This window comes from Salmo trutta, chromosome 12 (genome assembly GCF_901001165.1).
Source record: "Salmo trutta chromosome 12, fSalTru1.1, whole genome shotgun sequence".
In the NCBI taxonomy this organism is placed as follows: Eukaryota; Metazoa; Chordata; class Actinopteri; order Salmoniformes; family Salmonidae; genus Salmo; species Salmo trutta.
In genome coordinates, this window is record NC_042968.1 from 59,140,332 (window position 1) to 59,201,279 (window position 60,948).

General features: G+C 43.5%; 1 protein-coding gene across 1 annotated transcript; it reads right to left on the reverse strand.

Annotated features, from left to right (window-relative positions):
• Positions 1–15,240: 15,240 nt before the first annotated feature.
• ttll11 (tubulin tyrosine ligase-like family, member 11) lies at positions 15,241–59,318 on the reverse strand. The gene is made up of 10 exons (XM_029768922.1): positions 58,055–59,318; positions 49,317–49,416; positions 47,412–47,545; positions 42,194–42,484; positions 41,694–41,978; positions 40,752–40,847; positions 40,572–40,684; positions 18,367–18,594; positions 18,025–18,131; positions 15,241–15,879 (listed from the first exon to the last, which is right to left on the reverse strand). The coding sequence occupies exons 1-10, from the start codon at positions 58,622–58,624 to the stop codon at positions 15,509–15,511; spliced, it is 2,295 nt and encodes a 764-aa protein (XP_029624782.1). The 5' UTR covers positions 58,625–59,318; the 3' UTR covers positions 15,241–15,508.
• Positions 59,319–60,948: the final 1,630 nt, after the last annotated feature.

Consider the following 60,948-nt stretch of genomic DNA (forward strand, 5'->3'; position numbering starts at 1 on the left):
TGAATAAAACAAACTTAGGGAGGAGGCTTCTAATGTTAACATGCATGAAACCAAGGTTATTACGGTTACAGAAGTCATCAAAAGAGAGCGCCTGGGGAGTAGGAGTGGAGCCAGGCACTGCAGGGCCTGGATTCACCTCTACATCCCCAGAGGAGCAGAGAAGAATAAGTATGAGGGTACGGCTAAAAGCTATAAGAATTGGTCGTCTGTGACGTCCAGAATAGAGAGAAAAAGGAGCAGATTTCTGGGGCCGATAAAATAGCTTCAAGGTATAATGTACAGACAAAGGTATGGTGGGATGTGAGTACAGAGGAGGTAAACCTAGGCATTTAGTGATTATGAGAGAGATATTGTCTCTAGAAACATCATTGAAACCAGAAGATGTCATAGCATGTGAGGGTGGAGGAACTGAGAGGTATAATGGATAAGGTATAATGAGCAGGGCTAGAGGCTCTACAGTGAAATAAGCCAATAAACACTAACCAGTGTGTGTGTGTGTGTGTGTGTGTGTGTGTGTGTGTGTGTGTAAGGGGGCTATGGAAAGCCACTGGGCAGTTAGGTAGGCTATGACTCCTTTGGGTTTCCATAAGTATGAAAAAACGCTACTTATCTGTGGTAGGCTACGTGAATAATGTTGTAGGCTACGTGAATAACGTGGTAGGCTATGTGAATACTGTGATACGCCTCCGCCTGTAATTTTGATTCATAAGGACGGGGTCAAGTTTACATTTGAAGCTGCTTCACTCAACTCTGCCTCACACCCCACCACTACAGAAATTAGTTAGCTTCTTAGCTAGCTGTAAAAGGCATTAGCGTTTTAAGCCTATTTAGCTTCAACCAGCTAATCTGCCACAATGGATCTCAGAAATCAAACCACGAGGCCGCCGCCAAGCACAGCAGCGATGATGCTTGAAGAGCTTATCCCCCACCAAAAGTGGCGCCAGGATAATGGCTCACAACAGCCCCCTCCAACTGTTCCTGACGATCTTGGAACAGAGGAGCCAGCCCAGGTTAGCCTAGAATCCTAATGCAAACAGGGCCTTCACCCAAGGCGGATATTGTAACTGGAATGCTATTGATACATCCAAATGATTCGCTAGACATGCATCAAGCAAGGAGAATTTTAAAGGTACTGCACTGTGGAATGAAAAACAAGTTCGAAGTTCTATGGGAAATGAGATGTCAACACTTGTTAATGATAGGCAGCTGGCAATAACTGATTTTCGTCATTTCCGGTCACAACTTGCAGACTTGTTTACGTGTTGCTGTGCGATTTTGTTGCCTACCTTACTTTGCTACCTGACAACTTTACGTTTTTTACTTTTTAATTACCGTTTATATTTTTTGTTTTTCCCTCACTCAACTCTTTTTCATTCAACTTTTTCACTCCGGACGTTTTATCTGGACATGGTTCGTCAGGACCTCCAACAGCCGAAGCTAAGTAATATTAACATGATGCCTTCTAATTTCAGTCGCTGTACTCATAATATACAGGAGAACGATCGCCTTACGGCGAGGATAGCTGAGCTGCAAGCCCAGCTTCAGACGCAATCATTAGGCAAGGGTAATTTCAGTGTAGGAAAGGATGAAACAGTGTCTGTGCCACCAGTAAGTGCAGATAGTAACGTTAGAATAAATCCCCTCGCACGGTCCCCGCAGCCGGACAACTTTCTCATGGCTTCTGGAAGGAAATGCTGTAGGAATGCTCAACCGGTGTCGCTCATTCAGCCGACAGAAACTTTCAACCGGTTCTCCCCATTAAGCAGCGAGTCGGAGTCAGAGGCCGAGCCTTCTCTGGTCTCTACTCCTCCCGTTCCGGGGTTTGAGACGCCGAAGCTTCCCACCGTTAGCTCTGAAAATTGAAAACCCTAGTCATTGGCGACTCTGTTACCCGCAGTATTAGACTTAAAACGAATCATCCAGCGATCATACACTGTTTACCAGGGGGCAGGGCTACCGACGTTAAGACTAACCTGAAGATGGTGCTGGCTAAAGCTAAAACTGGCGAGTATAGAGAGTATAGAGATATTGTTATCCACGTCGGCACCAACGATGTTAGGATGAAACAGTCAGAGGTCACCAAGCGCAACATAGCTTCAGCATGTAAATCAGCTAGAAAGATGTGTCGGCATCGAGTAATTGTCTCTGGCCCCCTCCCAATTAGGGGGAGTGATGAGCTCTACAGCAGAGTCTCACAACTCAATCGCTGGTTGAAAACTGTTTTCTGCCCCTCCCAAAAGATAGAATTTGTAGATAATTGGCCCTCTTTCTGGGACTCACCCACAAACAGGACCAAGCCTGGCCTGTTGAGGAGTGACGGACTCCATCCTAGCTGGAGGGGTGCTCTCATCTTATCTACGAACATAGACAGGGCTCTAACTCCTCTAGCTCCACAATGAAATAGGGTGCAGGCCAGGCAGCAGACTGTTAGCCAGCCTGCCAGCTTAGTGGAGTCTGCCACTAGCACAGTCAGTGTAGTCAGCTCAGTTATCCCCATTGAGAGCGTGTCTGTGCCTCGACCTAGGTTGGGCAAAACTAAACATGGCAGTGTTTGCCTTAGCAATCTCACTAGAAAAAAGACCTCCTCCATTCCTGCCATTATTGAAGGAGATCGTGATACCTCACATCTCAAAATAGGGCTACTTAATGTTAGATCCCTCACTTCAAAGGCAGTTATAGTCAATGAACTAATCACTGATCTTAATCTTGATGTGATTGGCCTGACTGAAACATGGCTTAAGCCTGATGAATTTACTGTGTTAAATGAGGCCTCACCTCCTGGTTACACTAGTGACCATATCCCCCGTGCATCCCGCAAAGGTGGAGGTGTTGCTGACATTTACGATAGCAAATTTCAATTTACAAAAAAAAAAGAAGTTTTCGTCTTTTGAGCTTCTAGTAATGAAATCTATGCAGCCTACTCAATCACTTTTTATAGCTACTGTTTACAGGCCTCCTGGGCCATATACAGCGTTCCTCACTGAGTTCCCTGAATTCCTATCGGACATTGTAGTCACAGCAGTAAATATTCAAATTTTTGGTGACTTTAATATTCACGTGGAAAAGTCCACAGACCCACTCCAAAAAGCTTTCGGAGCCATCATCGACTCAATGGGTTTTGTCAAACATGTCTCTGGACCTACTCACTGCCACAGTCATACTCTGGACCTAGTTTTGTCCCGTGGAATAAATGTTGTGGATCTTAATGTTTTTCCTCATAATCCTGGACTATCGGACCACCATTTTATTACGTTTGCAATCGTAATCTGCTCAGATCCCAACCAAGGAGCATCAAAAGTTGTGCTATAAATTCTCAGACAACCCAAAGATTCCTTGATGCCCTTCCAGACTCCCTCTGCCTACCCAAGGACATCAGAGGACAAAAATCAGTTAACCACCTAACTGAGGAACTCAATTTAACTTTGCGCAATACCCTAGATGCAGTTGCACCCCTAAAAACATTTCTCATAACAAACTAGCTCCCTGGTATACAGAAAATACACGAGCTCTGAAGCAAGCTTCCAGAAAATTGGAACGGAAATGGCGCCACACCAAACTGGAAGTCTTCCGACTAGCTTGGAAAAACAGTACCGTGCAGTATCGAAGAGCCCTCACTGCTGCTCGATCATCCTATTTTGCCAACTTAATTGAGGAAAATAAGAACAATCCAAACTGTATTTTTGATAATGTCGCAAAGTAAACTAAAAAGCAGCATTCCCCAAGAGAGGATGGCTTTCACTTCAGCAGTAATAAATTCAGGAACTTCTTTGAGGAAAAGATCATGATCATTAGAAAGCAAATGACGGACTCCTCTTTAAATCTGCGTATTCCTCCAAAGCTCCGTTGTCCTGAGTCTGCACAACTCTGCCAGGAACTAGGATCAAGGGAGACACTCAAGTGTTTTAGAACTATATCTCTTGACACAATGATGAAAATAATCATGGCCTCTAAACCTTCAAGCTGCATACTGAACCCTATTCCAACTAAACTACTGAAAGAGCTGCTTCCTGTGCTTGGCCCTCCTATGTTGAACATAATAAACTGTTCTCTATCCACCGGATGTGTACCAAACTCACTAAAAGGGGCAGTAAGAAAGCCTCTCTTGAAAAAGCCAAACCTTGACCCAGCAAATATAAAAAACTAATCGGCCTATATCGAATCTTCCATTCCTCTCAAAATTTTTTGAAAAAGCTGTTGCGCAGCAACTGACTGCCTTCCTGAAGACAAACAATGTATACGAAATGCTTCAGTCTGGTTTTAGACCCCATCATAGCACTGAGACTGCACTTGTGAAGGTGGTAAATGACCTTTTAATGATGTCAGACCGAGGCTCTGCATCGGTCCTCGTGCTCCTAGATCTTAGTGCTGCTTTTGATACCATCGATCACCACATTCTTTTGGAGAGATTGGAAACCCAAATTTGTCTACACGGACAAGTTCTGGCCTAGTTTAGATCTTATCTGTCGAAAAGATATCAGTTTGTCTCTGTGAATGGTTTGTCCTCTGACAAATCAACTGTAAATTTCGGTGTTCCTCAAGGTTCCGATTTAGGACCACTATTGTTTTCACTATATATTTTACCTCTTGGGGATGTCATTCGAAAACATTATGTTAAATTTCACTGCAATGCGGATGACACACAGCTGTACATTTCAATGAAACATGGTGAAGCCCCAAAATTGCCCTCGCTAGAAGCTTGTGTTTCAGACGTAAGGAAGTGGATGGCTGCAAACTTTCTATTTTTAAACTCGGACAAAACAGAGACGCTTGTTCTAGGTCCCAAGAAACAAAGAGATCTTCTGTTAAATCTGACAATTAATCTTGATGGTTGTACAGTCGTCTCAAATAAAACTGTGAAGGACCTCGGTGTTACTCTGGACCCTGATCTCTCTTTTGAAGAACATATCAAGACTTTTTCAAGGGCAGCTTTTTTCCCATCTACGTAACATTGCAAAAATCTGAAACTTTCAGTCCACAAATGATGCAGAAAAATTAATCCATGCTTTTGTTACTTCTAGGTTGGACTACTGCAATGCTCTACATTCCGGCTACCCGGATAAAGCACTAAATAAACTTCAGTTAGTGCTAAATACGGCTGCTAGAATCCTGACTAGAACAAAAAAAATTGATCATATTACTCCCTACACTGGCTTCCTGTTAAGGCAAGGGCTGATTTCAAGGTTTTACTGCTAACCTACAAAGCATTACATGGGCTTGCTCCTACCTATCTTTCCGATTTGGTCCTGCCGTACATACCTACACGTACGCTACGGTCACAAGACGCAGGCCTCCTAATTGTCCCTAGAATTTCTAAGCAAACAGCTGGAGGCAGGGCTTTCTCCTATAGAGCTCCATTTTTATGGAATAGTCTGCCTACCCATGTGAGAGATTCAGACTCGGTCTCAACCTTTAAGTCTTTACTGAAGACTCATCTCTTCAGTGGGTCCTATGATTGAGTGTAGTCTGGCCCAGGAGTGTGAAGGTGAATGGAAAGGCTCTGGAGCAACGAACCGCCCTTGCTGTCTCTGCCTGGCCGGTTCCCCTCTCTCCACTGGGATTCTCTGCCTCTGGCTTATTGATGTTCTTCCATGCCGTCCCTAGGAGGGGTGCGTCACTTGAGTGGGTTGAGTCACTGACGTGGTCTTCCTGTCTGGGTTGGCGCCCCCTCTTGGGTTGTGCCGTGGCGGAGATCTTTGTGGGCTATACTCGGCCTTGTCTCAGGATGGTAAGTTGGTGGTTGAAGATATCCCTCTAGTGGTGTGGGGGCTGTGCTTTGGCAAAGTGGGTGGGGTTATATACTTCCTGTTTGGCCCTGTCCGGGGGTATCGTCGGATGGGGCCACAGTGTCTCCTGACCCCTCCTGTCTCAGCCTCCAGTATTTATGCTGCAGTAGTTTATGTGTCGGGGGGCTAGGGTCAGTCTGTTATATCTGGAGTATTTCTCCTGTCTTATCCGGTGTCCTGTGTGAATTTAAGTATGCTCTCTCTAATTCTCTCTTTCTCTCTTTCTCTTTCTCGGAGGACCTGAGCCCTAGGACCATGCCTCAGGACTACCTGACATGATGACTCCTTGCTGTCCCCAGTCCACCTGGCCATGCTGCTGCTCCAGTTTCAACTGTTCTGCCTGCGGCTATGGAACCCTGACCTGTTCACCGGACGTGCTACCTGTCCCAGACCTGCTGTTTTCAACTCTCTAGAGACAGCAGGAGCGGTAGACATACTCTCAATGATCGGCTATGAAAAGCCAACTGACATTTACTCTTGAGGTACTGACTTGTTACACCCTCGACAACTGTGATTATTATTATTTGACCATGCTGGTCATTTATGAATATTTGAACATCTTGGCCATGTTCTGTTATAATCTCCACCCGGCACAGCCAGAAGAGGACTGGCCACCCCTCATAGCCTGGTTCCTCTCTAGGTTTCTTCCTAAGTTTTGGCCTTTCTAGGGAGTTTTTCCTAGCCACCGTGCTTCTACACCTGCATTGCTTGCTGTTTGGGGTTTTAGGCTGGGTTTCTGTACAGCACTTTGAGATATCAGCTGATGTAAGAAGGGCTATATAAATACATTTGATTTGATTTCATTTCCACTTTGACAAACCAATCAAAAGTATTGAAAAATCCCTTTTGACATCAGCAGAGGTCACAAAGTGCTATACAGAAACCCAGCCTAAAACCCCAAACAGCAAGCAGTGCAGATGTAGAAGCACGGTGGCTAGAAAAAACTCATTGGAAAGTCAGGAACCTAGGAAGAAATCTAGAGAGGAATCAGGCTCTGAGGGGCGGCCAGTCCTCTTCTGGCTGTGCCGGGTGGAGATTATAACAGTACATGGCTATTTAAGGCCAGATTGTTCTTCAAGATGTTCAAACATTCATAGATGACTAGCAGGGTCAAATAATAATCACAGTGGTTGTAGAGGGTGCAACAGGGGGTGCAACAGCTTTTCATAGCCGAGAATTCAGAGGTCGAGACAGCAGGTGCAGTAGAGAGAGAGAGCGAGCCGAAAACAACAGGTCCAGGACAAGGTAGCGCATCCGGTGAACAGGTCAGGGTTCCCTAGCCGCAGGCAGAACAGGAGCAGCAGCACGACCAGGTGGACTGGGGACAGCCAGGAGTCATCAGGCCAGGTAGTCCTGAGGCATGGTACTAGGGCTCAGGTCCTCCAGGGAAGGGAGGGAGAGAGAGAGACAGAGAGTGAATTAGAGGGAGCATACTTAAATTCACACAGGACACCAGATAAGACAGGAGAATTACACCAGATATAACAGACTGACCCTAGCCCCCTGGCACATAGACGTGTTCAGTCAGCACAGATGAAGCATGCTACACTCAAGGAAAGCTCAACTAATCCAATTGGGATTTGAGGGGGATTTTAGAAGAAGATTTCGGCGGGAATGAAATGCTCGATTTCTCAACTCTTCTGAAAAGCTAACAATCTAGCTGGTTGGTTTTGATCAAAATCTTGGTGGTATAGCCAGTGGCGTCATTTTCAGCAAAAACATAGGGAATAGGGAATAGCAAAAAATAGCAAAATGGGAAGAGAACTTTTATGTTTGTTGTGGTATAGCATGATAGAAGCAGAATTCAATATAATTCCAATGCCCCAGGGTATAGTTGCATATCGGTATGTTTGATCATAGAAACAGATGGGTTACATTCTATTTCTATGTTTTCTTGGTAGCCTATGGCTTTTCCTGGTTGTAAATGGAACTGTACATATTGGAACCGTGTTTATGGTAGGCCGGCATTGCTTAATTGATTACGTGGGTGGGTCGAATTTGAGCCACGGAAGTGTATTGCCATGTCGCAACATGTTGCTGAACTAATGAGTGGCGGGATTTTCTCTGTTTGGAGCGGGCCTATAGGCCTATTTATTTGACAAGGCAGCTGTGCATGGCTGCATCTCACTGTAGCAGGCTATGTTTTGGTGATTTGCATTCACCTTTTGTTTACTGCGTTTGTTTACTATTAATGTAACTATGCTAAATACAGACCGTGTCCTAACTTTATCAATCTGATATTTTGTTTATAGGCCTATGGTAGGCCTACCACTGTTTTGTTCTGTTCGCATTCATTCATTCATTCATTCATTCATTCATTCATTCATTCGCAGTTGTGTCAGTAGTCTAAGCCAAACTGCTATTTAGTATTTTTGTTTTGAATGAATAAGCTACTTTCAGCATTTAGTTTGTATTATTTTGGTAAGATAGCTGTGTGTACGGTTGCATTCACATCGCGTAATTCACCTATTACAAACAATCTATCTAGCTTGTAGTCTAAATTCATTGCCAAATAAGCCTTGCTTTAGTGTCTAGGGCGCTGTCAATTGTGCTGATACAGCGCAGCTGAGATGGGATGCAGATTTCGTGGTAAACCCTCACCGATTTCAACTGCCCCCTTAGTCACTTTATCCTGGTGCGGGGTCTGGACACGCTGCCCAAGGCCTCTGGATATGATACCTGGCTGTCACAGGCTTCAACCGGTTTCTGCTGATGGTCTATGGGAAGATCTTAAGAGAAACTGATGCACTCTTTCGTGTTCTGCAGCATAAAATAATGGACATGGGGTTTTGCTGTGCACGTATCAGCGACACGACGAAAGTTGTGGATGCCAGGAGGCAAGTGTTTCTATGATTGGTTTGAGGAGAAATGCACCACACTCGGCCTAACAGACAAAGTAATCTGGAGCAGACAGAGATGAGATGTATGTTTTACATCATTTTGGACAATATCAGTGTTCAAATGAAAGCCAGGTTTGATCATTTTGTCATCCTTGGCCCTACAATCCTGTCACTGAGAGGTTCACCCTGAAGGACAGACTAATGGACTTCATTTACAAGTAAAGTTCTAAATGCATTTTCTTTTGCAATTTGCGGGTTAGTCAACTGTTGAATAAACATGAGAATAGACAGCATTCCCTTTGATGCATTTGATTTATCAAGCTAGAATTTTTTGATGAGACTGACATTTTGAACTGCATTTTTCAGTCATTTCGATTATTGATATGGAAAATCCATTAGAACCGTATTTATTATATATTTGTGTGTAATAATATTTCACATAATAATATTATGTGTGAGTGCGCGCGCAGTGCATTGAAAGGCTATGGAGTTTGCAATGAAAACTATTCAGATAAAATGTGTCCATACATTGGTCTTTTATTGCCACCTATTGGTTGTAACTGTGGATGCTACATCGGTCTACAGCGGAGCTCAGTTGTGCAGTGTCATTTTGTCAGATGATACGAAATATGCTGCCATTGGAGGCTCTTTTTCATTTATTTTTATCTTGGCTACATTGGTATTTACATTTGGTGAAAATTGTTTGTCAATTTCAGTTAATAGCCTATGTCACTGGTTGTTAGAGCTATCTGTTGTATGGTGAAGTTGGGCATTATCAATGTGTATCTGTGACTAAGGGCTCGACTCAATCCGTATCGCGGAAGTTCAGCGTAACAGCGTGATTGAAATTTAAAGGCAATGTTTCCACGTTAGCGGAGACCGCATTCACGTTAAATGCTGCATACAGTATGTCAGCTCAATCGGAACTTACCTTTAAATTTCTATCGTGCAATCTGTAACACTTCAGCGATACAGATTGAATAGGTCCTTATATCTGGATTTGAACATAGCCAGTGCCTACCCAGCCACGGACCTCACCACACGTGCTGTGGACCACATATTAGACTGTGCAGAAAATGTACATTATGTAAGATCTAACAAATCTAAGATTAGACACAGGCAGCCCAGAATGATGCAAAGCAGAGCATTACCATCATCCTATAACATAACGCCTTGTCTTTCCACATACACTTCAGAGGCTGAATTGATTGAATTCATGAATGCATTTCCATTGACTCAGGCCTAGGAGCAGGGAGCTAGCGAGAAGTCGGTGGGTAGGGAACGGACCTAATTCATAATGCCTCCTCATGCTTATTTCACAGAGATGCCTTTAATTGCTCCCGTGAGGCTCACTTAAGGCCCGAATCAGACTTAGGAAATGTACGCCTTTCCTATACATGCCTTTCCTACGCACTTCTCCGTAGTTGGTATTCCGACTTAAGCACCTACATAAGTTAACGGGCGTTGCAGGCGTGATTCCCTTGAGCGTGCTGAATAGATTTAATTAAATCGTTAAAAACTTGCTTGTCAACAGATTTTCTTGTGGAGTTTTCATTCAATAGGTTTTTCAGTACATTTATCTAAAGCAATTCCTTAACTCTAATTAAAGGCACACCAAATGTTTTCTCAACAGACTCACAAGAATATATGGACAGAACAGTTCAGAATATTAGGGGTCAATAAAAGAAATCCATTTAAATACATGCATATTAGTCTCCTTTTCAGCAGATTTAAAATACTCTGATCTTGTATATTATTTAGGGTGAGGAAAACATTTATTAATAGTAAAAAAAACGGTTTGGTGAGCTTTTATGGCCAAAATATATTGTTGAATAAAAAAAAAAATACAGTGGTTTGATTCATCCTGAAAATTGCCATATTAAATAATGTTCAATTCGGCTCCTGAGTGACGCAGTGGTCTAAGGCACTGCAGTGCTTGACACGTCACTACAGATCCGGGTTCGATCCCAGGCTGTGTCGCAGCCAGCCGCGACCGGGAGACCCATGAGGCGACACACAATTGGCCCAGGGTCGTCCGGGTTAGGGGAGGGTTTGGCCGGCCGGGACGTCCTTGTCCCATCGTGCTCTAGAGACTCCTTTGACGGGCCGGGCACATGCACACTGATACGTTCACCAGTTGCACGGGGTTTTCTCCGGCAAGTTAGTGCGGCTGGCTTCCGGGTTAAGCGAGCAGTGTGTCAAGAAGCAGTGCGGATTGGCAGGGTCGTGTTTCGGGGGAAGGCATGGCTCTCGACCTTCACCTCTCCCGAGTCTGTACGGGAGTTGCAGCGATGGGACAAGCCTGCAACTACCAATTGCAATTGGGTAAAAAGTGTAAAAAAAAAATTTGAATAAAATAATAATGTTGGAAGGTGCTTAAAGTGTACAATAGGGGTTGAACAGTTAGTCCTATAAATTTATTCTAATAATTAACACTAATCATGGAACTGTGATGACAATGTTCCAGTAGTCGTGAACCTTCATGAACTATGCCAGGCTCCAGGTTTAAACGAGCGTTCCATAATAATTCAAACAGGCTAGATTGTTGCACAACTTGTAACACGCTAGTCTAATATGATCCACTATTGCTAGGGATACTCAGGAACAACCACATGAATGTGACAGAGGAAAGAATGCTAAAATAACATTGTAATGGAATGATGCTAAATTTAAGGAAATTAACATTCAAATGACAGTTATAAATGTAGGTTATGGGTATAACTGATGGTGGTTACTGATAGTGGCTAACGTTTAACATGATGCAAATTGTAAAAAATGCTGTGAAAAGTCCTGGCATAGAATTAAAACATTCTATAAATCAACTCAGTAGGTTTGGCGCTATAATGTTATTAATTTGCGCATGGCTACTGAAGCCTATATCTTGGGTCTCCAAATGTTCAAGTACGTTAGCTTAAACCCTAAAACGAGGTGACGTCAGACCGTCTACTTAAGTAGGCAATAGAAAAAAAAGCCCTGTCTATCATGTTCATCGATTGGGTTAAGACGAACCGTCAGTCCAAAACTTGCGGACCAATGGAGACTCATTGTCTACGCCTCCCTCTAAACCCCGCCATTCACGGAAAAATAATGCCAAAACTCGCAATCGAAAAGCTCGGCAGTGAAAGCAAAGAAACCGACATTCAAATGAAAAATACGAGTAGCGTAACAAAAAGGTAGTACATGCAGGCAAAATCTATTCAATAGGATTGGTTGCTGGGAAATTTTAACCGAAAACGATTTTTTGCATTCGTTTTCAAATATATATAAAAAAATAAAAAATAAATACATTTGTCATAGAGTTTTGCTCTCGCTTTAAAATTATCTGCTTACAAGTTTTGGGGTTTTGCGTTTGACATTTTATTTTTGTTTCCAATTCTATACATTTTGCTTTCAATTGTTTGGTTTTTGATTTCAACATCCATTATTTCACCCGTCCTCGAAAATGTGTACGTTTTTATATTTAACCTGTCTGGGCCAGTGGGACGCTTGCATCCCACCCTAATCAACAGCCAGTGGAATCACGTCGTGCTAAATGCAAAACCTCAAATGCTATAACTTCAATTTCTCAAACATATGACTATTTTACACCGTTTTATAGATACACCTCTCCTGAATCGAACCACGTTGTCCGATTTCAAAAAGGCTTTACAGCAAAAGCAAAACATTAGATTATGTCAGCAGAGTACCCAGCCAGAAATAATCACACAGCCATTTTCAAAGCAACTAGCATGCATCACAAATACCCAAAACACAGCTAAATGCAGCACTAACCTTTGACAACCTTCATCAGATGACACTCCTAGGACATCATGTTACACAACACATGCATTTTTTGTTCGATAAAGTTCATATTTATATATAAAAACAGCATTTTACATCGGCGCATGACGTTCAGAAAATCTTTTCCCTCAAATGCTTCCGATGAATCAGCGCTACAATTTACAAAATTACTATTCGAAAACATTGTTAAAATGTAATATTGTCATTCAAAGACTTATAGATTAACATGTCTTGAATGCCATCTCTTTGCCAGATTTAAAAATAACTTTACTGGGAAATCACACTTTGCAATAAACGACGTGGTATGCCCAGAAAAAAAGTCTAGGCTATAAATGTTGGAGCCATCTTGGAACGATCAACCATCAAAAATACTATTGTAAATAATCCCTTACCTTTGATTATCTTTATCAGAAGGCACTTCTAGGAATCCCAGGTCCATAACAAATGTAGTTTTGTTAAAAAAAGTTAATAATTTATGCCCCAATAGTGTTAGCGCGCTCCGAAGGCTAGTGAAAATGTACCGTGTGCGTCTGACTTGTCGCCAGGAATGAGCAAAAAAAATATATTTAAGTTCGTTTAAACATGTCAAACGTTGTATAACATAAATCTTTAGGGGCTTTTTCAACCAGGGCTTCAATAATATTTCATTGGGACGGTTGCATTGTCTTTCAAAACGTTTCGAAAAGGGAGAGTACCCATGGGCGCCGACGTCACAATGGTAATGGCCCATCCCCTGTGACCAAGATAAACATCCTCTCTTTCAGTCAATTTTGATAGTAGGAGACTCAAACCACTTTGTAAAGACTGGGGACATCTAGTGGAAGCCATAGGAAGTGCTAAATGAATCACAAGCCCCTGTGTGTTTCAATGGCAAATGTTTGAAGTGATATCCACACATCAGATTACAGTTTCCTGTCAGGATTTGTCTCAGGGTTTTGACTGCCATATGAGTTCTGTTATACTCACAGACACCATTCAAACAGTTTTAGAAACTTTAGGGTGTTTTCTATCCAAATCAAACAATTATATGCATATTCTAGTTACTGGGCAGGAGTAGTAACCAGATTAAAATCGGGTACGTTTTTTTATCCGGCCGTACAAATACTGCCCCCTAGCCCTAACAGGTTTAACTAAGCAAACAAATTCTTATTTACAATGACGGCCTAGGAACAGTGCCTTGTTCAGGGGCAGAACGACAGATTTGTACCTTGTCAGCTCGGGGATTCGACCTAGCAACGTTTCGGGTTACTGGCCCAAACGCTCTATCTACTAGGCTACCTGCCACAGCGCCGCCTACATTCTCAACTTTATTTTTCATGTTCACGATTTTTTTATTTTGAATTCAATACATATGGCTCGAAATTGACCCCATACACCTTCATCCACACTGGCGCAGGCAAATATTTATATGTACTGTACATTGAAAACCTATTGGGAGTTAGGAGATCGTAAAAACAATAATCTGTCAGTATTCATTCAGAGACCAAGAAAAACCCTTTCAACTGGTTTAAATACAGTCCTTTATTCTGTATTGCAGTGCTATGAACAGACGCACAGTACATCCCAATGGAGGTTATGGTTAAGTATCTCTATTCTCAGATGCTGTGGTGGAGTACAGTAGTAGATGGAGCAAACGTCTATAGTCTTAGTAGTGTAGTGTGTGTTCTTAATTATGGACTTGTGGACAAGCAGCAGCCCATATGGTACTGAAGGAACCAAGATGATAGCTTTAGTGTTTAGTTTCATTCTCCTGCAAGCAGCAACTGTTTATAGGTGACACTGACTGACGGGAATAAATTATGTTGAGAAAAACGAACAAAATCAAATACAATTCAAAAACATTCCTATGGATACGGATGACACAGTATTCGTAAACAAGCAGTGTTGAATGACAGCATTCTCCTGATACAGTCCTGGTTCTGTCTCATAACTTTCTATTCCCCATGTAGGGTGTCAAAGCAAAGGAGACGTGCTCCTATTGTGTCTGTGGCGGCCATTTTGAGTAACCATCTGTCTCTCTCACTGCTGTTTGTCTAAGGCTGCTATGTTATTGGAGTAGCTGCTGTTATGAAAGGAGAGGAAATGCCCAGTCCCAAATCAAACCATAGCCCATACAACCTACTCACTTCTGGAGATCTGAGAGTATATGATAGGTATTGGCAATTCATTAATTACTTCACTTTGTCTTCAGATAGGCTGGGTTTTTTTCTTCATATTATTTATATACCATCCAATCTTCTCAGGTGGTCTTCAGTGCATAGGGGCTACTGTTGGGCTAAGGGACGATTTGTGATTGGGCGGAACTGTCTGGGAGGATGTCCTTTTCCCTTTGGTACAATGATGAGACATCTCATCACTGATTGGTTCTGTGAGCAGGAACAGCCGAATGGCAGAACCGCTGGCCCTTACAGTTTATGGCCGTTATCTCAAATACACTAAACACACATGCATGCAAACACACACATTTGTGCAAATGTTGTAGGTTCTAAAGCTATCGTGGAAATGCTCAGATCCATACCCGCAACATACACTGTGTGTAAAACTGCAGTACGTGTGTAGATTTCCCTGAAGAAAGAGCGTGTGTGTGTGTGATTGCTCAGTGGGTTGCTCGACAGGGCTGAAGCGAGACACAACTGACCCTGAAGTTATTAATCAATAATTGCATCTCAAGCAGGGCCTTACAACCAACCATCTCCCCCTCTGGACCTGAGTGGCCTTTCTTGACACACACACACACACACACACACACACACACACACACACACACACACACACACACACACACACACACACACACACACACACACACACACACACACACACACACACACACACACACACACACACACACACACACACACACACCTCGTTCTCCCACTTCCTCAACCACCCTGTGGACTTCCTCCTCTTCTTTTTAAGGAAAAGTAATGAATTCCAGAAAAGGCCTCATGGTGCTGAGCCTCTGAGGTCAGCTCCCAACAATCTGTGTCTCTTCTCTCAACAGGACCCCCTGGGAGAATTTGAGCCAGTCTTTGTGTTCCTCTGTTAGGAGTGTGTGTGTGTGGGTGAGCGTGTGTGAGTATAGCTCCTTAGGCCCCAGTCGGGTCAGTTCTCTACATTGCCCTTGTGTGTGGGCCGTAGTCTCTGATGCAGCCTGTAGTCTTGGGACGAGGCCCTGCGCGGGGTGGCCGGGGAGCAGAGCTGGGGGGCCGACAGAGCCTGGCCTGGGGTGGAGGTTGACATATGGTGGGGGTGTTGAGTCCTGCCTGGCTGGGTCCTGCCGCAGCTTACAGAGCGCCTGGTGGAGGCGGTGCTGTCCTCGGGTAGAGCTCCTCCAGAATCCCCTCTTCCCTGGTTCTCCAGCTGAGCCTCACACACCTCCAGCAGGGACACCACCTGCTCCCTCAGGGGGAGGGACTTGAACCGGCGCTGGGCCAGGTAGAAGAAGGCCTCCACAAATGCCTGCAGACCCATCCCTGAGAGGAGACAAATAGAAGAGATGTGGTAGAGGGAGAAGGGTCAGAGGAGAGCGGGAAAAGGAGGAAACAGGGAGGTGGAAGAGAGAGAGTATTTGCTGTGTATCAAACTGATTCTCCCTGATCCTTGAGTCACTCTCCAATAATGAGTAACTATACTGAACAAAAATATAAAACGCAACATGCAATTTCTAAGATTTTACTGAGTTACAGTTCATATAGGAAATCAGTCAATTTAAATAAATAAATTTGGCCCTAATCTACAGATTTCACATGATTGGGAATAGAGATATGCATCGGTTGGTCACAGATACCTTTAAAAAAAAAAAGTAGGGGAGTGGATGAGAAAACCAGACAGTATCTGGTGTGACCACCATTTGCCTCATGCAGTACAACACATCTCTTTCACATTAAGTTGATCAGGCTGATTGTGGCCTGTGGAATGTTGTCCCACTCCTATTCAATGGAAGTTGCTAGATATTGGCAGGAACTGGAACACGCTGTCGTACACGTCAATCCAGAGCATCCCAAACATGCTCAATGGGTGACATGTCTTGTGAGTATGCAGGCCGTGGAAGAACTGGGCCATCTTCAGCTTCCTGGAATTGTGTACAGATCCTTACAACATGGGGCCGTGCATTATCATGCTGAAACATGAGGTGATGGCGGCAGATGAATGGGACGACAATGGGCCTCAGGGTCTCGTCACGGTATCTCTGCATTCAAATTGCCATCAATACAATGCAATTGTGTCCGTAACTGTCCACTAGCTCTTCCACATCCCTCTTGTAAGTAGCTTATGCCTGCCCATGCCATAACCCCACCGCCATCATGGGGCACTCTGTTGACATCAGCAAACCGCTCGCCCACAAGACGCCACGTAGTCTGTGGTTTTGAGGCCAGTTGAACATACTGCCAAATTCTCTAAAAACCGACTTTGGAGGTGGCTCATGGTAGAGAAATGAACATTCAATTCTCTGGCAACGGCTCTGGTGGACATTCCTGGTCAAAACTGCACATTTTAGAGCGTGACCTTTTATTGTCCCCAGTTTAACCAGCTTCTTGATATGCCACACATGTAGGTATCCACATCAAGATGAAGTCAAACTAATAAATCAACCTAACCACTACACACAGAAGCTCTGACTGTCCTAAACTTAAAACAACCAGAACACACCTAGAGACACACCATCCAGGTAGGTACACTACATCTCTTAAATATACAGTACTTGCACATTGCACACCATTTATTCTAGCTTTTACTATTTACCACACGTTTCAAACTGTGCTGTGGTTCTCAATAAAACGTTAGGATGAGTGGGTGAAACACGCGAAGAAAGTGAAAAACAAGGATTGAAGTGAGGGCGAGAGTTATTTTCTTATAAAGTCTCGTGGGTGGGGGGGGAGAAAGCCGGAGAGCGAGAGAGAGCGACTTTCTTCTGAGGTGATAAGGGGCTTTTATCATTCAGCTAAAGTCCTGAGTCAGCGCTTCCCTCTTCCCAAAACACAAAACTTTATTATTAATAATAAATACTTGCCTTATCCCTACCTCTACTCCACAATCCTTCCCTCCCCAACACTGTGACCCAATCATCAGAGAGAGATTGGCTCTGTTTTCCTATTACCCGTAGGGGTAATGACCAAATTCTCACCCCTTGATTTTTGGTCTGGAACCAAATATTCAACTCACTCCTCGCGTTGTGTCCTGCTAAAAACTGTCCCGCCATACCAACCGAGCCCAACAAGAGGAAACTCGAACAGCATTCAATCAAATCGTACTGCTGTACCCCTCTCTTCCTCCCTCTTCCTCATCATCCTGCCCCATCTGCATATTTTCAGGTGGAAGCTGGTGAATTATTCAGAGTGGATGCTCTCACAAATGTTGTCACTACGCTGTGAGCTTATTTCAATGATGTGAGAGGGGATTCCGTGAACAGTTAGAGCCAAAAACAAAACCTGGCCAATTCTAAAAAGGTCACAGCTAGTTCTGCCGGAGAGCTGAAGACGTGCATTAGCTCCCCCAACTAATGCCTAGTATTTAGTTCAGCGGGCTAACACAATTACGGTTTGTTGTTATTGGCGGGCAGAGTGATTCGTGACTGGTGAGCTGTGTGAGAGGTGACTTGTGATTGGCTGGAGGGTTACCCGCTTCTCTGGAGTCAGGCAGCATGCTGGCCCAGCGTCGTGTGATGTCAATGTAGAGGATATCCACAGTCGCCATGGAGAAGTGACTGTTGCTCAGTTTACAGTTCCTACACACAGACAGATAGTATGGTTTTATGTAGCCTACTGGTTTCATTGACTAGAAAAAGCACAACACACCATACCATTGGCATCCAAGAAGTGAAATTGCTTGATACAACTGACCAAATAGGTTACTTATTAAAAAGCACCATGCCAAGGAACTAGTTGACAATAAGTACACGTGCATACCAATGTAAGCTCTCTGACTCTGTGTGTGTAGGGGTGAGGAAGAGGAACTAGTACCTGATGAAGGTTCTGAAGCCAGTGGGCCCCAGGCGCATGTTGCCCTTGACCCCCAGGAAGCGCAGGAAGAGGGCGGTGATGCGCTCCACGGTCCGCAGGTAGCTGAACTGCTTGGTGTACTTAGGGAACACCTGCTTCAGACACATAGAGGGCAGGACACGCCCCTCCTCCCCAGTCCCCCTCACTGGTGACCCCAACATCTCCTCCTGCTGGTGCTCTGGGTAGGACCTGGGGGAGGAGAGGGGGAGGGTTATTGATGGGAAGTGGGTGTATCCACTAGATTCACCTATTCTACGGAGGTCAGGTGTGTGTGTGAGTGAGAGAAGACAGAGATAGATTGAGAGAGAGAGGTTATTTAGGGGAATTGTGTGTTGATAGGAGGTGATCTATGAGTGAATAAGAGCGGGTATCCATCTTGTGTAGACGCCTATAGTGATGTAACACTGATGCGGTGTCTGACCCTATGTACCCAGGCAGCAGGGCTGAGTAATGGCCTCTATAGTCCTTCTGGACATAGGAGCATAAGGCCAGCCTAATGAGTCAGCTGGTATACTGGAGAGGAAGAGAAAGAAAGAAAGAGAAAAAGAAAGAAAAGAGAGAGGAGCTGGACAGGGGAGCCGGAGGAAAAGGAGGACGGAAGGTAAGGATATATGGATGGAAGGTTTCACTGCGCTCTGCCGGGAGATTAAATCATCTGTCTATACAAGCACTGTGCTGTGGCTCTTCACTGGAGCAGATAACACACTCATGCCTGGCCCACACGCACGTCGCAAATGTCACCTAAAAGGCCAGCAACCAGACGGACAACAAACAAGACAGAAACTAAGTGGTGAAGAGAGGAAGATGCTAAGCTCTCCTCTCTGTTCCTGGGCCTTAGCCAGACGTCTAGGCCTGTCTTAGCGGACCAAGGGAGAGGAGGAGAGAGAAAAAGGGGAGAACAACATAACATTCTTATGGTTCAAGGAGAAACAAAAGCAATTATTTCTGAATTATGTTAATGTGATGCAGGCCACACGCCTTACTTTCAATTAGTCCTCGAGGCAGGGGAGGAAGAGGGGCCCGAAGGGAGGAGAGAGAGGGCCAGAGAGGACAGGGTGCAGGAGTTCATCCCACCATCCTTCTAGCGGTGCTCCCATGTACTCAGAGGGACCAGGGGTCTACCACCATTGGCCCACTGTGGCGAATCATTAGGATAATGCACCCACGGCCCGCAGCACCCACACAGGTAAAAGAACCCGCACGCACACAGAGGACAAATGAGGTAGCACTCTCAGCACTCTGGTTTAACTTGCTGTAGGTTATATCTGTATTCCTCTCCTATACAACGGCTGAATATGCTGAAGTACGCTTGTGTTTAATGAACAAAGGACAACGTCAACAGAAATTTAAAGACAATCCGGAAAACCAGTCACAAACACAACTAAAAACAGGCGAGCAGAGTACCACTTCCCGAGAACAAAACATTTGAGCTTACAATGCAATCTCTAATCCTCACTCTCCCCGCATACCACCTCACCTTCATCTCGACAGGATACTGACTTGTCCAAACCAGCAGCACATTGAGGAAAAACTGTAAATGTTATTTAAAAACATTTTGCTGTTCTGCTCCTTTAGTCGAAGTGGAACAAATCCCTGACACGTGATCTAGCAGAGGAGACGAACACAACTCGCCCTTCCAGAAGCTGTGTAAGAACTTAGTCTTTCTTAACTTCCTTCTTTCAGAGGTAGGTGGTTAAGTGCTAGCTCTGCTAGGTAGTTAGGAGTTTTGGGCTGCCCTGGTTAAAGACCTAAGAGCAGGTTAATATACATTCACACATGCTGGAAGGAGACAGGGGAGCTCCAGGGATGTACAGTATCTCACAAAAGTGAGTACACCCCTCACATTTTTGTAAATATTTGAGTATATCTTTTCATGTGACAACACTGAAGAAATGACACTTTGCTACAATGTAAAGTAGTGAGTGTACAGCTTGTATAACAGTGTAAATGTGCTGTCCCCTCAAAATAACTCAACACACAGCCATTGATGTCTAAACCGCTGGCAACGCAAGTGAGTACACCCCTAAGTGAAAATGTCCAAATTGGGCCCAATAAGCCATTTTCCCTCCCCGGTGCCATGTGACTCGTTAGTGTTATAAGGTCTCAGGTGTGAATGGGGAGCAGGTGTGTTAAATTTGGTGTCATCGCTCTCACACTCCCTCATACTGACTGGTCACTGGAAGTTCAACATTTACCTCATGGCAAAGAGCTCTCTGAGGATCTGAAAAAATAATTGTTGCTCTACATAAAGATGGCCTGGGCTACAAGAAGATTGCAAAGAACCTGAAACTGAGCTGCAGCACGGTGGCCAAGACCATACAGCGGTTTAACAGGACAGGTTCCACTCAGAACAGGCCTCACCATGGTCAACCAAAGAAGTTGAGTGCACGTGCTCAGCGCCATATCCAGAGGTTGTCTTTGGGAAATAGACGTATGAGTGCTGCCAGCATTGCTGCAGAGGTTGAAGGGGTGGGGGGTCAGCCTGTCAGTGCTCAGACCATACTCCGCACACTGCATCAAATTGGTCTGCATGGCTGTCATCCCAGAAGGAAGCCTATTCTAAAGATGATGCACAAGAAAGCCCGCAAACAGTTTGCTGAAGACAAGCAGACCAAGGACATGGATTACTGGAACCATGTCCTGTGGTCTGATGAGACCAAGATAAAGTTATTTGGTTCAGATGGTGTCAAGCGTGTGAGGCGTGTGAGGCGGCAACCAGGTGAGGAGTACAAAGACAAGTGTGTCTTGCATACAGTCAAGCATGGTGGTGGGAGTGTCATGGTCTGGGGCTGCATGAGTGCTGCCGGCACTGGGGAGCTACAGTTCATTGAGGGAACCATGAATGCCAACATGTACTGTGACATACTGAAGCAGAGCATGATCCCCTCCCTTCGGAGACTGGGCCGCAGGGCAGTATTCCAACATGATAACGACCCCAAACACACCTCCAAGACGACCACTGCCTTGCTAAAGAAGCTGAGGGTAAAGGTGATGGACTGGCCAAGCATGTCTCCAGACCTAAACCCTATTGAGCATCTGTGGGGCATCCTCAAACGGAAGGTGGAGGAGTGCAAGGTCTCTAACATCCACCAGCTCCGTGATGTCATCATGGAGGAGTGGAAGAGGACTCCAGTGGCAACCTGTGAAGCTCTGGTGAACTCCATGCCCAAGAGGGTTAAGGCAGTGCTGGAAAATGGTGGCCACACAAAATATTGACACTTTGGGACAAATTTGGATATTTTCACTTAGGGGTGTACTCACTTTTGTTGCCAGCGGTTTAGACATTGATGGCTGTGTGTTGTGTTATTTTGAGGGGACAGCAAATTTACACTGTTATACAAGCTGTACACTCACTACTTTACATTGTAGCAAAGTGTCATTTCTTCAGTGTTGTTGCATGAAAAGATATACTCAAATTTACAAAAATGTGAGGGGTGTACTCACTTTTGTGAGATACTGTATCTGTGTGTCCTATGTGAGCAATTCAGAAACACTCAGCGTTGGCTGTGGAGGATATTCAGCAGTGTTGAGCAGAGCTGTTGCGGCAGAACAATTAGCGTTGAGTTCTGAGTGGCCTACTGCTGCTCGGGAGAACAGAGAGCGCTTGACATTCATGACTTAGACAAAGAATGTAGAGAGACAAAGAATGTAGAGAGAGAGAGAGAGAGAGAGAGAGAGAGAGAGAGAGAGAGAGACACACCTCATCCCTCTGCTCGCACAGACTAACTGTCATGTTTCTATGTCAGACTCAGTTTGAACCCATTCTGTCTCAAGACAGTTCTCTAGGAATATATTTGTATTTGACGTTACCTATTCGATTTGACCTTTATGCATTACGTGCCACGCTTTGATGAATGACAGAGAGCAGAATAAGGCAGAGAATAAAGACAGAAGTGAAAAACATACAGTACCAGTCGAAAGTTTGGACGCACCTACCCATTCAAGGGTTTTTCTGTATTTGTACTATTTTCTACATTGTAGAATAATAGTGAAGACATCAAAACTATGAAATAACACATGTAGAAACCAAAAAAAAAAAAGTTAAACAAATCAAAATATATTTTATTTTTGAGATTCTTCAAAGTAGCCACCCTTTGCCTTGACAGCTTTGCACACTCTTGGCATTCTTTCATGCAGCTTCACCTGGAATTATTTTCCAACAGTCTTAAAAGGAGTTCCCACAACCCATCTCAATTGGGTTGAGGTCAGGTGATTGTGGAGGCCAGGTCATATGATGCAGCGCTCCACTCTCTTTCTTGGTCAAATAGCCTTTACACAGCCTGGAGGTGTCATTGTGGGTCATTGTCCTGTTGAGAAACAAAGCGCAAACCAGATGGGATGGCGTTTTGCTGCAGAATGCTGTGGTAGCCATGCTGGTTAAGTGTGCCTTGAATTCTAAATAAATGAAACCGTGTCACCAGCAAAGCACCATCACAACTTCTCCTCCATGCTTCACGGTGTGAACCACACAGAGATCATCCGTTCACCTACTCTGCATCTCATTACCTTCCCTGTAGCTCAGTTGGTAGAGCATGGTGTTTGCAACGCCAGGGTTGTGGGTTCGATTCCCACGGGGGGTCAGCACAGAAAAAAAATGTATGAAATGTATGCATTCACTACTGTAAGTTGCTCTGGATAAGAGCGTCTGCTAAATGACTAAAATGGAAATGTAAAATGTCACAAAGACACATCAGTTGGAACCCAAAGTCTCAAATTTGGACTCAGACCAAAAGGACATATTTCCACCGGTCTAATGTCCATTGCTCGTGTTTCTTGGCCCAAGCAAGTCTCTTCTTCTTATTGGTGTCCTTTAGTAGTGGTTTCTTTGCAACAATTTGACCATGAAGGCCTGATTCACGCAGTCTCCTCTGAACAGTTGATGTTGAGATGTGTCTGTTACTTGAACTAAAGCATTTATTTGGGCTGCAATCTAAGGTGCAGTTGACTAATGAAATTATCCTCTGCAGCAGAAATTATCCTCTGCAGCAGAGGTAACTCTGGGTCTTCCTTTCCTGTGGTGGTCCTCATGAGAGCCAGTTTCATCATAGCGCTTGATGGTTTTTGCGACGGCACTTGAAGAAACTTTGACTGACCTTCATGTCTTAAAGGATGGACTGTCATTTCTCTTTGCCTATTTGAGCTATTATTGCCATAATATGGAGTTGGTATTTTACCAACTAGGGCTATCTTCTGTATACCACCCCTACCTTGTCACAACAACTGGTTGGCTCAAATGCATTAAGGCAAGAAATTCCACAAATTAATTGTTAACAAGGCACACATGTTAATTGAAATGCATTCCAGGTGACTACCTCATGAAGCTGGTTGAGAGAATGCCAAGAGTATGAAAAGCTGTCATCAAGGCAAAGGGTGGCTACTTTGAAGAATCTCTAATATATTTTGATTTGTTTAACACTTTTTTGGTTACCATGTGTTATTGCATAGTTTTGATGTCTTCACTATTATTCTACAATGTAGAAAATAGTAGAAATAAAAAAAAAAAAACCTTGAATGAGTAGGTGTGTACAAACTTTTGACTGGTACTGTATAGTCTGTCCTTGTGAGCTTACGAATGCTGCAGATGTGAAAAGCAGAGAGCGAAAGAGAGAGAGAGCTTTACAACTATACTATTCAACAGGCCCAGAAACAGCAACGACCGATCTGCCCTCTACAACCTCTCTCAAAACACAAATCAATTATCCACTCAACATTTTTTTCATTAGTTGACTGTTAATACAGTCCCAACGTGTTGTGCATGTCATCAGTCAAGTTTTCAAAATATTGGACTTTCAAGAAGCAAAGTGTCACCAGCCACATCATCAAGACGATGCAAAATTTGAGTGGATTTTCCCCTTTAAATACGGCTCATCTAGGAGAGAAATGATGACATTTCTTGTCCAAAGAAAGTGTTGTCTGACTTTGTTTCTACAAACTGGAGAGTAGATTTACCCTGGATGATTATGTGCGGGTGATGGTAACAGGGTGGAGGCAAGAGAAAGAGTGCACAATAGGTTGAGCAAGAGAGGGAGAGGGAAAAGGACAGAGAAGTTAAAAAAAAATTGTGGAGAAATAGGAGAATGGATAGAGTGCAGAGGAGCGATTAGGGTCTACTGTTGGTGCATAGTAGGGCTGAGAGAGAGAAAGAGAGATGGAGAGGAGATAATGTCTGTCCATTGGAAAGGGTAACCACTAAGCCCTCACAGTGCTGAGCTACAGCAAATCAATGACAGAAGAAACAACCTCATTCCCACCCTTTATCTGTCCACCCTCCTGTCATCCACTCCATCTCTCCCTCTCCCCCCCATATCCCTTTCTTTCTCTCGCTCTCCCTCCCACATCTCTTCCTCTCCACTGAAATTGCTGTGGTGGTGGCAGAGTGGCCACATAACTCTTAAACCTGCTGTCAAACTGCAGAAGGGGGTTTAACCAGCAGCTAGCGTTTCCAAAACACTCCCTGCCAAGCCAACCGTAGCCAGCTAAGGAGCTAAAACAATCTATATTCCACTTTCTCACAGCAACTTTGTGAATCTTCACCCTCCAGTAACCAACGTGAATACAGAGGCGAGAAAGTAGCATTGATCAACAACTCTGTTGTTGTTTACTAAAGTGTGCAGCTGACTGATTTTCTACTTCTGAATCGGAGCCTTCACTGGATGGGAAAAGACGGATTTAAAGATGAAATGCAGATTCAGGCTGAAGCATCCCATTGAAGTTGAATAGGAGTGTTGGGAAAAAGAGTGATGACGCAAACCATCTCAATTGGGTTGTGGCCGTTGGTGTCGACCGGAGTGGTGTAAAAGCTCTCTGGAGCAGTGGAAACACGTTCTCTGGAGTGATGAACGCTTTACCATCTGGCAGTCCGACGGGCGAATCTGGAGCCCGAGGACAGCGGTGTTGTCCGAGAGCTTCTTGTTGTTGTAGTAGTAGTAGTAGTAGTAGTAGTAGTAGTAGTAGTAGTAGTAGTAGTAGTAGTAGTAGTAGTAGTAGTAGTAGTATACAGCGTGAAGAGGATAGGGGAACTCACGCAGCCCTGGTCGCCCCATGCTGTTGGGGGCACCCCAGGGTAAGTGAAGTGGCTTTTAGTCAGGTAAAGCTTCCCCTGCTGACAAGGTACAAAATCTGTCGTTCTGCCCCTGAACAAGGCAGTTAACCCACTGTTCCTAGGCCGTCAATGAAAATAGGAATTTGTTCTTAACTGACTTGCCTAGTTAAATAAAAGGTAAAACATTTTATTTTTTTTAATGTACATAAAACAATAAAAAATAAATTTAAACAAATAAAAATTTGAAAAAAAACCCAAAAACACACACACACACACACACACACACAGACACACACACACCTTGTTCCGACTCATAAATCGCCCTCGCCGAAGGCACAGGACACACGTCGTTTCTCACCGCGACACACCTCAGCTCACCGTAGCTCAGTGTAACACCGTAACACAGTCTGTGCTGAAAGATTAATGTGCTAGGTGAGAGTGCTGCATGTCTGAGTGTGTCAAGTGATACCATCAAACCTCTCCATTTTACCTCTCTCTGGGTGTCGGTCGAACCGTAATTATTCATCCTGCCTGTCTAGCTCTCTCACTCCCTCCTGTCAAACCTCACCAATGTATTTCCCCGCTCTCTATTTTTTACTTTGCCTCTATATTTGACTCCAACTCCATCATTAAGTTTGCTGATGACACAGTGGTAGGCCTGATCACCAACAATGATGAGACAGCCTATAGGGAGGAGGTCAGAGACCTGGCAGTGTGGTGCCAGGATAACAACCTCTCCCTCAACGTGATCAAGACAAAAGGAGACGATCGTGGACTACAGGAAAAGGAGGACCGAGCACGCCCCAATTCTCATCAACGGGGCTGTAGTGGAGCAGATTGAGAGCTTCAAGTTCCTTGGTGTCCACATCACCAATGAACTATCATGGTCCAAACACACCAAGACAGTCGTGAAGAGGGCACGACAACACCTATTCTCCCTCAGGAGACTGAAAAGATTTGGCATGGGTCCTCAGATCCTCAAAAAGTTCTACAGCTGCACCATCGAGAGCATCCGGACTGGTTGCATCACTGCCTGGTATGGTAACTGCTCAGCCTCCGACCACAAGGCACTAGAGAGGGTAGTACGTACGGCCCAGTACATCACTGGGCCAAGCTTTCTGCCATCCAGGACCTCTATACGAGGCGGTGTCAGTTGAAGGCCCTAAAAATTGCCAAAGACTCCAGCCACCCTAGTCATAGACTGTTCTCCCTGTTACCACACGGCAAGCGGTACCGGAACACCAAGTCTAGGTCCAAAAAGCTTCTTAACAGCTTCTATCCCCAAGCCATAAGACTCCTGAACAGATAATCAAATGGCTACCCAGACTACTTGCATTTATACATTTATTTTTTTACAGATAGCCTGGGGCCCACTCCAACACTCAGACATAATTAACAAACAAAGCATGTGTTTAGTGAGCGCCAGATAGGGATGGGCAGTAGGGCTGACCAATGATGTTCTCTTGATAAGTATGTGAATTAGACCATTTTCCTGTCCTGCTAAGCATTCAAAATGTAAATGAGTACATTTGGGTATCAGGGAAAATTTATGGAGTAAAAAGTACATACTTTTCTTTAGGAATGTAGGGAAGTAAAAGTAGTCAAATATAAATAGTAAAGTACAGATACCCCAAAAAACTACTTTCATGTATTTTTACTTAAGTACTTTACACCACTGGTGTTCGATGGGGTTGAGGTCAGGGCTCTGTGCAGGACAGTCAAGGTCTTCCACACCAATCTCGGCAAACTATTTCTGTATGGACCTCACTTTGTGCACGGGGGCATTGACATGCTGAAACAGGAAAGGGACTTCCCCAAGCTGTTGCCACAAAGTGGAAGCACAGAATAGTCTAGAATGTCATTGTATGCTGTAGCGTTAAGATTTCCGTTCACTGGAACTAAGGGGCCTAGCCCAAACCATGAGAAACAGCCCCAGACATTATTCCTCCACCAAACTTTACAGTTGGCATTATGCATGGGGCAAATAGCGTTCTCCTGGCATCCGCCAATCCCAGATTTGTCCGTCGGACTGCCAGATAGTGAAGCGTGATTCATCACTCCAGAGAACGTGTTTCCACTGCTCCAGAGTTCAATGATGGCGAGGGTGAGGTTTACACCACTCCAGTCGACTGTTGGCATTGCACATGGTGATCTTAGGTTGCTCGGCCATGGAAACCCATTTCACGAAGCTCCCGATGAACAGTTCTTGTGTTGACGCTGCTTCCAAAGGCAGTTTGGAACTCGGTAGTGAGTGTTGCAACCGAGGACAGATGATTTTTATGAGCTTCAGCACTCGGCGGTCCCATTCTGTGAGCTTGTGTGGCCTACCACTTCGCAACTGAGTCGTTGTTGCTCCTAGACATTTCCACTTCACAATAACAGCATTTACAGTTGACCGGGGCAGCTCTAGAAGGGCAGAAAGTTGACGAACTGACTTGTTGGAAAGGTGGCATCCTATGACAGTGACACTTTGAAAGTCACTGAGCTCTTCAGTAAGGCCATTCTACTGCCAATGTTTTCCTATGGAGTTTGCATGGGTGTGTGCTCAATTTTATACACCGGTCAGCAACGGGTGTAGCTGAAATAGCCAAATCCCCTAATTTGAAGGGGTGTCCACATACTTTTGTATTTGTGAATGTCTCTCTCTCTCTTTGTGAATGTCTCTATTCTACCTTTCTATGTGCCATCTTTTCTACATCCTACATTTCCTATATCCTACCTCTCTACAGCGTCTAAAGCTGCCTGCTGTTATAATCCACTCTGGTACGTTTGGTTACGGCTGTACCTGCACCATCTGCTGAGTAAGCAATGTCTTAGTTCCCCAAATGATGCTGAAAACACATTGTTTTCCTACAGTTAAAGAGAGTCCCTGATCATCGTTTTAAATGCATTCTGGAACAGTAAATGTTGGATAATTAGAGGTATGCTGAGAGAGTGAGCAGTTATTACTCATTAATAGCCAGCCAGAGCAAGGATGAGGAAAACAGAAGTGTATCCATTCCAATTCCAGTGAAACCAGGGAAACTGCAGAGTTGTTCGAGTTGTTATTGCTTTCCTGCTAACATTGTTATTGCCTGTTCTGTTTTGAGCACACTACATCCCCTGGGAGAGAGAGAAGTAGAGAGATGAACAGTACCAGAAGCTATGGATGGATGGTAGTAAGATCTAGGCCTGTATTCACAAAGCATCTCAGAGAAGGAGTGCTGATCTAGGAGCAGTTATGCCTTTTAGATCATAATATTATATGGACAAATCCCGGATCAGCAATCTGAGACGCTTTGTGGATACGGGCCCTGGCCTTAGAATCACCTTCAGGGTGGGTTTGACACACAGATGTGACCTCACACTAATCTCGCTTGGCCACCCTGCATTACATTGTTCCCGTGACGATTCCCGAATCAAAAATGTCTGCCATCCATTTTTACACTTCATTTATTTGAATTTTGCAGATCATTACTGTAAATCAGACGTGTTTGGCTGCTGTGGATGGTATGGAGGGGGAGGAATGAGCTTGTCAGTGCGGCTAGTTTAGCATATATCAGATGAAGACATCAGCAGCAAGTTTTGGCCGCTGTTGCCATAGCTGCGTCACGTAGTTTCTTAACGATGGGTTTGATAGGCATAGAGTTGATAAACACAGCACAGGACACACACACACACACACGCACACACACACACACACACACACACACACACACACAGTAACTCAAAAAAAAGAAGACATGATTAACGTCTTCTCATTTTGTTCACTGTATCGCTCGGCGCTGCACTGATTGCATGTTTTAGCAACACATCAAATCTAAAATGGCTAAATTAATAAGCATTAGCGCTAGCTAGCCGGGGATAATTAGCGTTTTCCACTACAGGCAGCCATCAGACTCTGTCACACTCCATCTGCACAGCTGACAACACATCTCCACGCAATCACCGCCTCACCTGCCTGACACGATCGCTCACATTTTTGTTCCCGCCTGGCAGAAAGCAGGGGGAGTGTGTACTGTGTGTGTGTGTGTGTGTGTGTGTGTGTGTGTGTGTGTGTGTGTGTGTGTGTGTGTGTGCGTGCGTCTTAGCAGAATACATAAAGGGAACCAAAGCAATTTGATTTGTTGTGTCATTTTCCACTACTTTATAGTTTTCAGCAGATTTCAGCAGACTGAAACGCTAAATCAAACAGAATTGTGGGCTAGAAGACAATCCGAAACTCTTGACGGCTTAAAAGCAACTCAATACTCCCGTCATCTGATATAGAAAACAAGTGGGCTAAGGCAGAAATGACGACAAGGGAATACCAATGCCAAACACCATGACAACTGAAGGTCATAGCTCTCCTGGTAGTAGGAACCATTGTCATTGGTTGTCATTGGTGTCATACATGATGTACTGTAACTATGGCATTACACCTTGTTGAGGAAAATAATCCAGAAATCACTTTACTGTTCAGTTAATTTCAGCTAACGACGTCACAGAAAGTATGAAATCACTCATAAAATATGAAAATACTGCTCTATTCAGCTGTGATGTACGCTTCACTCACTTTTGTACAACGGGTTACCAACATATTCAAGTAATTAGACATTTTTTCATTATTTTCATGAATTAATGAATTAATTATTTTCATTCTATTTCATCCGTCTACGAGATATAGCCCCGACACAAATATAGGGTTTGCTACCCAAGCCAGCTGGTCGTTTGTTCTATCGGTTTGGTGGCCATGATGGCTGGCAACATTCTTATCTCTTGCTCGCTAGCTAGCCAACTTTGGCTAACAAAGTTAAACAGTGCTTCCAGAATAACATCAAAGTAGCTGCATTTACGTTTAATCTGTTTTCTAGTGATTTTTTAATATATATTTTTTAGGGGGGGGGAGAGAGAGAGAGACATCCATAACAATGAGATAATGATGCACGATTTCACCTGGCATAGAACACTTGCTCTCTCGCCAGGCCACTGTTCAGACGAGATAGCCAACCACACAGCTAACACAATCACTTCAAAATTAAGCTGGAATGAAAGCAAACTAGCTGCATGTTGTGTTTTTCTATTGATATTTCTTTATGTACATCCATAAAAAAAATTATGCCAATTCATGATTTCGACTGGCTAAGAAAAGCTGCCAGCCTGTTTCTTGTCCCAACACGTTGGAGATCAAACTTCAATATTGAAACAACGTTGCAAATGTTGGAGACAGACGGCAAGTTTATTACAAATCTCTGCTGTTGAAAACCAAATGCTAGACGAAAATAAAATGGAAGATAATGTCTTGATGCTTTTTACAGTGTAGAGCTAGTATATAAACTGCCTGGCTGAGCTGAAAAGACAGTGGATTTAACAGTCAGATGGAACAGAGTAAAATAGGCATTTCAACATAAGGTTTAGCTGGTGGTAACTTGTGGAATAGACACCGGCTGGAATGCGGTTTTAACCAATCAGCATCCAGGTTTAGCTCCACACCTGTTGTATAAAGAGTGAGAGATATGCAGCGAGGATGATCTAGGATTATAGATATTCTACAGGATTATATCAATAAGGTCCTGGTCATGAATATGGTAATAGCTGAAAGGGCATTATCCCCCAGCAGATATTCCTCTCACAGAGGAAAAACTGACTGATCATAGAAGACATGTGACCGACCGGCTCGATTCGGTCTTATGTAGCAACATGCTAAATTGTGTTTTTTTTATTTATATATATATATATATATATATATATTTTTACATTGGATAAAAGTAGAGACTCAGAGCTAGAAAATGGTATATCATACACTACAGTTGAGGAACAATGGGAAAGTAATTCTGCTTTGAATGTTGATAAACTTGTAACCTCACATTTGAGAAAATGGCCCTTGAATGTTTTGGTTCACCTACTGGAGAGCTCTTCTTTGTCTACACCCATTCAGCATCGTTCACACCCTCTTAAGCTTTAGCCCCACCCATCTCTTTAAGGATTCAAATGTGAGGCTATGTACTAAACCAGTGGTCACCAACCTTTCCTGAGTCAAAATGTATGCAGAGATCTACCGCTCAGATTTTTTATTAACATGACTTAAGAAATGTAAGCCTATGCAACATTAACCAATTAAAAACAATACTGTAGCAGTGATGTTTGTGCAGTAAGCGATAAGTCCAATACATTATCACCACATACTGGCTTTGCTTGAATTTACCTGCCAATGCATTGTTGTTCGGGACATTTAAAAAATATATATATTTCCAAATTTGAGGTAGGCTATATGATCACACCGGTAATAGATCCATTGTTGTATTACTTGTGAGGCACAGCTGAGTGAGCATACATTAAAATAATTAGCTTTTAATTTTACTGGGCTGATGGTGCCTGCATCTGATGATCAGTCTCAGCGGAGGAGAGAGCAGCAGACTGAAGGTCCGTCTCTCAACATCCCTCCACTCTCCCTTTCCTCCACTGACACTGACCAAAAAGGGACACCGTCTTCCAGCTGATAGCGAAACTCGAGTCGCACCGCATTACATCCGATTCATGCACAAACTCATGTTGTTACTCCTATGAACAGAGAAAGGGAAATATCCCTTGATATAAAAAAAAGACCCAAGCCGCTAATAATAACAAAAACAACGCAAACCAAAAGATATACTTTCCTACTCATTCATTATTGCTGCACTGCTTGTTGTAGCGCTGAGTGGAAATAGGAAGAACGCGCATTTTATGGCTTATAAAAGTGTTGAATACAAAGTGTTGACAGTGCTGAGTAAGAACGTAAACATGAACTTACTCATAAAAACAGCAGCTCTTTGCTGTATTCGTTGACAGTCTCTCTCTAGTCATGGTTTTACACGTTTTGAAATCTCACAGTATCAATTTTGCCGTAGCTTTCTTTTATGCCTGCTACGTTACTGCAGACTCGGTCATCTGAGCAATCTGATTGGCCAGTGGTGACACAGTGCACTTGATTTCCGTTCCAGGCCCACCGGGAAGGCAGAGTTTGTGCCTTCAGACACATGAAATGGCAACAGTTTTCCCACCCGGCACGCAGGGCAGCTGAATTGGCTGCACCTACTATCAACAGCCCAAGACTAATAAAAAAAAATAGGAACACAAGGCTTTATCGTAGGGTTTCTTACAGAAATGTTTGGCGATCGACTAGAAATGACTTGGAGATCGACAACTCGATCACGATCACCTGTTGGTGACCACTCTATTAAACAACCAAAGATTTCAAGACTAACAGCTGGTTTATACCACGGGTGTGTTCCTAAATGTAATCTGGAGTGCCAGAAGGCGCTCTGGGTTTGCATAAACTCAGATCCGTTCGTAAAATCAGAGCGTTTCACTCTCGGAGCATTCAGAGCGCACACTGGATGCTCTGAATGAGGTGTAGGGTTGATTCGAGCGTTCTGCCCTAACAGCAACAGTCAAGCACCCAAGCTAACTGGCTAACGTTGGCTAGCTACCTCCAGACACAAATGAGAGAACAGCTCACTCTGACCATTTTACTCACCGCAAGAGAGCTGGTTAAGATGTTATGTTATCCAGAGCGTTGGTGAATCCAATGTTTACTGACACCGGCCATATTCAACAGGTGTTAGGTGTTTCGTAAATTTGTCAGTTATGCTGCGCTCCGGCACACTCAGACAAGAGTGCTCTGAAATAGAGTAGATCGCCAGAGTGAATTTACCAGCAACGTCGATTGACAGATGTCGCAGTGACATCGTAAACATTCTATTGAAATAGTTACTTGCATTGTGGAGTCTTATTTTTTAGACATGTAGCTAGCTAGCTAGCTAAACAATGAACCATAATCCCAACTAATAACGTTACCACCCTGCATGAATCTGCAGGTAGCTAACCAACAGGGTTCAATGTCAGTTAGCTAACATTAGGCTATAACTAAACTCAGCAAAAAAAAGAAACAGGATGTTTATTTTTTTTGCTGAGTTTAGTTATAGCCTAATGTTAGCTAACTGACACTGTCAACTGCGTTTATTTTCAGCAAACTTAACCTGTCTGGGCTAGGGGGCAGTATTTTCACGGCCGGATAAAAAAAACGTACCCGATTTAAACTGGTTACTACTCTTGCCCAGAAACGAGAATATGCATATAATTAGTAGATTTGGATAGAAAACACTCTAAAGTTTCTAAAACTGTTTGAATGGTGTCTGTGAGTATAACAGAACTCATATGGCAGGACAAAACCTGAGAAGATTCCATACAGGAAGTGCCCTGTCTGACAATTTGTTGTCCTTCTGTTGCATCTCTATTGAAAATACAGCATCTGTGCTGTAACGTGACACTTTCTAAGGCTTCCATTGGCTCTCTAAAGCCGCCAGAAAGTGGAATGGGGTGTCTGCTGTCTCTGGGCAAAGTACAGCAGCAGAGTTTGTAAGTGGTCAGCCTGGGGACAGTGAGACAGATGCACGTTCACGAGATTTCTCCATTTTTTTCTTTCAGCCTTTGAATGAATACAACGTTGCCCAGTTGGAATATTATCGCTATTTTACGAGAAAAATAGCCTAAAAATTGATTTTAAACAGCGTTTGACATGCTTCTAAGTACGGTAATGGGAATATTTAGAATTATTTTGTCACGAAATGCGCTCGCGCGTTACCCTTCGGATAGTGACCTGAACGCACGAACAAAACGGAGGTATTTGGATATAACTATGGATTATTTGGAACCAAAACAACATTTGTTGTTGAAGTAGAAGTCCTGGGAGTGCATTCTGATGAAGAACAGCAAAGGTAATCCAATTTTTCTAATAGTAATTCTGAGTTTAGTGAGCCCCAAACTTGGTGGGTGTCAAATTAGCTAGCCTGTGATGGCCAAGCTATGTACTCAGAATATTGCAAAATGTGCTTTCGCCGAAAAGCTATTTTAAAATCTGACATAGCGTTTGCATAAAGGAGTTCTGTATCTATAATTCTTAAAATAATTGTTATGTATTTTGTCAACGTTTATCGTGAGTAATTTAGTAAATTCACCGGAAGTTTTCGGTGGGTATGCTAGTTCTGAACATCACATGCTAATGTAAAAAGCTGGTTTTTGATTGAACAAAACATGCATGTATTGTATAACATAATGTCCTAGGAGTGTCATCTGATGAAGATCAAAGGTTAGTGCTGCATTTAGCTGTGGTTTTGGTTTTTGTGACATATATGCTTGCTTTGAAAATGGCTGTGTGATTATTTTTGGCAGGGTACTCTCCTGAAATAATCTAATGTTTTGCTTTCGCTGTAAAGCCTTTTTGAAATCGGACAATGTGGTTAGATTAACGAGTGTCTTGTCTTTAAAATGGTGTAAAATAGTCATATGCTTGAGAAATTGAAGTTATAGCATTTGAGGTATTTGTATTTCGCGCCACGCGATTCCACTGGCTGTTGACTAGGGTGGGACGCAAACGTCCCACCTAGCCCAGAGAGGTTAACGTGTAAATATTTGTATGAACATAAGATTCAACAACTGAGACATAAACTGAACAAGTTCCACAGACATGTGACTAACAGAAATGGAATAATGTGTCCCTGAACAAAGGTAAAAAGCCAAAGTAGCAGTCAGTATCCCCTCCTCATGGACTGCACCAGATTTGCCAGTTCTTGCTGTGAGATGTTACCCCACTCTTCCACCAAGACATTCCTGTCTTGAAGGAAATCACGCACAGAACTAGCAGTATGGCTGGTGGCATTGTCATGCTGGAGGGTCATGTCAGGATGAGCCTGCAGGAAGGGTAACACATGAGGGAGGAGGATGTCTTCCCTGTAACGCACAGCGTTGAGATTGAGGTTGTTGTCAATGAAGGCAGTCCGATGATGCTGTGACACACCATGACGGACCCTCCACCTCCAAATCGATCCCGCTCCAGAGTACATGCCTCGGTGTAACGCTCATTCCTTCAACGATAAACACAAATCCGACCATCACCCCTGGTGAGACAAAACTGCAACTCGTCAGTGAAGAGCACTTTTTGCCAGTCCTGTCTGGTCCAGCGACGGTGGGTGCCCATAGGCAACATTGTTGCTGGTGATGTCTGGTGACGACCTGCCTTACAACAGGCCTACAAGCCCTCAGTCCCGCCTCTCTCAGCCTATTGTGGACAGTCTGAGCACTGATGGAGGGATTGTGCATACGGACATTGCAATTTATTGCCCTGGCCACATCTGCAGTCCTCATGCATCCTTGTAGCATGCCTAAGGCACATTTCCGCAGATGAGCAGGGACGCTGGGCATCTTTCTTTTGGTGTTTTTCAGAGTCAGTAGAAAGGCCTCTTTAGTGCCGTAAGTTCATAACTGTGACCTTAATTGCCTTCAGTCTGTAAGCTGTTAGTGTCTTAACAACCGTTCCACAGGTGCATGTTCATTAATTGTTTATGGTTCATTGAACAAGCATGGGAAACAGTGTTTAAACCCTTTACAATGAAGATCTGTGAGCCCAGTTATTTGGATTTTTCCAAATTATCTTTGGAAGACAGGGTCCTGAAACAGGGACGTATCTTTTTTTGCTGAGTTTAGCAATGCAAATGGCTCTGAGATATGAATAATATTCCTACACAGATCATACACGTAATGTTAACTAGCTAGCTAGCTAACAGTACACTAACTTGAAATATAAAATGACTTTCTGACAAAATTAGAGATATGTAGTATCTGAAAATGTAACTAGCTAGACTCTCTTACATGGATGAAAGCTTCTCCCTCTGTCACGGATGCCATGGTTGCCCTTTGTTTGAAGATGTAATCCGGAGACAGGTGTTTTATACAAAAGCATTCTGTGCGTTCTCTTTTCGACTCTGTCTGCATATTTGCAATCAACCAGCAGAATTCTCTCTCTCTCCTTAGCTATCATAGTCTAATTCCACTGATTTCAATACTCAGTCCTCCAGAAAGCGGAGAACAACACTTATGCAGCTCTACGACGTGATATCTATTATTATTTTTTACACGTTAGAAAGGATTACCTACACATACTGACCAGCTCATTAATAGACAGAAGCGCGCTACATGGCAGACCAATCTGAACTAATCTCTCGGCATGTCCAGCCAACTCGTTATTTCAGCCAGTCATGGCTAGCGGGAAGGTTGCTGACTTTTTCCGTGGCTAAACCAACTAGGCTGGTGGCATACAAGTTGGTGGCATACAGATGGCATACAAGTTTGTTATTAAGGCACATGAAAGATCACATGTTCCAGAAGTTTACGTTCAAATGGCGCTCCTGTGAAGTAGTGATGTGCAACATGTGCCTAGTTTCCTGATACGAGTCACAAATGGAAGATCATCGTACAGAGAAAGATGCGGAGAGAGAGAGATCATTCTGACTGTGAAAGCCATGTCTTGATAACCAAGGAAGGGAGAGCGAGAGAGAACAGGGATAGATCAAGACAGACAGCGAGAGGATGAAAATGATAGAAAAGGGCAGAGAAAGCACAGAGAGAGAGATACCATTTCGTTATGGTAAGTCTCAATGAAATAGTGGTAAGGGGAGGTTAGTGATGGCCACCCCATGGGCCGCAGAGCATCGAGCTGCCTGCCACACACACACACACACACGGCAGTCGTGTGAAATTTCATCACGTCTGGGCTGGAATTGAATGTTTCCCTTTAACAGGCTTATGGAGAGCTGCTCACTGGGGCGTTTCTAAAGCTGGCTGGCCAGAGAGACCAGAGGGAGAAAGAGAGATAGACTTTCCCCTATCAGCAATCCCCAGGTCCAGCCTAGAGCCCAGACCCAGACACGTCACACTGATTGGCTAATATCACCACACACACACAGGATGAACTTAGTCGAGATGGGGGGAGGTAGGGAAGGAGAGACTTGGGTCGCTGACACCATCTATGGTAATGGAGGAATGATGCATCTTCACCCTAAGCTTCATCCACATCTCAGTTGAACCCTAACCCTAGCCTCAAACATAACCCTAAACCCAGGGCTCAAAACTGTGATCAAAACACTCGCCTTTGACTTGGCAGTGCGACAATACTTTTAAAAAAATGTATTGGTCGCTAGGGTGCCAGTGAAAACAATGTAGCTGGTCACGCTCATTTTTGCTTTTTTAAATTATTATCATCATGATTTATTCAAGCAAATGTGCAACTGACCAAAAATAAATCATATGAAAGTATCTGCCTGTCCCTGTTTCGCTGTCGGCTGCTGTGTGATTGAGCCACTCCCTCTCCTTGCTGTTAGCACGGTGGAGAGAGTGGTGCATTCGAATAAGCACAACCATATCACCGTTGCTCAAAACGCTATCCTGGGAAATATACAGTTTTCAAAGCAACTACTGTTGTTCCAGTTACATAGAGTAGAGTCACGGCTTTCTGGGAGTACAGCATTTATTTCTCATCTCTCACCCCTCGATTCTTCTTGGACATCTTAAACCTGTCCCTGTCCCAGGCTGTAGTCCCCACTTGCTTCAAGGAGACCACCATCGTCCCAGTGCCCAAGAAAAACAAGGTGACATGACTATCGCCCCTTTGCACTCACCCCGGTCATCATGAAGTGCTTCGAAAGGCTGGTCACGGCCCACATTAAGGCCAACATGCCAGGCACACTGTACCCACTCCAATTTGCGTACCGCCAACAGTTCCACGCAAGATGCCATTTCCATCGCTATTCAAACGGCCGTAACACATCTGGACAAGAGGAACACCTATGTGAGAATGCTATTCATTGACTACAGTTCAGCATTCAACACTATTGTTCCCTCCAAGCTCGACACCAAGGTCAGAGCCCTGGGTCTGGACACCTCCCTCTGCAACTGGATCCTGGACTTCCTGAAAAGCAGACCGCAGGCTGTGAGGATTGGCAACAACACCTCCTCCACACTGACTCTTTACACAGGGGCCTGGGGTGTGTCCTCTGCCGTACTCCCTGTTCACCCACGACTGCACAGCTTTGCAGGACACCAACTCCATCAAATTTGCTTCAAGTTTGCTGACAAAACCACGGTTGTAACCTGATAACCAACAATGACGACTCAGCCTATAGGGAGGAGGTGAGTGAACTGGCATTGTGGTGTCAGGAGAACAACCTCTCCCTCCACGTCAGCAAAACAAATGACTTGATTGTTGACTTCAGGAAACAGAGGCACGCCCCGATCCAAGCACGCCCCGATAGACATCAACACGACTGCAGTAAAGAGTCAGCAGTTTTAAGTTCCTCGGCGTCCACATCACTGAGGACTTGACATGGACCAACAACACCACCACTCTTGTCAAGAGGGCGCAACAGCGTCTCTACATCCTAAGGCGGCATCCTCAAGCTCTCCACACACCCCAGCCAAGAGCTGTGCCTTACCGTCGGGCAGACAGTATCGGAAGCATGAGGTCTGATAGAAACTCTCGGAGCCTGTTGGTATCTACAAGCCATCAGATTGTCGAAGACTTAAATTGGACGGACCACCTGCACTGATTCTACACACGTTAGCACACACACACTTATTATGATTGCTAAATACTGCACAGTTTAAAACATTTGCCCGCCAATCCCCCCTTCGCCAAAACAAGTGTAAATATTGAACTATAAATTGTGTCTTCCTGTATTATACATACACACACATTCTACTGAGCCATTTACTTTAGATTCGTATTCTTATTATTTCGTATTGTTTGCTGCATCGTCGAGAAGGAACCTGCAAGAAACCAGGTGTATCCCATACATACTACTAGTTATATTAGTGGTATGTAGTATATGGTTTTGATGCGCCCGCAGAGCGGAGCACGCCACTTGCGGTGACTAGGCCTACCTAAAGTAGCCTGTATAGGCCCAGCGCTGGAAAGTTGTTGTAGGACATTACATTTACTGATTGATGACTCAAATAGCCTACATGGCTATCTAGCAACAATATCATATTTAGTTAGATTTCTAAGTGTTTTGGAGTTCCCACTTCCTCTGGTGGTGAATAATATTGCACAAAAACAACCACAAAAACAACCTCAAAAAACAACCTCAAAATTAAAGATAATCTGATAATTCAATAGGTTGCACATCAAAATATCAATCACGCATTCCCTGGATATGTCAGATGAAATAGCTTACTTGTTTAATCTTAGGCTACCATCTAGGTTGTCTTACCTGTTTAATCTTAGGCTACCATCTAGGTTGTCTTACTTGTCACTGGGGAAAAAAACATCTGTCTATTGGCTACTGATAGTCTACAAAAAGAAAAAAGGTACAAAAAGACACCTAGCATTTGTCTTGGCTAGCCTACTGTAGTCAAACTTAAAAAGACAGGCCTACTTTGGAAACAAAAATAAACGCAATGCAATTCTAAAGAATAGAGTAATGTCTTACCTTGCTCAAATATATCATAAAGCTTTGTAGCCTTTTACACTACATTGCATATTTGGTCACCAATAAACGCCTAAAATTGGAACACAGTGGCTGTACAGTAACATGCTATACAAGACGTCAGAGCTCTGGCTCTGCGCTGGATGGGGTTTTGACTGAAAGCCGATCTGAACTTGAGCACCTCGCGTGACAAGACGTTGACCCCCCCCCCCCCCCGCTAATTGGGCAAATATTTCAAATGTTGTTGTCTGAGTGAGGGAAATACTATAAGTTAAGAGGACTGTATTTTGAACGATAAGACATTGAGGATTATAATAAATACCGCTTTGATGCCATACAAGCAACACCCGTGAGTCCAAATGCGCACTTCACATTTACGTAGCATAAAAACAAAAATGTCATATAGTGTCAACATTTATGATCACTACGCTTGAGGTAAAGTTACATTGTAGTCATTTAGCAGAAGCTCTTATCTTGAGCGACTTATAGGACCAATTAGGGTTACGTTTGCACAAGGGCACATCGACAGATTTTTCACTTAGTCAGCTCAGGGATTCGAACCAGCGACCTTTCGGTTACTGGGCCGATGCTCTTAACCGCTAGGCTACCCTGGGTAGTTCTGAACAGAATGAGCCTGTGCTTGTATATTGTGAAGAGAATTGGCCGGGACACACGCACTTGAACGCACTCATGAGGACTCCTTTCTCTGCGCGTCAAAATTACCAACCCGTTTCCTTGAATTGCATTGTGAAAGCCTAACGCTGTGATGTCGTAGAGCCCTGAACCCTAACTTCACGTCCACATCCCAGGTCAATCCAAACCCCATGAAGCTAACCATAGCTTCATGGCCACGTGTGTGCGTGACTCACGTTAGTGATTTCTTCTGAGCAGGGTCCATGAGACGAAGTGTGTCCCTAATGACTCCCACCTTCACCTCCTCATCTACTGGGCTGGGGACGTACTCAAACACCCCTGGGGACACCTGCAACAGACACACCATTAGCACTTCAGAGCACGGCAGTGGTGGTGATGATGATGGTCCTACTCACCTCCTGCTCGTGTTCTATTCTCATACTGGGGTTGGCGTTGACCTCCAGTAAAACTGGCTTTAGGTTCTTCATCAGGAGGATGTCAAATCCCAAGATCTAACACACACACACACACACACACGGTAGAAATGGGCGTTATGTATTGCAAAACACCACATCTAAAACTCAGTCACATTATCCCTAAAATACATCTAGTACCTAAGAAGACATTTTAATATCATCCATATTAGTGTAGTTTTTCATAACTCCGTCTGAGCTCAAGGCTATCGACACGTGGATTCATGGTCTTTCACCTTGATACAACTGAAGATAGTGTGAGAGGAAAATTACATATTTACCCGATTTATTTCATGTTAATGGTTAACAACTCATATTTAACTAATAGTAAAGACATTTCTGTCCTACGAGTGTCTGTGTTTTTAAATGGTCTCCACTCTAGTTCCCTGCAGCTAATCTGGGCGTATGGCTTGAGCTGACAAATGAGTTAAAGGCTGCATTACAGAAACAAGCATGTGTTTTTACTAGGGATAGCTTAGGAGTAGAACGATCCCTCATTGTCTCAAAATCATCCTTGCATCTGGGAAACTAAAAACAGAGTGGGGTTAAGACAACAACCCCGTGCAGATAACGACTGGATGAACCCAGAGTGGCTTATGATGCCCCAATCTGCATGGGATGGGTGGAACTAATCATGACTAAGCATTTTTAGTGTCAGCTATATATAGGACTCTGCATATGTGTAAAGGTTAGGTTACTCGACCAGCCTCATTATTGCAATAATTAATCAATATTGAATAAAGATGATTGGTTGAAGAAATGATAAAGTCTCTCTCACTTGATTAGAATATTCCACGGCAATAGTTATATTGTAAAACCTCTTTCCCATTACATTCACATGACAACTAACTGAATCACACACACTCTCCTGTCCCTACTCCGTACCTGGAAACAGGTGGGTCCTGGTTTGCCGGGCGGTATGTCAGCCTGGTAGTAAACCTTGAGCTCAGGAACCAGGGCGATGATCGTCTTGATGACCAGAGAGATGATATCTGACCACACCTTCTTAATGTCCACTCCCTTAGAGGCCAGGCGGTAGAGCACGCTGGAGAAGGTGCGCTTGCTGCCCGACGACAGGCTGTCTGAGTGGACGAAGTTCCCGCTCTGGACGTTGAGGGAGTAGTTGGTCAGGTGCATGAACACATGGCTCAGGTTCTTCTGACTGGGCTCCTAGTGGGGTGGCAGGGAGATGGGAGAAACAGATTTCAGAATTGTATATTCACTTTTTAAAACATGAAGAAAGTCAATGTTTAAAATGCTAGTAGTATGCTTTTAGGCCGAATGGAAGATGAGATATATTATGTACTGCTTATGAATGCGGTATGTATGCGTCATGAAGTCCATGCGTAGGTACTCTTCAGATAAAGTGTTCCTACTGTTCATACCTGGTATGGCTCGGTGCAGAAACGCGACAGCCCCTCTTTCGCGATATAGATCTCCAGCGGCTCCAGGGACTTGACCAGCACGTAGAGACGGATGTCGAACTTGAGCTTGTCGATGAGCAGGGGCTTGTGGATGTACTCCTGGACCACGGACTGCTTGGTATGTGACCCCGCTATGACCCTGAGGTCGCCGGGGTCACGGATGAGGTAGATGCCGTCCCCCTGGGACCCTCCATCCGGCTTGATGATGAAGGTGGGCTTCTGGGACAGGTCACTGTCCTTGGCCAGACTGATCTGAGACAGACAGCAACACTCAGAAATAAAACATTGACCAACCAGGAGTCTAAATGGAAGAAGACGTTAAAGGTCAATCAAGCAAGGGTCATCTGATTTGATGTTTAGGGGAAAATGCAAAATATTTTTGCTCTTTAACTTTCAAACAAATTCATCTCAATGGCAAAGAGGCCAAATCAGCTGGATTGTAAAAGGAGCCCCCTCCGAGTCAAATCCCAGTACATTTAGTGCTGAAAGATGATAGCGGACTTCCTGTCATCCCCGTAAACGTGACTTAAGCTCATACAGAGTGATATAAGGAGAGCGATATCAAGTCTAATCGTATAGCTATTGGCTTTGTCTATGCATGACTGCATCTTTAGGACATTATCCTGTCCGTGTCTCTCTGGAAAAACATTACTGCTAATGTCTGTATGGACATTTTTCAATATTCACTCTCTCATGAGTATTTCTGCACCAGTCAGACACCACATCCCAAGGCCAGATATTGAGCTCGGAGGGCTTATATTCATCTACAGCAATTTCCTACATTGGGATTAATTCATATTAACTACATACACAGTCTCATTCCTTATTGTGACCTACCTTGTTTGAAGAATGAAGTAATTCAGACTAATGTTAATACTTAATGCCCTCAGCTCTGATAGTATCCTATGGCACAGCCCCATCAAGGTTAGTCTATGTCTAGTCCAGGGCTCTCCAACCCTGTTCCTGGAGAGCTACCGTCCTCTAGGTTTTCAATTCAACCCCAGTTGTAACTAACCTAACCTGATTCATCTTACCGACCAGCTAATTATTAAAATCAGGTGCACAAGATTAGGGTCGGAGCGTAAACCTACACGACGCGAGCTCTCCAGGAACCGGAATCGGAGAGCCCTGCTGTAGACGGTCTGTGGTTAAGATGCAGAGCCTTTTTTAAAAGGGGCTGTAGTGCCCCCCTCTGTCGGACTAGCTGAGCTGTATCTTTTTACACTGTGCCCTTTCAATGTCAGTTCATTCACAAAGCCAGTTGAATGACCCATCCACCATTCATCCCTATGCTAGGCAGGGGAGGCCGTCTGAGGACGCACCCTCTCAAAGTCACAGTGACCTCCGAAAAGGTCAAACACCATTACATTTCCTAGCTCTAAATAATCCTGCGCGCCAACCTGGGGAGAACGACTGCCCCCTCTCATCGAAGCCACAATAGTTCAAGGCCAACTTCTGTACGGCAGGCATTGTTAGCAGAAAACAGGATGTCCCATTATAGTGAATAGGTCAATATTCTTGTAAATAATAAAATGTTTCAAAGATAATCAAGGTACCAATAATTGCTTCTCACACAAGATGTATGTCCTTGAACCAATCATTTTAAAAATCACACACAAAATAAGCTATAAAGATAATCGAGTTGCTAATGGGAGCCTGCAGTACCCCAGTCGGCCATCAACTTGAGTTAGTCAATGAGAGGGGGCAGCACTGAGCTAGCCTGCAGCATCACTTCCTGGAGTAGCTCAAACTGCACATGTTATGTCTCCATGAGACGCCATCATAACCGACTTTCTTTGGCTTCAATGCGTTATTAGACATATATGGTGTCACGTGATCAAAGACTTTATCCATTCATACAGTCAGGTACATAAATATTTGGATTTTACCTGTCTACCACAGCATATTAAATAATGAATATTCATTTGAGGGTATTTACATCCAAATCGGGTGAACGGTGTAGGAATAACAGTACTTTATACATGTGGTCCGCCCCTTTTTAAGGGACCAAAAGTAAATTGGACAATTAGCTGCTCAGCTGTTCCATGGCCAGGTGTGTTATTCCCTCATTAGTTCATTAACAACTAAGCAGATAAAAGGTCTAGGGTTGATTTCACGTGTGGCATTTACAATCTGTTGCCGTTAACCCTCAATATGAAGTCCAAAGAGCTGTCACTGCCAGTGAAGCAAGCCATCGTTAGGCTGAAAAAAATCTAAACAAACCCATCAGAGAGATAGCAAAAACATTGGGTGTGGCCAAATCAACTATTTGGTACATTCTTAAAGAGAAAGAACACACTGGTGAGCTCAGGAACACCAAAAAGCCCGGAAGACCACGGAAAACAACTGTGGTGGATGACAGAAGAATTATTTCCCTGGTGAAGAAAAACCCTTTCACAACAGTTGGCCAGATCAAGAACGCCCTCTGTGTCAAAGTCAGCAATCAAGAGAAGACTTCACCAGAGTAAATACAGACGGTTTAGCACAAGATATAAACCATTGGTAAGCCTCAAACAGGAAGACCAGATTAGAGTTTGCCAAAAAAAACATTAAAAAGCCTGTACAGTTGTGGACCAACATCCTATGGACAGATGAGACAAAGATCAACTTGTACCAGAAAGATGGGAAGAGAAGAGTATGGAGAAGGGAAGGAACTGCTCATGATCCGAAGCATACCACCTCATCTGTGAAGCATGGTGGAGGTAGTGTTATGGTGTGGGAATGTATGGCTGCCAATGGAACTGGTTCCCTTGTATTTATTGATGATGTGACTGCTGACAAAAGCAGCAGTATGAATTCTGAAGGGTTTAGGGCTATATTATCTGCTCAGATTCAGCCAAATGCTTCAAAACTCATTGGACGGCGCGTCACAGTGTAGATGTACAATTACATTTTTTACCTTTATTTATCTAGGCAAGTCAGTTAAGAACAAATTCTTATTTCCAATGACGGCCTAGGAACAGTGGGTTAACTGCCTTGTTCAGGGGCAGAAAAATTGATTTTTACCTTGTCAGCTCGGGGATTCAATCTTGCAACCTTTCAGGTTACAAGTCCAACGCTCTAACCACTAGGCTACGTGCCGCCCCAATGACCCGAAGCACACTGCGAAAGCAACCCAATACTTTAAGGCAAAGAAGTGGAACGTTCTGCAAATGGCCAAGTCAATCACCTGACCTGAATCCAACTGAGCATGCATTTCACTTGCTGAAGGCAAAACGCCCCAAGAACAAGCAGGAACTGACAACAGCAGAGGTAAAGGCCTGGCAGAGCATCACCAGGGAAGTAACCCAGCATCTGGTGATGTCTATGGGTTCTAGACTTCAGAGAGTCATTGACTGCAAAGGATTTGCAACCAAGAATTAACTCACAATTTAATTTAGCTTAGTTTGTCCAATTACTTTTAAGCCCCTACAATTGGGGGCTATGTATAAAAATGGTCGTAATTCCTACACCGTTCATACAATACTTTTGACAAAACCCTTAAATTAAAGATGAAAGTCTACACTTAAAGCACACCTTGATTGTTTCCTTTCAAATCCATTGTGGTGGAGAACGGAGCCAAAATGATGCAAATTGTGTCACTGTCCAAATACTTATGGACCTGACTGTATATACAGTTATTGGTGCCAATGCTGAGGCTTCAATAAGGGGGCAGGAGGAGTAGAGGGGGGGGGGGGGGCTGTATATGTATGCATGTATGCATGCGAGCATTAGAGTATGTGTGTGTTTAACACAGCTGGCGCTGTGGTACGGTATGCGTGTGGTATCCTGTGGTATGGTAGGGACCAGGGTGTGTCACAGCCTGTTAGAGAGCGTGTCATTCACTATTAGCAGCTGCTGCTGGCTCTCTCTGCGCTAAACTGCTTAGCCCATGCCCTGTTCGCACTGAGCACGCTCAGCACAGATCCACTGTCCCTGCCAATTACCCCAGAAGTGTGTGTGTTAGTGTACGTGTGTGTGTACACGTGTGTGTGGAATACACAAAGGCCTGTTCACCACTAGTTTGCATGAAATCATTGGACGCAAAACTGTGCCATAGGAGTTAAGACACTGTCTAGTTTGCCATTTTCGACAGATGGGTTAGCGGTACATCTCCAAACTGTGCCAAAGAAAGTTAACTAAGAATAGTAAAACCTCATCATTGACTCAGAGGAGCCAGCGAGCACTTACACTATTTTACAACATCCAATTAAGGTCAAGAGCTCAGCCTTGTGACTGGATGCCATGGGGAGTGAATGTCCCTGGTCCACTATGGAGGACAGTCTCTGGAGGGAAGTAGAGTCTTACAGTGCCAGTGTTTCACCTATTTTAATTTAGCAGGGGCGGGTCGCCAGTGCTAAATCGTTGCCGCCACAAAAAAAGATTAATGATAATATATACTCAGTTTATTAGGTACACCAATCTAGTACCGGGTCAGACCCACCCTTTGCCTCTGGAACAGCCTGAATTCTTCGGGGCATGGAAACGTTGCTTAATTAGTATTAAGGGACCTAACGTGTGCCAGGAAAACATTGACTGATAGTGGAACCAGCGCGCCTGGCACCGACGATCATACCACGCTCAAAGTCTCTCAGGTCACTCGTTTTGCCCATTCTAACGTTCAATCGAACAGTAACTGAATGCCTCGATGCCTGCTTTATATAACAAGCCACGGCCACTGTCTGTGGGAGCAAACCATTTTCATGAATGGGGTGGTGTACCTAATAAACAGTCCACAGAGTATATACTGTATGTTTTTATATATAATTTGGGGGATGGTAAAACGTGTTCATTGTAAACTTAAACTACTAAAACCAGATAAAGTATGCAGAAATGATAACGCTATATATAGTTTTTTAATAAGATCATCTTTAAGAACTAACAATGACCCAAAAAAATAGAGTCAGGGAGAATCAAAAATCAACTTGAGTTAGTGTCATGGCATGGGGACCCCGTTGATTTTATAAAAAAAAAAAAATGAACTTAGATATAAGAACACGGCATAAGCCATGGCAAAATGTGTAGAATTGCAATAAATTTGCTTTTAAACAGAGGGCCTCTAAAACCCACACTAACTTTGCCACCGTTGTTGAAAAAAATCCTAGGGGAAACGCTGAGCACAGCTGAAAACAGAGGTGGGGAGACAGGCATTTACACAGGCAGCCCAATTCTAATCTTTTGCCCAATTATTGTCCTGTACCTGTGTGGAGAAGAGCTGGTACTCCTCGGGCAGGATCCAGGAGCGGGGGTAGAAGTTGTACTCCTCAGGGAACAGCTCCTGCATGGTCCTCACAGCTCGGGTCAGGTTGATCTTCCTCAGCATCTCAATCATACCTACAGAACAATTCACAGATGGCCAGACAGAGGCCAAGTGAAAAAGGTACACTACATGACCAAAAGTATCTGGACACATGCTCGTCAAACATCTCATTCCAAAATCATGGGCATTAATATCGAGTTGGTCCTCCCGCTGCTGCTAAAACAGCCTCCACTCTTCTGGGAAGGCTTTCCACTAGATGTTGGAACATTGCTGCAGGGACTTGTTTCCATTCAGCCACAATAGCATTAGTTAGGTCAGGCACTCATTTTAGGCGATTAGGCTCTGTCGGCATTCCAATTCATCCCAAATGTGTTTGATGGGGTTGAGGTCAGGGCTCTGTGCAGGCCAGTCAAGTTCTTCCGCACCGATCTCGAAAAATCATTTATGTATGGACCTCGCTTTGTGCACGGGGGCATTTTCATGCAGAAACAGGAAAGGGCCTTCCTCAAACTGTCGCCATAAAAGTGGCACAGAATCGTCTAGAATGTCATTGTATGCTGTAGCGTTAAGAATTCCCGGCACTGGAACCTAGCCTGAACCATGAAAAACAGCCCAAGACCATTATTCCTCCTCCATCAAACTTTACAGTTGGTACTATGCATTGGGGAAGGTAGCGTTCTCCTGGCTTCCGCCAAACCCAGATTCGTCCATCGGACTGCCAGATGGTGAAGCGTGATTTATAACTACAGAGAACGTCTTTCCACAGTCCACAGTGGCAAGCTTTACACCACTCCAGCCGACGCTTGGCATTGTGATCTTCGACTTGTTTGCGGCTGCTCGGCCATTGAAACCCAAGTTCCTGAAGTAACAGTTCTTGTGCTGACGCTGCTTCCAGAGGCACGCGGTAGCGAGTGTTGCAACCGAGGACAGACTATTTTTACACGCTATGTGCTTCAGCACTCGGTGGTCCTGTTCTGTGAGCTTGTGTGGCCTACCACTTTGCAGCTGAGCCGTTGTTGCTCCTAGACGTTTCCACTTTATAATAACAGCATTTACAGTTGACCGGGGCAGCTCTACCAAGACTGAAATTTGACAAACTGACTTGTTGGAAAAGTGGCATCCTATGACAGTGCCATGCTGAAAGTCACTAACCTCTTCAGTAAGGCCATTCTACTGCCAATGTTTGTCTATGGAGATTGCATTGCTGTGTGCTTGATTTTATACACCTGTCAGCAACGGGTGTAGCTGAAATAGCCGAATCCACTAACTTGAAGGGGTGTCCACATACTTTTGTATATATAGTGTATACTGAGAGGTAGAGGACAAGAGAGAATAGACAGGTGTAAAAGAGGTGATTTGGTGAACCACGTTCAGGTGATTAGCAACCTTGCCCAAGACCTGAAGACTTGCCTAAGATCTTACAAAAAAAGGTTCCAAAAGGGTGGCTGTCTCCATAGGACAACCCTTTTTAGTTCTAGGTAGAACCCTCTGTAGAAAGGGTTCTACACTGAACCCAAAAGGGTTCTACATCACCCGGTGATGTAGAAAGACATTACAATAGTCCGTAATATTTGGTTTTTACCTTGGCATGACAAGGCATTAACAAAGCTGGGCTTAGCAAGGCTCACATAACAGGATGCATGCCAAAAATATGCCTGACAACAGTGTTTCCCACAATAACATTATACAGGGGGTAGGACCGACTAATACATTTTTAGTTAAAGAGGCTCTGGATGTTGAATTGGGAAGCTGGAAAATCATCTATGGGAAACACTGTGACAACATACAAAATGGTGTCCGGCATCTCCCATAGGTTCTTTCCATAAATAGAGGGGATCAGTGTACCTGGGAACTTGTTGACCTGTCCAGAGATGATGTTGTCATTGTCATGGAAAGAGACTCCATGCCAGTAGATGTCACAGGCAGACCGTCTACCCACAGGGAACTGTAAAAGGAAGGAGAGAGATGTTTGAGGGTGGGGTTTTGATGAGGCCATTTGATTGTAACAGATAGAGAAATCATTTCAGGCCAAGGCGTAGGGGTGGCCCTTCCAGTGACACTAGGAGACAGAGCTTATCCTCCCAGTGGGTAAAGTGAATGAGACTGCAATCTTGTGTTAGCTAATAATATACTGTAAGTCTACGGTTAGGAGGAGCCCTGGCAGGGGGACGACATGATATTCTGACAGGATTACAACAACCCTCTGCTGGGGCCTGCCCTGGACCACTGAAACCTTCCTGCTAACCCTTCACACACACACCATGACCCACTCAGAAATCCTTGGGGTCACCAGCGGTGGCAACATACTGTCTCGTCACATCAGACAGAAAATGTAGGTCCTTGTCTGGAATCTACCTTTATGACGGTTAAGTTAAGGAATCTCACAACTCTCTACACATTGTATTTCTATCTGCAATATTCTAAAAATATCCTCATTGCCACCTCAGTGAATAGGCCCAAGGTGCGACCCTTGAAGAAAAACGACTTGAATTTCGGATGTGAACACGTGATCTTATGTGAAGTTAACGTGATAACACGCAAAGCAACGTGATAACACGAAACATGTGAAATATGAAAATCAGGATTTTCCACGTGAAGTCATTTCGTTTTTTTCCTGTATGGGGAGCTACATGCCAGGGGAGGTGTAGGACCATCCCGTGCGAAACGGAATGAATAAAGAAAGAGTGCGAGAGAAAACATGCATGACAGACAAAGCCTGCTATAAATACAATCTCGTAGATTTCGATGTTTAACCACCCCTTAATCTTATCAGCCAATTGGGTCACATTAATTTGGGCAGTATCTAGTGGAGGAGGGGGAAGAGAGACGGGAATAGCCCCATCTGAGAGTGCATTCCAGAACAAACACACTAACACATGCGCACACACACACACACAGAGTCACTTGTGGACATTGCGTGATTTGAGTGAATAATGAACAATTCTAGTTCCCCTGGCACCATCCCACAGTTCAGAAGAGGACATGAGCTCATCTTCTTAACATTCAATCATAATTGGCTGAGAGACATTGGCATGAATTAGCAGACTTGTCTTGGCAAGCCTGATCATTCCTCCTGATCCAGCCTGGTAAGGTTGCCTGGCAGTGGGCATGTAACAGTTGTATAACAAGACCTGGACTCTGCCTGTCTATTCTTTCACATCATACTAAAGTTGGAGTTGTTAGGCAAGCTATCCATGTCAACAACACTACACCGTGGCCGAAAACGGCAAGCGGTTAAGTCAGCTCTTGGCACACGTGGCTATGTATGGTGTTGTTGGTAGAGGACAAGTGAGAGACAGACAGGTTTCAGGTGATTGGTGATTGGTAACCTTGCCCAAGACCTGAAGACTTGCCTACACTCTTAGGAAAAAAAGGACAACCCTTTTTTAGTTCCAGGACAACCCTTTTTGGTTCCACAGAAAGACAGTAGGTTAGACTAAAATACTTTTATTTTAATCCATAAAAGGTCAATGATGACAGCCTACTGTCTTTTTATTTTTTCTCAACCTCACTTCGCAAGTAGAAGAAAACAGAAAGATAATCTGTCAGATCCAAATTAAAAAAAGAGACATCCTCCCTATTTCACGTTTGACTCTCTTTCTCCCTCTCAATCTGACTCTTTCCTGTGCAGCTCCCTGAGGGGAATATACTCATATTGGATTATCAGAGATTACCTCTAATCATTTCCTACCGTTAAGAGAAGGCCAGACGCTGAAAGTCAGCAGGCAGATGCCTCTGGGGCTTCAAAAGTGCTGTGCCATCAAAACCACCCGGTTAGACAGCGGCCAGGATGTTAGGCCTGGTTTACTGAAACATTATGGCCAAGCCTTATAGGCTACACTAACTCAGTGAGCAAACCATGATTAGGACCCTGCCCAGGGCCTATTATAGTACTATAATCTAACGAACAAAATGCCCTTAGTGACAGTCAATGATACAGAGGGCTTGTTCCCCCATAGCAGAGCCAGGCTTTGGACAGTTTCTCTCATGCAGGCTGAAGCTACTCTACACAAGACTAGCCTACGCCTGTGGAATAACACCAGCGTCGGTCCTCATCCTATAAAAAAAAAAAAAAAAAAGAGATCAGGAAATGGATAGCAGTGAGTGGGTGTAGTGAGCGACTGAGGGTAATGTCTAACGACAGATGACAGTAGGGTGGGTCATCTGCAGTGGAGCATGGATCAATAACAACCGTAGAGTGCGGAGTAGTGTAGGAAATGAGAGGAGAGATGGGTCACTTTCTCTCTGCCGTCGATCAATACATTTCTCGTCTATAGGCCTAGGCTACGTCGTGTTTGAGTATTCGTCGAGGCAATGCACCGCAAGCATATCCAATGTCATGTTAGGCTACTGGCAAAACTCTAAACTGCATGTCCCTTACTGGTTATCAGTGAAAAGATGAGTTGAGAACCAGAGCCGTACAGTAAATGGCTCTGGAATCAACTAACTAGACCTGCTTCCTGCCGTAAGAAGGAATGGGGGAATTAGATGTCATTATTGTAATGTAATTATTGTAATTGAATATAGAGGGAGGAACCGCTCTCTGAGTTCACATATGGGTCAAAATCTTCAAAGAGCTACTCAGATAATAAATGACATTAGATAATCAAATCGTTCAAGTTCCTCTTCTCCATACACCAGGCTTTAGCCTACAAAAGGTCAAAGTGTCACTCAAAACATGTTAAGCTGAATATTCTCTTGCCACTGAAAGGTGGGTGGTCCTTAACATACTTTCCTACCTACACTAGTGTAATTCCTTATGAAACTAAAATACCATGATTTGGGGGATTTTCACAAAATGTAATCCATAGAACGGTCTTTTGGAGGAAGGATTATTGACATATATATCTTAAAACATAATTGAGAAGTAATTTATGACACGTTGGCCTCCATTATTCATTATATATATACACACACACACACACACATTTTTTTTCTTCAATTTTAATAAATGAAATTTAAGAAAATTGGTATTGAAATCAAAATACCAAATCATATTACAGAGCAAGTTTCATATGACACCAACTTTAGCTTTTTAGCACCTACAGATGAAACAGATTTTTAAAGGAGGCCTGGGTAAGGCCAAAATGCCACAAATATTCCAACTTAAAATGATTTATGTAAATTATGCTTTTAGATACAAATATCAGATTTACATTACCAAAAAAGAAAGTTTGGCCACACCTACTCATTCAAGGGTTTTTCTTTATTTCTACATTTTAGAATAATAGTGAAGACATCAAACCTATGATATAACACATGGAATCATGTAGTAACCAAAAAAAAAAAGTGTTAAGCAAATCAAAATATATTTTTTTATTTGAGATTCTTCAAAATAGCCACCCTTTGCCTTGATGACAGCTTTGCGCACTCTTGGCATTCTCTCAACCAGCTTCATGAGGTAGTCACCTGGAATGCATTTCAATTAACATGTGTGCCTTGTTAAAAGTTAATTTGTGGAGTTTTTTTCCTTCTTAATGGTTTGAGCCAATCAGTTGTGTTGTGACAAGGTAGGGGTGGTCTTCAGAAGATAGCCCTATTTGGTAAAATACCACCTCCATATTATGGCAAGAATAGCTCAAATAGGCAAAGAGAAATGACAGTCCATCCTTTAAACTTCTCAGGGCTACGTGGGATGCTAGCGTCCCACCTGCGGGACACACTACTCAACAGCCAGTGAAATAGCATGGCGCGAAATACAAAACAGCAAAAACCTCAATTTCATTTTCTCAAACAATCAACTATTTTACACCATTTTAAAGATAAGACTCTCGTTAATCTAACCACATTGTCCGATTTCAAAAAGGCTTTACGGCGAAAGCATAAAATTAGATTATGTTAGGACATAAACTTCACAAAAAAAAACACAGCCATTTTCCAAGCAAGGACATGCATCACAAAAAACAAAAGTACAGCTAAAATATTCACTAACCTTTGATGATCTTCATCAGATGGCACTCATAGGACTTCATGTTATACAATACATGTTTGTTTTGCTCGATAAAGTTCATATTTATATCCAAAAACAGCATTTTACATTGGCGCGTGATGTTCAGAAAATGTATTCCCACCAAAACCCCCGGTGAATGTGCACATCAATTTACAAAAATACTCATCATAAACGTTGATAAAATTTACAACAGTTATTGAAAGAATTATAGATACACTACTCCTTGACGCAACCGCTTTGTCAGATTTCAAAATAACTTTACGGAGAAAGCACATTTTTCAATATTCTGAGTACATAGCTCAGCCATCGAAGCAAGCTATACAGCTACCCGCCAAGTTCTGGCATCAACAAAACTCTGAATTAGTATTATAAATATTATCTTACCTTTGCTGATCTTCGTCAGAATGCACTCCGAGGACTCCTACTTCCCAAGAAATGTTATTTTTGTTCGAAATACTCCATATTTATGTCCAAATACCTCCGTTTTGTTCGTGCGTTCAGATCACTATCCAAAGGCATAACGTGCGAGCGCAGTACCAGAGACAAAAAGTCAAAAAGTTCCATTACCGTTCGTAGAAACATGTCCAACGTTGTTTACAATCAATCTTTATGGTATTTTTTATGTAAAAATGCGATAATATTCCAACCGGACAATAGCGTATTCATTCCAGGAGAAAAAGAAGGAACGGCACGCTCGTGGGCTCGCGCATCACCAAGCCCTTTGTCCTCAGGCAGTCCACTCATTGACTGACCTACTATTCTCTGCCCAGTAACAGGAGAAGGATGAAAAAAAAAACTTTCTAAAGGCTGTTGACAGCCAATGGAAGCCTTAGGAAGTGCAACGTGACCCCACAGATATTGTAGTTTCGATAGGGATTCAAAAGAAGAATTACAATTCTCAGATTTCCCACTTCCTGGTTGGATTTTTCTCAGGTTTTTGCCTGCCATATGAGTTGTTATACTCACAGACATCATTCAAACAGTTTTAGAAACTTCAGAGTGTTTTCTATCCAAATCTACTAATAATATGCATATTCTAGTTTTTGGGCCTTAGTAGTAGGAAGTTTAATTTGGGTACGTTTTTCATCCGGCCGTGAAAATACTGCCCCCTATACTCAACAGGTTAAGACATGAAGGTCAGTCAAAGTTTCTTCAAGTGCCATCGCAAAAACCATCAAGCGCTATGATGAAACTGGCTCTCATGAGGAACGCCACAGGAAAAGAAGACCCAGAGTTACCTCTGCTGCAGAGGATAAGTTCATTAGAGTTACCAGCCTCAGAAATTGCAGCCCAAATAAATGCTTCAGAGTTCAAGTAACAGACACATCTCAACATCAATTGCTCAGAGACTACGTGAATCAGGCCTTCATGGTTGAATTGCTGCAAAGAAACCACTACTAAAGGACACCAATAAGAAGAAGAGACAAGCTTGGGCCAAAAAAAACAAGCAATGGACATTAGACCGGTGGAAATCTGTCCTTTGGTCTGATGAGTTCAAATTTGAGATTTTTGGTTCCAACCGCCGTGTCTTTGTGAGACGCAGAGTAGGTGAACGGATGATCTCTGCATGTGTGGTTCCCACCATGAAGCATGGAGGAGTAGGTGTGATGGTGCTTTGCTGGTGACACTGTCTGTGATTTATTTAGAATTCAAGGCACACTTAACCAGCATGGCTACCACAGCATTCTGCAGCAATACGCCATCCCATCTGGTTTGCGCTTAGTGGGACTATGATTTGTTTTTCAACAGGACAATGACAGGACACCTCCAGGCTGTGTAAGGGCTATTTGACCAAGGAGAGTGATGGAGTGCTGCATCAGATGACCTGGCCTCCACAATCACCCGACCTATACCCAATTGAGATGGTTTGGGATGAGTTGGACCGCAGAGTGAAGGAAAAGCAGCCAACAAGTGCTCAGCATATGTGGGAACTCCTTCAAGACTGTTGGAAAAGCATTGAAGCTGGTTGAGAGAATGCCAAGAGTGTGCAAAGCTGTCAAAGGCAAAGGGTGGCTACTTTGAAGAATTTCAAATATAACATATATTTTGATTTGTTTAACACTTTTTTGATTACTACATGATTCCACATGTGTTATATCATAGGTTTGATGTCTTCACTATTGTTCTACAACATAGAAAATAGTAAAAAATAAAATAAAAACCCTTGCATGAGTAGGTGTCTAAACTTTTGACTGGTACTGTATGTCAACAATCCTTCCTCCAAAGGACCCTAAATATGGATAGAAATTTGCGAAACCCCCCCCCCCACCAAAAAAATGATATTTTTCTGTTCTAGTTGTGAGAAATCACTCACTACACCTCAGCACCGCATGCCTCAAACCTCTTTTCAGACTGACAGGCGATCAGTTACGCCTTTGACTATGTTAAAGATGTATCTGTCAGAACAAAGGGTAACGTATAGGGCCTCAGTCTACAAGAGTTTTGAAACCAGATCGGACGTGCTGAGGCGGACTTGGAAAGGATTACGTTTCTACGCATGACGGTCATCCATGGTGATAGTAAAGAGAGTTGTTTACCTCTCACAAACTCCTGGGTCTCATGTATAATGAACCACACTGTTGATAATGGCTGAAGGCAGGTATTAATTGCTTCACATTCAATGCCTGTAGGGCCGAACAGATGGAGCTCGCCTGGCGACGTGAGGGGACCCGTATCAATTAGCCATCTCATAAATGTATTAAAGACATTCCTTTCCATTAAGGACAACTTTCAGACGGCACATACCCAGGTGCAGGCTGTGTAAACTGGACTTGGAGCGGTCAGGCCGGTGTGAAAGGGTTAACAGAGACCGTGTGACCTCAATGTGTTGTAGGACGCTGTCTATCAACACTTTAACATTGAAGAATATACTATTCTTTATCAAGGCCTTGAGGGACAAAAGACTATGAACAGATTAAAACTGTCGATGCAACAAAGATTAATGGGGTGTATAGTGGTAGCTGCTATACCTGTTATAACATTGTTGTTCCTTTATATAGTTGTTATAGTAATTTATGCTGTTTGTATTATTACGTAAGCGGAATAAGCGTCAGTCCTACAGTAAACTGGAGTCGTGCACCCTGATAGATGTAGGCCACTCACGGCCGGCCCGCTCATTAGGCAGGATTAGGCGGCCGTCTATGGCGGCAGATTGACGCGGGCGGCCTTTTCTGAGGTAAACTGCCCAACAACAACACATAAAACCTCACATAATCCTGCCCCCAAAAACAATGACAATTTACTTCATCCAGTGGCATAACGGCTTTTTAGGTTGAGTGTTGATGTCGCCCTGTGATAAGCAGTGCCCACTTTGTCAAAATATGATGCTTGTCCATTCCCAGCGTGCCTCTCCAGGGTGCCGTTGGAGAGACGCGCCGCTGCGGCGCTCCACCAACGTTCAGTCATAGAAATACGTTAATATAAATGACGTAGAAGGCACAGGATATGGCAGAAAGAGTATGTGGCCTTTTTTGTAGCCTACAGGCTGGAGATACAATGTATAACGATGTAATGAGACAGACACTTTATATAACAGGTTTATCCAGTCAAATAGCCTAACCTAAATGGCGCCTAATATTTTTTTAAATGCGCTGTCATGTTAACAAAAAACATATCCTAAAAACAGGACAGGTCAAAGTAAAATGGACAGCCTTTTTTGCAAATGGTGGGCCTACCACATGGATGAGTACCAGTGGAGGCTGCTGAGGGGAGGACGGCTCATAATAATGGCTGGAACGGAGCAAATGGAATGACATCAAACATATGGAAACCATTTGTTTGATTGCATTCCCCTCCAGCCATTACCACAAGCCCGTCCTCCCCAATTAAAAAAGGTGCCACCAACCTCCTGTGATGGTCATTCATACAATTCCACTGAGGGCTGACATGGTAAACTACACCCCAGTAAACATGAGCCAACGTCTTTTGGATGGTTTTTTGGGGTCTTGTCCAGACATCTTTTTTTTTGGTGTATTACAAACGGTAAGCTTACCACATAATTGGGTATTCATAAAATTACATTTCAGGTAACACTGTAGGCTACACCTCAGTAAGCACAGGCCGACTCTGACTGGATGCTTTTTTTGGTGCAGTCCGGACCGGCCTTGACATCCACGGACATAGATTTTTGGTCCGGACCAAATCTGAACCAATCATAGACATCTATATTTGGTTCAGATTTAGTCAGGTCTGGACCAGCCTTGATTTGGCCCAAACATCGACGTCTATAAATTACATCTTTTCAACTTTCATTCAGAACCTAAAATGTACCTAGTTTCAACTTCCGGAAAATAAGTATTTTTCAACGTCCGGAAGATGCCTTCTCAATGTTCTGGAAAATATGTATTCTAAACATACGGAAAATACGTCTTTTCACCTTTCATTCAGAACCTAAATTGAACACAACTTCAACATCTGGAAAATACGTATTTTAGACATATTTTCAATGTCATTTAGCTTATTGGGACTATACTAGTTTTGCAGGGGCCACATTTTTTGGTCTCGACTAGGGCGGCGGAATGGCAAGGACCGGCCCTGAGGCTTCTGAACTCCCTAACTTAAGCACAGAGACAATGTTGACTATCTATAGCCTACATTTTGGCAATAAATATGAATCAATGAAACAAGGACTCACCTCTTTCCATTTGAGCTGCCTGATGCTGAGCTTCAGTGCCTCCAAAGAGGTTTTGGCTTTGAACGTGTCCACGGTGACTGGCTTCCTCCTCTTCGCAACTTTGTTGGCGTCCTCTTTGTTGTGTGGGCCTACTTTGATGTCTTCCGGCAGGTGGATGGGAACAGTGTTACCATTTGTTTCCGTCTTCCCCTGCAGCATCTTCCCAGTCCCTTTGATTTGAAGCATCTGCTGTTCATTGTCTTTTCGATTCACAGGTTTCCCCGAATTGGCATTGGAAGCTACTATTGTCCCTTGCAGTGCAGGGACTGAATCCTGCTTGGTGCAGGTGTTCTTCTCATCTTTGCCTAGTTTGTTCCTACTTTTACTCTGATTCCTGCAAGTGACAGAGGTCTTGGGTGTTTCCCTTTGGGCTGCGGGGGTACCACTAGCCGGGATTGGGGAGACAGATGCGGGCGAGGATGCCACCAGCACCTCATCCTCGATTATATCTGCCTCATCCTTCTCCACACCCTCGCCTGATGATTTCATTTGTTCGAGTTGAACCTTCACTTTTACATAATGATCACTCATTATACGAATCAATACCACAAGGCAGGGCTCGGCAATAATGCACAGCCCGAAAATAATGTGTGTGCCAGTGACAAACTGAATTTTGCATAGCTATCCAGTCACACGCTAGCTACAGTGTAACCACTCGTGGACCGGCTTGTCTAACGTTACAACGGTGCCGACAGTTCAGCTAGACTGCAGATGATTCAGTGAAACCGCCCATGGACGAAGCCCATGTCAGCTGTCATCATTAAGTTACCTAGTAGCTAACTAAGTAAGGCTTTAAACTAGGCTATTGTAAGTGACGTTTGGGCAAAATGTTCCCACAACATATAGCTAACGTTAGCTAGCTAGACACTTTGTTTCATCCCCGGAAAGCGAATGTTTTCTTAGGTTGCGATAGCTGGCTATCATTATTCAATCACTGTGGCTGAGTAGAGTAAATTGCAGGGCTAGCAGGCTAGCTAACACCAGTTGACATTGCTGGCTTGACTGCCTCACACCGCTAGCGAACAATAATACATCAATTGTCTTTTGTGTCATCCACAGAATAGAATTTCGCCATTTCATCTACAGATTGTATCGAGTTACCTTTCAAATGCATTGATAGGTAGTGAATATCGTCCGATCATCGGGACAAGACTGTCGTGCAGCAGATGTGCCCCTGCCAGGCTGTCACTGTGCCTGGGTCGGTGGAAGGGTCATTTTGACAACAATTATGCAAGGCCAGCAGTACAAATGATGACGTCACTTCGTATGGAAAGACTGAAACCTTCAAAATAAAAGCCCGCATTTCAAAACATTGCAAATGTGAATAACTCATTCAAAAGATAAGACATTTTAACCAATGTCCATTTGTATTGTGCTTATAAGGATGAGGAATTTATGGAAACAATTATGCTTCCCCCCAAAAAATGAACGCCACTATCGAAGAATACAATGTTCAGACTGCTGTGTTCACAATATTGGGCTGTACAGAAAAAACTATTTTATACTCAGTAGGGCCTGTAGAATACCCAGCAGCACTTTCTATTCCACTGACTACATTCACTGCAATATAGGCATACTATAGGCATATATTATAGGCACATAAATTACATATTTGCTTATAGAGAAACAAATATTCTATGTGTCGAAGTAAACGTGGCGTTGGGATTACTCAGTAGGGTCTGTAGAATGTATACAGTACCAGTCAAAAGTTTGGACACACCTACTCATTCAAGGGTTTTCTTTTATTTTTCATATTTTCTACATTGTAGAATAATAGTGAAGACATCAAAACTATGGAATAACACATATGGAATCATGTAGTAACCAAAAAAGTGTTAAACAAATTAAAATATATTTTATATTAGAGATTACTCTATACTCCTCTGTAAACTGGTCATCTCTGTATACCCGTCGCAAGACCCACTGGTTGATGTTTATTTATAAAACCCTATTTGGCCTCACTCCCCCCTTGTCCCCCTCTGAGACAACCCAGTTGAGATGGTTTGGAGTGAGTTGGACTGCAGAGTGAAGGAAAAGCAGCCAATAAGGGCTCAGCATGTGTGGGAACTCCTTCAAGACTGTTGGAAAAGCAGTCCTCATGAAGCTGGTTGAGAGAATTGCAAGAGTGTGCAAAGCTGTCATCAAGGCAAAGGGTGGCTACTTTGAAGAATCTCAAATATAAAATATATTTTGATTTGTTTAACACTTTTTTGGTTACTACATGATTCCATATGTGTTATTTCATAGGTTTGATGTCTTCACTATTATTCTACAATGTAGAAAATAGTAAAAATAAATGAATGAGTAGGTGTGTCCAAACTTCTGACTGGTACTGTATAAGGTGTTATTTCTTGGGGGACTGTGGTATAAATACCCAGCTGCACTTTATGCTGCACCCACTACATTCACTGTAATACACTATAGGCCTATAAATTGCATAGTAGGAAGTGCTGCTGGGTATTTACACAACAGTCCCACAACAAATAACACCATATTTAGATTCTACAGACCCTACTGAGTGTTCCCAATCGCACTTTTACCTCGGCATGTAGAATAGTTTTTTTTAATCTACAAGCCAATATGTAAAAGGTTTCCAAAGGGATTCTACGGTGATCCCCATAAGAAAACCCTTTTTGGTTCTAGGTCAAACTATTTTGAACCAAAAATGGTTCTTCAGAAGGGTTCTCCTATGGGGACAGCCGAAGAAACATTTTAGTTTCTAGATAGCACCTTTTTTCTAAGAGTCTAGTGTAGGCTTATTGCATTGCAGTGAATGGACTGGGTGGAGTCGAAAGTGCTGCTGGGTAATTAGACCTCAGTCCCCCAACAAATAACACCATATATAGATTCTACAG

Bases quoted from the DNA above. Each gene is read 5' to 3' on its own strand.
- ttll11 (XM_029768922.1), bottom strand. From the start codon at position 58,624: ATGAGTGATCATTATGTAAAAGTGAAGGTTCAACTCGAACAAATGAAA. The intron at 49,417-58,054 runs GTGAGTCCTTGT...TTCCTTTTACAG, and splicing joins GGCAGCTCAAATGGAAAGAG to TTCCCTGTGGGTAGACGGTC. The intron at 15,880-18,024 runs GTAACCCTCCAG...GTCTCCTCTCAG, and splicing joins GCCTGACTCCAGAGAAGCGG to GGATGGGTCTGCAGGCATTT.